Source organism: Acipenser ruthenus, chromosome 37 (assembly GCF_902713425.1).
Source record: "Acipenser ruthenus chromosome 37, fAciRut3.2 maternal haplotype, whole genome shotgun sequence".
NCBI classification, from domain to species: Eukaryota; Metazoa; Chordata; class Actinopteri; order Acipenseriformes; family Acipenseridae; genus Acipenser; species Acipenser ruthenus.
In genome coordinates, this window is record NC_081225.1 from 2741033 (window position 1) to 2812915 (window position 71883).

The 71883-nt window shown below is 43.7% G+C and overlaps 5 protein-coding genes across 6 annotated transcripts in view; 2 read left to right on the forward strand and 3 right to left on the reverse strand.

Annotated features, from left to right (window-relative positions):
• The window catches only part of LOC131706752 (uncharacterized), a 5990-nt gene extending 3131 nt beyond the window's left edge, over positions 1 to 2859 (reverse strand). The window contains exons 1-2 of the mRNA XM_059008437.1: positions 1644 to 2859; positions 1 to 1473 (exon numbers count right to left, since the gene is read on the reverse strand). The exon at positions 1 to 1473 is cut by the window's left edge and continues 3131 nt beyond it. Coding sequence (XP_058864420.1) covers positions 1 to 1473; positions 1644 to 2859 — 2689 coding nt within the window. The remainder of the gene's footprint in view (positions 1474 to 1643) is intronic.
• An 18188-nt stretch (positions 2860 to 21047) lies between these two features.
• On the forward strand, positions 21048 to 24862 carry LOC117966113 (protein FAM136A-like). Its single transcript, XM_059008683.1, has 3 exons — positions 21048 to 21632; positions 23056 to 23196; positions 24215 to 24862. The coding sequence occupies exons 1-3, from the start codon at positions 21546 to 21548 to the stop codon at positions 24401 to 24403; spliced, it is 417 nt and encodes a 138-aa protein (XP_058864666.1). The 5' UTR covers positions 21048 to 21545; the 3' UTR covers positions 24404 to 24862.
• A 1450-nt stretch (positions 24863 to 26312) lies between these two features.
• On the forward strand, positions 26313 to 29153 carry LOC117966108 (small nuclear ribonucleoprotein G). Its single transcript, XM_034911531.2, has 4 exons — positions 26313 to 26478; positions 27250 to 27272; positions 27622 to 27746; positions 28502 to 29153. The coding sequence occupies exons 1-4, from the start codon at positions 26447 to 26449 to the stop codon at positions 28550 to 28552; spliced, it is 231 nt and encodes a 76-aa protein (XP_034767422.1). The 5' UTR covers positions 26313 to 26446; the 3' UTR covers positions 28553 to 29153.
• A 1773-nt stretch (positions 29154 to 30926) lies between these two features.
• Positions 30927 to 51954, reverse strand: LOC117962552 (prenylcysteine oxidase 1-like). Of its 2 annotated transcripts, XM_059008596.1 has the most exons (8): positions 51777 to 51954; positions 51108 to 51229; positions 41611 to 41817; positions 37574 to 37748; positions 37216 to 37427; positions 33479 to 33631; positions 31813 to 32028; positions 30927 to 31399 (listed from the first exon to the last, which is right to left on the reverse strand). In XM_059008596.1, exons 2-8 carry the CDS (start codon positions 51217 to 51219, stop codon positions 30951 to 30953), a joined length of 1524 nt encoding a protein of 507 aa, XP_058864579.1. In that variant the 5' UTR covers positions 51220 to 51229; positions 51777 to 51954; the 3' UTR covers positions 30927 to 30950. The 2 variants fall into 2 exon arrangements, with proteins under 2 accessions (XP_058864579.1, XP_058864578.1); XM_059008595.1 differs by having other exon boundaries at positions 51108 to 51953.
• A 14085-nt stretch (positions 51955 to 66039) lies between these two features.
• The window catches only part of LOC117397768 (gastrokine-1-like), a 6854-nt gene continuing 1010 nt past the window's right edge, over positions 66040 to 71883 (reverse strand). The window contains exons 2-3 of the mRNA XM_059008617.1: positions 67253 to 67391; positions 66040 to 66259 (exon numbers count right to left, since the gene is read on the reverse strand). Coding sequence (XP_058864600.1) covers positions 66168 to 66259; positions 67253 to 67391 — 231 coding nt within the window. The 3' untranslated portion in view covers positions 66040 to 66167. The remainder of the gene's footprint in view (positions 66260 to 67252; positions 67392 to 71883) is intronic.

Consider the following 71883-nt stretch of genomic DNA (forward strand, 5'->3'; position numbering starts at 1 on the left):
AATCGACGCAGAAGCGCCACTTGCCGTCCTTCTTCCGCACCATGACTACCGGCGAGGTCCAGGGGCTGTCGGACGGCTCAATGATCCCCGCTGCCTTCATCTCCTCCAGCACCTGCTCTGTGGCTTCCTGGAGGGCGAGTGGTTGGCGGCGAGGGCGCTGCTTAATGGGGCGGGCGGCTCCCGTCTCGATCTGGTGCTGCACCAGGTGTGTCCGCCCCACGTCATCCGAGGCGGTAGCGAAACTGTGGCGATACTCATACACCAGTTCCCACAGCTGGCGACGCTCTTCTGTGCAAAGCCCTTCGCAGCTCCTGAGCCAAACTGCATGCACTGCGCTGAGAGCTGGGTCTTCAGGGGAGACTGGTGGCGGAGGGGAGATTGCTGGGGACGCTGAATTACTCCTGACAGTAGGGCGTGGCATGGCGGTATCCTCCCGCAGCCCTTGGGTAGCGGTTGGCGGCGCCGGGCAGGGTGGCGGGGCTGCCTGGGGGAGAGCTGCATTCCCCTGGGCCACGCTAGAACTGCAGGAGGGCGGCTGTACATGCTGGCGAGCATTGCGGCCTGAGAGTGGCCGTGTTGGCTGGCGAGCGTTGCGGCCTGAGGGTGGCCATGTTGGCTGGCGAGCGCTGGCACCTGAAGGCGGCTGTGCAAGCAGTAGCTCCTTCCGGAGTGGGGGCCGTCGAGACGCTGTATTGTCCCTGATGAGACTGGCGCATGATGGAGCCCGGGGGTGTGCTGAGGTCTCCCGTCTCATGGCGGCGGTCCGTTGTGTCCTCGGCAGATCCCGAAACTGTCGTGCGAAGGGGTCCCGACTCCGACCCAGCGGTCCAAGGGGTGAGGCTAAAGCTAAAGCCGGGCTCCCCTGTATGTGCAGTGTCCCGGTCCGGAGGTTTAGCTGTCCGCCTGTGTAGCGCAGGAAGTCCAGGCCCAGTATGCAGGGGTCCTGTACAGCTGCTACCCAGACAGGGTGGTGTACTGTCCGTCCAGCCACTTCAATAGCAAGGTTGCCCTTTCCTTGCATGGGGGCTAGCTCTCCAGTCACAGTGCGCAACTGCACGGTGGTGGGCTCCAGCCGGACCCCTGCAGGGAGCACATCGGGGCGGATGAGAGTCACCGTGGAGCCAGTGTCTACGAGAGCAGTGCACGGGACCCCCTCAATGCGGACGGGGACATGGCAGAAGTCCCCGGCAGTGGTCCTTCCTACCGCTATAGCTGGCTGGCACTGTCTGTGGTCGGCTGTTTCCGTGAGGGGTGACGCCCTGCTCTGTCGGCTACACGGGTTAGTACTGGTGGCGGCCGCTGCAGCTGGGTGGTCCGCGATTAATGGGACTGGACTGGGGGCACGCGTCGTCCCGTCTATGCGGGCCCCTTGGCGTTTCCCTGCGGTTGCTGTGTCAGGTGTGGTGGTGGTGCAGCAGCTGCTGCTGGGCAGTGGCGCCGTAGGTGGCCAGGCTGTCCACAGCCCCAGCACAGCTGTGGGGGGGTTTCAGGAGTCCGAGCTGGCTGGGTGATCGCCGCCCTGATGAGGGTGGTAAGCTCCGGGGGCCAGGTGGGGTCAATGGTGCGGTACGGGGCCTCCTCTTCTTCTGCTTGGGCCATGCGAGCTCTAGGTGGTGTGTGGTCAGGCCGCCTCTTCTGCTGACCACTCTCGCTCCCAGGGGCATGGTCCCGCTCCCCCTCCTCGAGCACCGCCTCGACTCGTTCGGCGTGAGCCACGGCAAGCTCTAGGGAGGTTGGGGCAGCAAACCGGACCTGCTGACGTAGAGCGGTCGGGGTCAGTCCGCGAACAAAGGCCTCGACAGCCAGGTCCTCCTGGGTGGCTGGCGGGAACATTGGGTACCCCCTCCGGGCCAGGTACCGGACATCAGCAGCCAGTACGCCCAGTTTCTCTCCGGGAGCTCTAGTGCGGTTGGCCAGCTGCAGGCGCAACCCGACTGCGGGCTCCACTCTCCCAAAACGGCGTTCGAGAGCTGCGGTTAACACCTCGTATTGGGCCACCTCGTCTGGGCCCAAGTCCAGCAGAACCTGCAGCGCTTCTCCCTCTAATGCAGCCGCCAACTGTCCTGCTTTCTCCGTCGGCCCCCAGTCATTAGTGAGCGCTGCCATCCTGAATTTGACGTGGTACGCCTCCCACGGCGATCTACCGTCATATCGGCCTGCTTTCACTGGCTGCCGGCTCGCCCCTGGCAACATGTTCCCCCCACACCGCATATTCTCTCTCCCGTGATCGGCACGGGGCCCATATCGGGGCTTAACGTCACGCTCTCTTGTCAGACACACGCTCAGTTCAGCAACCAATGTCCCATAGCTACTACAGCCATTTAGATCGACGGTGGTTAAACAATGTAAAGCCTCTTCTTCTAAACAAGCAATTAAATTACTGGCTTTCTCTCTGTCTGTCCAGTTGTTTACCATTGCCATCATTTCAAACTGCTTTACAAAGTCTCGCCAATCGGCCTTACCGTTGTACTGCAAACGGCTGTAATAAACCCCCTTGTTGACATTCTGCTGCAGGGCGGGCGTGTCCGATGGTGACGCTGCCTCCTCCTTGACGCGCACTTGCGCTCCTCCTATCTCTGTGGCTGATGAGGTCCTTGCGGCGGCCGAAGAATCTCCTTCTCCCTCGATGACGATGGCGCAGTGCCCCTCAGCCTGCGGAGCAGTCTGTCTGTCTTCCAGCTCCGCCATCTTGATCCCTCTTTCCTCTTTCGCCCAAGGGTTCTTGCTCCTCCCTCGCTCCATGTTCTCTCCTCCCCATGCAGCGCCCATTCTCGGGTAGCTCCTGACCCTCAGCTCAGCGACCAGCTCCTCCAGTCTGGCTCGCAGCTCGTCTTCTCTCATCTCTCTCGCGTCCGCCATCTTCTCCCTCTTGCTTCTGTTTCACCCCTCGTGACAGGCGCTGTACAAATCCCACTTCTGAAACACCAATGTAGCGTTCTGTGCTATGGGGATGAGACAGACTCGGGAGAGGCCAGATGAGGTTCCACGTACTTTTATTTTTTTAATTTCTCTAATAACACAACGAAACCCTGTTTGGGCCGGGGTTCACGCCAAAATAACAAATAGCTGTCTCTCTCTCTTTTACACCGCAGACTCACCGACAAGCACTCTCTCAGCCGGTACTCTGTCTCTCGTAATCGCTCTCCAGTCAGACATTCACACGCATTCTCCCGCTCGCGGCTTCCCCCCCCTCCTACTTATAGCCTCTGGGGGAACCGCCCACTGCACACACACGCATGCACTCACGCAGACACACACCAACGGCGTGCCCCGTACCCTCACAATACATGGAACCTTAAACAGGACGTAACAAACAAGACAAACACAATGTCCAGGATGCTGCCATCGCCAGGGTCGTTACAATACCTTATGAAATACGCTGAATGCCCCTTGATTACAAGTACGATAATAAGTGTGTGTTTAGAAGCTTAATAGTCAGTATTAATAATTGATTTAAACTGGTGTGAAGTGATGGAAATGGTGTTTGAAATTGGTTTTAAAAATCAGTGCAGCTTGTTATCCTTACTGATTTGCTTAAATAGGCATAACATATTTTAAAGTACAAGTTAGTGCTCTATTAGACTTCATTCATTTGACCGCCTTATGTTAAAAAAAAAAAAAAAACAACTCAATATATATGTAGCATCCCTGAGCGGTTTTGAGGTCTGTTTTGTGCTATAAATTATTATACGGTACAAGTTCTCAAAAATAATCTGGTTTACAGCTTTTATTTGTGTCCGGCAGGCCGACTATTTTTCAAACTCAGCACAATGAATTAAACTAGTAACAGACTAATAAAAAAAAAAATGCAAGTCTTAATTATATATATTAATACAGTGCCTATATCAAGTCTACACCCCCTTTCAAAATGTTCACCTCTTGTTGCCTTACAGCCTGGAATTAAAATAGTTGTTTTTTTTTTTTCATTTATCTACACATCCTACCCCACAACTTCCAAGTTAAAAAGAATATTCTAGACATTTGTAGAAAAATAATTAAAAATAGCTTGGTTGGATAAGTGTCCACCCCCCTTGTAATAGCTCAGGTGTAACCAATCACCTTCAAAATCACACACCATGTTAACCCTATGCTGCCTAAGGAAAAGGTCCATATTTGGTTATGAATATGAACACTTTGTTTAATTGCTTGTAGCTTTTAAACCGTAATTCAGAAATTAAACCCCAATACACCCACAGAAATGCATTAAGTAGATATGTTCAGTAATGTGGGTTATTTTGTTGTGGGGTGATTATTTTTTTTCCATATGAGCTACTCATCATAATTTTTCTTTGAAAAATAAAAAGTACAAATATTTTAAAAAATTGCAAATTTCAACCTTTTTCCAAGTATTCCATAAATGTCTCAAGGATTTCAAATCTGAAATCCGAATTGAATTATCTTGAACAGTTGCAGAGCTAGATACGGTTTTATAATGTATGGAATTTTAGAAGAAAAAAAAAATCAACCTGTGAAATGCAAATGCCAGCCAATAGACTTGCCAAAAACTTATTGGAAACATTATTACCCTGTCTGAGATACAATTATATTTAAGTATAAAAATGAAGAAACAACACACAAGATATTAAGTAAAAAAAAAAAAAAAAAAAAAAAAAAAACGATTTTATTTATTTATTTAAATAGATGCAAATTACAAGGTAAAATAAACTTAGACAAAATTAAGATTTAAGATGTTTATTTTCAAAACTACAATAAATAATAAATGAAGACTCAGTCCTCTTCAGAGACTGAAACAGATGCTGGAGCTGCTGGTCTCCATCCATCTTCTGGCTCACACACACCCACACAAAACATTAAAATACCAGTTCATAATAATAAACAATTCTCCAGCCTTTTTTCACACAGAGAAAAATTAAACTGAAAACAAAATACAATAATAAAGTAATAATATAATACATGGCTGATTAATAATAACTACAACTAAATAATGCCTCACTGTTCTTTGCACAAACAAAATAAAATATTCATGGCTAAATAATAGACAAAGTAAATCATGATCAAATACATGGCTAAATAATAATAACTAACTTACAGCTAAATCATGCCTCACTCTCTTCTTTACACACATATACACCAAGTAAAAAAAAACCCTAATAAAACACTAAATAATTACCGAAAGTTAAAATAAATTAAAACAGCTAAATAATAATAATATTGACTAATGTTACAGCTAAGAATGATATGTCCGGAAAAAAAAACAAAATATATTGAAAGAATATTCAGCATGTACTGCTGATGTAGTTTCGCATCGCACGCAGCAGTATGTCTATTTTCTCCTGAGGAGAAACAACTTGTAAAAAGGGGGAAAAGAAACTAAAATTAACACGAACAGAAGTGAAACTAACTTCAATATTTTTATTTTATTTTTGTTATATGCTAGTAGAGTAGTTACTCTTGTTTGGATCTTACAAAGTTAGCTCTGCCTAGCAAGCAAGCAAGCAGACACATACACACACAGACAGACATGACAACAAATATAAAGTTTTAAAAACAAAATATGGAAAAAAAACAATACGACTAATTATTTTAAGTATTTACCTTTTAGATTATGTGCTGATTATCCGCCCTGGAATTGTAGAATTGTAGATAAAGAACTCCGCTGTCCACTCAGTCGTAATGGCGCTGGCAGTGAGACTCGTCTTCAAACTCAAAATAATATATGCCACACCCATCCTAGCCTTAAACCAATGGTATAATGACACGGCCCGTGGTCATGGCAATGACCCAACACAAAAAGAAACAAGGTATCTGTTTGTATGGCTGAGAAATGACCTTTTTGTCATCATGAATTTTTCAATGAAATTAAAGCGCATCAGCTGGCAAGGGTTAAGTGGCCTCCACCTGTGTTAAATTGTAGTGATTCACATGATTTCAGGATACATTCAGCAGTTCCTGTAGGTTCCCTCTGCTGGGTAGTGCATTTCAAAGCAAAGACTCAACCATCAGACGGAAGTTCACCTTTCAGCATGAAAATGACCCAAAACACACAGCCAAAGCTACACTGGAGTGGCTAAGGAACAAAAAGGTAAATATCCTTGAGTGGCCCAGTCAGAGCCCCGACCTAAATCCAATCAAAAATTTGCGGCATGACTTGGAGATTGCTGTCCATCAACGCTCCCCAAGGAACTTGACAGAGCTTGAACAGTTTTGTAAATATTGCCAAATCTAGGTGTGCAAAGACCTATACCAACAGACCCACAGCTGTAATTGCTGCCAAAGGTGCTTCCACCAAGTATTAACTCAGGCGGGTGGAGACTAATCCAATTATGATCTTTCAGTTTTGTATTTTTAATATATAATTTTTTTCTCAATAAAAACTTTTTTTCCCCTTAACAGTGTGGAGTATGGTGTGTAGATAAGTGGAAAAAAATCCTCATTTAAATGCATGAAACTCTGAGGCACTGACACAACAAAATGTGAAAAAAGTTCAAGGGGGTGTAGACTTTCTATAGGCACTGTATATATATATATATATATATATATATATATATATATATATATATATATATATATATATAATGCGTGTATCTTACTGTACATCTTTCGGTTTAATAAACGCAGAGGGGAAAGTGTGGAATAGCCTCCCCAAACGAAAGACTCACGCGCCGCCTTATAAGGGTGATGCTGAACCTTTGGCCAGAGCTGTAGGTCAGTATGATTGAGGATCCATACTGAAAACAGCTTTCTCTTCTCAGGGATCTCTGAACCCCTCTGCCCCACCTCTGACACACTGCCTGGGTCCCCTTCATGGTGCTGCCTGCGTTAATAATGTCATCGTGCTCAAACGTCATCATGGCTTGCATTTCCACGATGGTAGCGTAGATGAGCACGTGGTACATGATGTCACTAATCCTGCAGGAAAGAAGAAAGAAGATGCTAACATGGCACAGGGGATGGCAAAAAGACTTCCATTGCGCAGCAGTGTGATCCATTGCTGGTTTTACTGGGAGTTTAATAATCAAATCAGACACATCTGAGCTAGTTACCTATATATGCTGTGGCTAATCAAACAATTATTATTATTATTATTTATTTCTTAGCAGACGCCCTTATCCAGGGCGACTTACAATCTTAGCAAAAACATTTCAAGCGTTACAATACAAGTAATACAATAAGAGCAAGACACTACACAATACACACAAAGGAATGCAGTGCTCCCAATGCAGCTCTCCCAACCCAGCTCTCCACAATACAACACAAAACTACTTTGCAACTTAACACAATCACGCCACGTTACACAACTACCCTTTCACACTGTGGCTGCATTCTTTTGCGTTATGACGGCTTTGTCACCAGTGGGATCTACTGTGTCTAGTGTGTCAATCTCATTTAAACATCCGAGAAGCAGTGTGGCCCAGGGCTGGTGTTCGGTCAGTTTCTTTGTCAGGCAGTGCAGACTCGCTCTCACACCTCTCACCCACACACTGCAAACACCTCCCATTGAGCCACCCCAGGGACAAACAGGGGGGCTTAAACACACAGGCCCACGTTTTACCCAGAAATATCAGCAAATTTGACAGTGAATGTGTTTCATGTGCAATTTGAACACAGTGTAAACGATTTATTTTCTCTATGTGTGATATTTTGGATGTTGATATCTGCAGTTCTGATGTTGATGATGTCACCGCATTGTGATGTCATTTCAAGACATTTTAAAAAACTGCAACGTGATAAAAAAAAACAAAATGGCAGTGGCTGGTTGGTTAAAATGACATCATAATGCAGTGACATCTTCTGAACTCTACAGGCTGCAATTGGTTAGATGAATAGGCATCACAATGCTTTGACAGCATCATTGAACACTGGCATACCTGGCAACGCCAGTGTTGATAGGAGTTGAAGTAAGAGTTGAGAAGAGGTAAGACATGTTTATCTGTTTCTGCTGATACTGGTTTTAAAATAGATTATAATTAAATAATAGACACTTAAAGTTTCATTTTAAGATATAAGAAATGAAGGCTATATTTTTTAAAGCTTTAATTTAATCTTGAAAGTAAATATTTTGCCGTTATATTTAAGGCTGTAATGTTTAACAGTTTCAATTGTAATCGACAATATGGCGTAAATGTTCTCTTTAATGTTTTATCCAGACTTTGCATTTCATTGTTATATATTTTTTCAAAAATCATTTATCTTGCTGCATTGTAAACCACAGCTCTGTACGGAAAACACTTTACAAATACAAAAATTAAATCTAAAGATGACTGTAAATCATAAAGCAAACCTGCCTTTTTCTTGGAAAATATGAAGCTTAAATAGTAAAGGACTGTCCACACAAACAATCTCAACGTCTGATCAAATAAATGTTCAGCCTTAGTTGTATTAACTGCAAAATGATTAATGATTAATTATTCTAAATTATATTTGCGATATTTGAGTTTCCATATCTGCAGTTCTGATGATGATGTCACCGCATTGTTATGTCATTTCAAGCCAGACAACAGCAGCCATTTTAAAAACGTGATTAAACAAACAAACAAAAAACAAAATGTATGCAGCTGGTTGGTTGAAATGACATCATAATGCAGTGACATCGTCAGAACTCTACAGGCTGCAATTGGTTAGATGAATAGGCATCACAATGCTTTGACATCATCACTGAACACTGGCATACCTGGCAACGCCAGTGTTGATAGGAGTTGAAGTAAGAGTTGAGAAGAGGTAAGACATGTTCATCTGTTTCTGCTGTTACTGGTTTTATAATTTAATAATAGACACTTAAAGTTTCATTATCAGCTGCCCTGAATTCTTATCATTCGAATGGCAGGTTAGAAGATTGTTGTTCTGTTTAAATCTGTATCAATATCCTGTGACTGGCATACTGTGGAACTGTTCACTAGAACTTGTTTATCCAATTGGAATGATGCTTATTCAGGGACCGTTCAAACTTTGCCAGGATGCTATAAGTGAGAATAATTGACTGGTTGAATTCCCTGCACTCTGATTGGCTGTTACAGTGAAAGTTTTTTTTTTTCCAATTGTGATGTAGTCCTACGAGGTCACAATGGCTATTATAATGTACATGAATACAGTCGTTGACATATATATTAATGGGCCTTACCCAATCAAGTGTACAGCAAAAGAGATTCATGTCACAGAACTGTGACCTCGTTTAAGGTCAAAAGGAAAGGACCAATCAGATGGCAGGGTGCAGTCATTTAAATATAAGTTTGTGGGTATAGCAAGCAATGATGTCAGTGTAGCTTATTGTGATAAGAGGAATCCAATGACACTTGCTGTGGCATTATCTGGAAAATAATTAGATTCTTAATTATATCAATTCTCTGAATATCAATTCCGAAATACTTTTATACCAGGATGTTCTGAAAAAGTCGAATTCAAAAGATTGTTCTTGATGGGCAAACGTCAGATACAAGTCCAAGGAAAGTGAATAGATTAAAATAGATGATTATTAAAATGTCTCCATACCGGAATGCTAGAACTGAACTGAAATAAGATCCTCACAATGCAATGAGATCGTCAGAATAGAATGACATCGTCACAGCACAGCGACATCACTGTACTGACATCTGATTGGCTGAGCTATTCTGCGTGTCACTCTTGGAGATGAAGGATATTCTTTGACGTCATTACTTTAGAACTATACAGAAACACTGATGGAAAACCATGAGAAGTCACATTGCAAGCAGTGGGATTATTCTTAAAACAGAAAAGAGCTATTTTGGATATGTTTTTAAAAAAAGTGTCCCTATTAATCCTAAATGATTCCTTACTGGTGCGTCCTGGTGTTCCCTTTCCAAGCTTTCCCTAAACGCTATTATTATTATTGAAGAATAATGACTAAGATTAAATGTGTTTTAATAAGGAGGTTCAAAGAATGATCGAAATGTAAACGCTTCTGATCCCAGATTGAATGTATGGTGAGTTTGTCTTTATTTTTAGGGATGTGAAATGACTCCTGTCTGTTTCTGGATATCTTGCTAGGACACTCTTGTGAAAGAGGCCTCAGTATCAGTGGTTTTTTTCCTGGTTAAAGAATTAATAAATAAATTAAATCATTTCCGATTTCTACTTTTGTTTGGAATGTTAAATAAAATATCTAAATTATTTTCATGTAGGTTTCTTTCTAAATGATGTCTCAATCCTAAAATTGTAGGTGATGCTAAACTTTTGGCCAGAGCTGTAGGCGGTTCCATTAAATTTCCATGTTTGATGCTAGTAAGTCACTGCCATGACTTGTTTAACAAAGTTAGAATCACGTTCCCTTTGAAGTCAATGTTTTGCTATTTTTCCCAATTTTTTTTAATAGTTAAAAAATGATGAACGGAGCTGATGAAATTTCACCACTGCTGTGGGCTGCGGCTGTCAAATTTGTTGATGACATCATCCAAAAAGCCACCAGGGAGCTTCAGAAGGACCAATGGAAAGGCGAGCCTGACCAGAAATCCCTGAACCCCAGCCTGGGAACAAAAGTGATTTCTCCCACAGGGTCAGCTGGCATGACATCACAGCGCCCTGACAAAGATCAGGACCAACGGAAAGGCGAGCCTGAGCAAAAATCCCTGAGCCCCAGCCTTGGAAAAGAGGCGATGTCTCCAATAGGGTTAGCTGGTATAACATCACAGCGCCCTGACAAAAATCTGGATGTGGGATTGACATATCTGCCTCAGTTAAATGCGGCACGCAGGGCGCCTCAGTGCTACGGCAGCCTCTTTATGTAAAGAAACGCAGGAGGGTGCAGCACCCCCGACCTTCAAAACAGACCCACATCAAGACCAGACACAGACTGCCAGCGGCAGCGATGGGTTTGGCAGAGGAGGAGAAAGTGAGTGCCGTGGAGACTTTAACAGAAGAACAGCCGGTCACCAAGAAGGGAAAGGGGTTTGGATGGTTCAGAAATTGGTCCAAGAAAAAAACAGACAGAGGATAACCCGAAAGGTGAGCCCGACCAGAAATCCCTGAGCCTCAGACACGGAAAAGAGGAGACTTCTCCCGCAGGGTTAGCTGTCGTGTCATCACAGCGCCCTGACGAAGAGCTGGGAGAGGGAATAAAACATCTGCCTCGGTTGAATGCAGAATGGAAAGTGCCTCAGCGCGTTCAGAGTGCGGACAGCAGCCTCTGCATGAGTAGGAAGCACAGGAGGGTGCATCCCCAACCATTAGAAGACAGCCCCATCCAAACCAGCCACAGCCTGCCAGCGGCAGTGTTGATTTCTGCAGAGGAGGAGAACAAGAGCGGAATAAGAACCACTGTGCTCAATGAGGAGACCCGGGTTCTTCAAAGCCTGGAGACTTCTCCAGATAACATCCCGGAGGAAGAGAATCTCAGCGCTGCTCTGCAGGGGGAAACTGTGGAACGGGAGGGGGAGGGAATAGACCAAGAGGTGGGACAGCAAACTCTGGAGGATTCCAAAGGGGTGGAAAGCCTCCGTGAAAGAGACCAGGAGGTGAAGGTCAGTGCCGTGCAGCCTGTAAAAGAACAACAGCTGGCCGGCGAGAAGGGAAAGGGGTTTGGATGGGTTACAAGATTTTACAAGAAGAAACAGACGGAGGACAAAAAGATGAAGGGGCGTGGGAGATGCTGCTGGTGCATTTGCATCTAGGGAGGCTGGCAAACAAGAACAAAAAAAGAAAGGTAAATCTCATTTCAAAAATAAAAACAATAAAAAATAACAAAATATTAAAAATAATAATAATAAAGTAAAGAAACAACACAAAGAAACAAGATACACAACACAGGGCAGCAGCAAAGAAACAGCAACACAGAAACAAGAGACACAACACAGGGCAGCAAAGAAACAACAACAACACAGAAACAAGAGACACAACACAGGGCAGCAAAGAAACAACAACAACACAGAAACAAGAGACACAACACAGGGCAGCAAAGAAACAACAACACAGAAACAAGAGGCACAACACAGGACAGCAAAGAGACAACAACACAGAAACAAGAGACACAACACAGGGCAGCAAAGAGACAACAACACAGAAACAAGAGGCACAACACAGGACAGCAAAGAAACAACAACAACACAGAAACAAGAGGCACTACACCAGACAGCAAGGAAACAAGAGGCACAACACAGGACAGCAAAGAAACAACAACAACACAGAAACAAGAGACACAACACAGGGCAGCAAAGAAACAACAACAACAACACAGAAACAAGATGCACAACACAGGACAGCAAAGAAACAACAACAATACAGAAACAAGAGGCACAACACAGGACAGCAAAGAAACAACAACAACACAGAAACAAGAGACACAACACAGGACAGCAAAGAAACAACAACAACAGACACAACACAGGGCAGCAAAGAAACAACAACAACAACACAGAAACAAGATGCACAACACAGGACAGCAAAGAAACAAGAGGCACAACACAGGACAGCAAAGAAACAACAACAACACAGAAACAAGAGACAACACAGGACAGCAAAGAAACAACAACAATACAGAAACAAGAGACACAACACAGGACAGCAGCAAAGAAACAGCAACACAGAAACAACACAGGGAAATAAAGAAACAACAACAACAGACACAACACAGGGCAGCAAAGAAACAACAACACAGAAACAAGAGACACAACACAGGGCAGCAAAGAAACAACAACACAGAAACAAGAGACACAACACAGGGCAGCAAAGAAACAACAACACAGAAACAAGAGACACAACACAGGACAGCAAAGAAACAACAACACAGAAACAAGAGACACAACACAGGGCAGCAAAGAAACAACAACACAGAAACAAGAGACACAACACAGGGCAGCAAAGAAACAACAACAACACAGAAACAAGAGACACAACACAGGGCAGGAAAGAAACAACAACACAGAAACATGAGACACAACACAGGACAGCAAAGAAACAACAACACAGAAACAAGAGACACAACACAGGGCAGCAAAGAAACAACAACAACACAGAAACAAGAGACACAACACAGGGCAGCAAAGAAACAACAACACAGAAACATGAGACATAACACAGGACAGCAAAGAGACAACAACAACACAGAAACAAGAGACACAACACAGGGCAGCAAAGAAACAACAACACAGAAACAAGAGGCACAACACAGGGCAGCAAAGAGACAACAACACAGAAACAAGAGACACAACACAGGGCAGCAAAGAAACAACAACAACACAGAAACAAGAGACACAACACAGGACAGCAAAGAGACAACAACACAGAAACAAGAGGCACAACACAGGGCAGCAAAGAAACAACAACACAGAAACAAGAGACACAACACAGGACAGCAAAGAAACAACAACACAGAAACAAGAGACACAACACAGGACAGCAAAGAGACAACAACACAGAAACAAGAGGCACAACACAGGGCAGCAAAGAAACAACAACACAGAAACAAGAGACACAACACAGGACAGCAAAGAGACAACAACACAGAAACAAGAGGCACAACACAGGGCAGCAAAGAAACAACAACACAGAAACAAGAGGCACAACACAGGACAGCAAAGAGACAACAACACAGAAACAAGAGACACAACACAGGGCAGCAAAGAAACAACAACACAGAAACAAGAGACACAACACAGGACAGCAAAGAAACAACAACAACACAGAAACAAGAGACACAACACAGGGCAGCAAAGAAACAACAACACAGAAACAAGAGACACAACACAGGACAGCAAAGAGACAACAACACAGAAACAAGAGACACAACACAGGGCAGCAAAGAAACAACAACACAGAAACAAGAGGCACAACACAGGACAGCAAAGAAACAACAACAACACAGAAACAAGAGACACAACACAGGACAGCAAAGAGACAACAACACAGAAACAAGAGACACAACACAGGGCAGGAAAGAAACAACAACACAGAAACATGAGACACAACACAGGACAGCAAAGAAACAACAACACAGAAACAAGAGACACAACACAGGGCAGGAAAGAAACAACAACACAGAAACAAGAGGCACAACACAGGACAGCAAAGAAACAACAACACAGAAACAAGAGACACAACACAGGGCAGCAAAGAAACAACAACACAGAAACAAGAGACACAACACAGGACAGCAAAGAAACAACAACACAGAAACAAGAGACACAACACAGGGCAGCAAAGAAACAACAACAACACAGAAACAAGAGACACAACACAGGGCAGCAAAGAAACAACAACACAGAAACAAGAGGCACAACACAGGACAGCAAAGAGACAACAACACAGAAACAAGAGACACAACACAGGGCAGCAAAGAGACAACAACACAGAAACAAGAGACACAACACAGGGCAGCAAAGAAACAACAACACAGAAACAAGAGGCACAACACAGGACAGCAAAGAAACAACACAGAGAAACAAGAGACACAACACAGGACAGCAAAGAGACAACAACACAGAAACAAGAGACACAACACAGGACAGCAAAGAGACAACAACACAGAAACAAGAGGCACAACACAGGGCAGCAAAGAAACAACAACACAGAAACAAGAGACACAACACAGGACAGCAAAGAGACAACAACACAGAAACAAGAGGCACAACAGGACAGCAAAGAAACAACAACACAGAAACAAGAGGCACAACACAGGACAGCAAAGAAACAACAACACAGAAACAAGAGACACAACACAGGACAGCAAAGAGACAACAACACAGAAACAAGAGACACAACAGGACAGCAAAGAAACAACAACACAGAAACAAGAGACACAACACAGGACAGCAAAGAGACAACAACACAGAAACAAGAGACACAACACAGGGCAGCAAAGAAACAACAACACAGAAACAAGAGGCACAACACAGGACAGCAAAGAAACAACAACACAGAAACAAGAGACACAACACAGGACAGCAAAGAGACAACAACACAGAAACAAGAGACACAACACAGGGCAGCAAAGAAACAACAACACAGAAACAAGAGACACAACACAGGACAGCAAAGAAACAACAACACAGAAACAAGAGACACAACACAGGACAGCAAAGAGACAACACACAGAAACAAGAGACACAACACAGGACAGCAAAGAGACAACACAGAAACAAGAGACACAACACAGGACAGCAAAGAGACAACAACACAGAAACATGAGACACAACACAGGACAGCAAAGAAACAACAACACAGAAACAAGAGACACAACACAGGGCAGGAAAGAAACAACAACACAGAAACAAGAGGCACAACACAGGACAGCAAAGAAACAACAACACAGAAACAAGAGACACAACACATGGCAGCAAAGAAACAACAACACAGAAACAAGAGACACAACACAGGACAGCAAAGAAACAACAACACAGAAACAAGAGACACAACACAGGGCAGCAAAGAAACAACAACAACACAGAAACAAGAGACACAACACAGGGCAGCAAAGAAACAACAACACAGAAACAAGAGGCACAACACAGGACAGCAAAGAGACAACAACACAGAAACAAGAGACACAACACAGGGCAGCAAAGAGACAACAACACAGAAACAAGAGACACAACACAGGGCAGCAAAGAAACAACAACACAGAAACAAGAGGCACAACACAGGACAGCAAAGAAACAACAACACAGAAACAAGAGACACAACACAGGACAGCAAAGAGACAACAACACAGAAACAAGAGACACAACACAGGACAGCAAAGAGACAACAACACAGAAACAAGAGGCACAACACAGGGCAGCAAAGAAACAACAACACAGAAACAAGAGACACAACACAGGACAGCAAAGAGACAACAACACAGAAACAAGAGGCACAACAGGACAGCAAAGAAACAACAACACAGAAACAAGAGACACAACACAGGACAGCAAAGAGACAACAACACAGAAACAAGAGGCACAACAGGACAGCAAAGAGACAACAACACAGAAACAAGAGACACAACACAGGGCAGCAAAGAAACAACAACACAGAAACAAGAGACACAACACAGGACAGCAAAGAAACAACAACACAGAAACAAGAGACACAACACAGGACAGCAAAGAGACAACAACACAGAAACAAGAGACACAACACAGGACAGCAAAGAGACAACAACACAGAAACAAGAGACACAACACAGGACAGCAAAGAGACAACAACACAAAAACAAGAGACACAACACAGGGCAGCAAAGAAACAACAACACAGAAACAAGAGGCACTACACAGGACAGCAAAGAAACAACAACACAGAAACAAGAGACACAACACAGGACAGCAAAGAGACAACAACACAGAAACAAGAGACACAACACAGGGCAGCAAAGAAACAACAACACAGAAACAAGAGACACAACACAGGACAGCAAAGAAACAACACAGAGAAACAAGACACAACACAGGACAGCAAAGAAACAACAACACAGAAACAAGAGACACAACACAGGGCAGCAAAGAAACAACAACAACACAGAAACAAGAGGCACAACACAGGGCAGCAAAGAAACAACAACAACACAGAAACAAGAGACTCAACACAGGACAGCAAAGAGACAACAACACAGAAACAAGAGGCACTACACAAGACAGCAAAGAGACAACAACACAGAAACAAGAGACACAACACAGGACAGCAAAGAGACAACAACAACACAGAAACAACACAGGGAAATAAAGATACAACAGAAAAACAAGTTACAAGCTGACAAATAAAAAGGATAATAGAAATTACCATCAGTGGTAAATGAAGAAAAGAAAAGTTAATCCAAAGGGAAACAGGACATCAAACAAAGATCAAATAAGAACATAAGATATCAATGAAAATAAAGAAAAAATAAATCTAAATATGGGATCAAGTACAGGGAAATAAAAACAAGGTGAAATAAAACCAGCGAAAATGAAGAAAACCATAAGAAAAAGAGACAAGGTGTGAAATAAAGGAAAGAAACATGAAGACAAAGAAAGGGAAATCAAGAAAACATGTAAGAAAGGACAAGAGAAAAGAAAAAGAAAGCAAAGGAAAATAGAGAAAAAGAAGAGAGACAAAGCAAAGAAAAATAGTGGCAAAGAAAAAAGAAAATAGAGAAAGCAAAGGAAAATAGAAAAGAAAAGAGAGTAAGCAAAGGAAAATAGAAAAGAAAAGAGAGTAAGCAAAGGAAAATAGAAAAGAAAAGAGAGTAAGCAAAGGAAAACAGAAAAGAAAAGAGAGTAAGCAAAGGAAAATAGAAAAGAAAAGAAAGATAATGCAAAGGAAATAAAGAAAAGAGAAAATAGAGAAAGCAAAGGAAAATAGAGAAAAAGAAGAGAGAATAAGCAAAGGAAAATAGAAAAGATAATGCAAAGGAAAATATAGAAAAAAGAGATGCAAAGGAAATAAAGAAAAATAAAAGAGATAAAGGAAAGGAAAATAGAGAAAAAGAAAAGAAAAAAGAAAGGAAAGCAGAGGAAAAAACAAAAAAATAAAAAATAAGGAGAAGAGAAAGCATACAGACTGGGGCTCAAGTCAACACAGTGTTCCCCGTGTCAGCCTGACAGAGGGAGTCCTGGGGTTCAGAACGGGGCTAGGCGGAGCAACGACCCTTTCAATACAAGCAGGTACTTCTTACATAGTTTTTACATTGCTCTCCGTTAACAGAGTGTTGAGGACAATATAAGACCGATTGTCTTGTGATATTGAAGCTTCAATACGACTCTTATCTTGTTTGGACCCCGCACTAGAAAAGACAAAACAGAAACATTTTTAAAAAAACAAGATCAAGCCAAGAGGGGGGAAAAATGTTAAATGACTTGCTCTCATTTTTACGTGTGTGTTACACAAATAAACATTAAAAAAAAAACACTTATTTTTTATTATTTAAAGTCGGCGTTGAATTGTTAAGTAGCGTACCGTTGTTCTTTCTTCTGGTTAATAAATGGGTAATTGTATGTAAAAATAATGTGATATCTTGTAACAATTGTAAGTCCCCCTGGGTAAGGGCGTCTGCTAAGAAATAAATAATAATAATAATAATAATAATTGCGATGCTGTTGTGTTGACATCATTAAGATCTCGGGGCAGAGTTGTGAAGAACAGTAAGCTGCTGCAGTGGTCGCCGGCACAGTGAATAAGCAGATCAAACAGGGACAAATAGGACGCCTGCACTCAGAGGGCATATGATACAAAAATAATCACTGTCATTCTTTTACACTGCTTTCATCTGAAGCCAGTTTTAACTGATTAACAAACAGCGACTTTGCTGTTGTGAGGAGCTCAGAATACTGCGGATTTGCAATTTTGATCAATGATGTGTTGGAACTGATCAAAAGGGAATTGGGAATTTGAACTGGAAATTGATGCACAGTATCACTCCTTATCCAACACAGTTAGAGTTTACAGGTCACTGGAGGTTACTTGGGGCGGAGTTAGAACCTCAGCTTACCCAATCCTGACCATGCACAGCAATGCAATAGTACCTTCAAGGCAAACCACGCCTCGAAGCTAAAGAAGCAGGGTTATATATGGATTTGCTTTGGAAAATGTGTTGCCTTTTTTTCAAATGTCATTTCTTACTTTTCATCAGATCACAAGTGCATCAAACGTGTAAGAGTTTTTACTTCTCAACGTGTACAGCATTGCTGTCATGCCACTGTACAGCGCGGGTCTCGTATTATCAATGCAATAAAGCCGCGTAACGCGGTCACTTCTTTACAATTACCCGAAGCGGCACAATTCACGTTGCGTTAGTACGTTAAGATTTTTTTTTAACAAAGTACGGTTTTCAAATTATTTTTTGTCAGGGTTAATAATCGAATGATTAGAGATTGTGTTTGAAAAGTGTTTTTGAATCGAATTAATAGACAGTAGTCGTACTGTGAACGTGGCACGTCGTTTCAGCACTTTCAGAATGTAACCCGTATGTTGTCCTGTAAATTCAATATATTTAATAATAAACAAATATAAAAATAAAAAATGACATTTAAAGACTGTACGCTGGCATGCGCGCAAACATAAAGACATCTTCAAACCCCAAACTAACCTGACCTCGTCCGCATACTGACAGGTGCGCCGCACTTTGGCAGCGCAATCTTTGGTGGCGAACATTTTTCTCAAATGTAATCTCGTGTACGTTTAGACGTTTCAAGGATATTGTTTCTGTTTTTATAAACCTCCAAATAAAAGAGGGGGCAATGGAACGGCTCTTTCAGTCGCCCTGGCAACTGCTGCCTGTGCATTTCCTCAGACTTTATTTTTAAGTCAATAATAATAATAATAATAATAATAATAATAATAATAATAATAATAATAATAATATCAGCCTGGTCGTGGGTTAAAATAAAAGAGAGGGCTTGTGTTTTGAAATAACTTTTTTTGTGTGTTTTGAAATGACTTTTGTTTTTTGTCACAAAGTTTATTCTCCAGGTTGTAGTGTTTGACGCGGCAGTGACGTGCGGTCAGGGTAGGCAAGGCAACTGCCTACCTAGTGAGAATACAACAAAAAGAAACACATTCAATTGTGTATGACTGTTTATTACCTTTCGTTGTCACAACGCATTTCTGCATAGTGGATTTTTTTTTTTTTTTTTTTTTTTTTTGGTAATTATAATTATAATTCTGCTCTCTATAAGCCTGCCAAGCGAATCTATGTAAATTGGGGAGTGAGACTGGCCAGTGTCTACCCAACCACTGACCTCACCGCACGTTACTGTGACGCAGCATATATAAAACAATGTAAACACAATAAAAAATACAGCAGAGACAGGTAGAGTGTTATAAGAATACAGAATCGCCTCTCAAACAGAAGAACAAGAAAATAAATCAATGAACCAATAGTTCAAAACAGGAGATTGTTCAAAACGGGTAATGGGAGATACTGAAATTGAAGGAATCTATGAAAAAGACCTAGGAATTGATGTTGACTCAGAAATGTCTTCATCTAGACAATGTGCGGAAGCTATAAAAAAAAAGGCCAACAAGATGCTCGGATATATTGTTTGAAGTGTTGAATTTAAATTAAGGGAAGTAATGTTAAAACTTTACAATGCATTAGTAAGACCTCACCTAGAATATTGTGTTCAGTTCTGGTCACCTCGTTACAAAAAGGATATTGTTGCTCTAGAAAGAGTGCAAAGAAGAGCAACCAGAATTATTCTGGGTTTAAAAGGCATGTCGTATGCAGACAGTCTAAAAGAATTGAATTTATTAAGTCTTGAACAAAGAAGACTATGCTGCGATCTGATTCAAGCATTCAAAATCCTAAAAAGTATTGACAATGTCGACCCAGGGGACTTTTTTGAACTGAAAAAAGAAACCAGGACCAGGGGTCACAAATGGAGATTAGATAAAGGGGCATTCAGAACAGAAAATAGGAGGCACTTTTTTACACAGAGAATTGTGAGGGTCTGGAACCAACTCCCCAGTAATGTTGTTGAAGCTGACACCCTGGGATCCTTCAAGAAGCTGCTTGATGAGATTCTGGGATCAATAAGCTACTAACAACCAAACGAGCAAGATGGGCTGAATGGCCTCCTCTCGTTTGTAAACTTTCTTATGTTCTTATGCATTACGATAAACCCTGTTTGGGTTACTTACCTGCAATCCGCTGTGTGGATTGAGGAGAACCCAATTGGAAATACAGGGGTCTTTTTAGCAGGGATTACCCCTTCAAATCTGGGGGTAACAACTGGAGATGCGCTGTGCAGCAGAGTTCAGTCCGGATGGAACTACATGGAACATCGGAGCAGAGGGCTGAAGGGAACTATAATAGGCGCGCACAGATACTGTGCTGGTAAGGCTATCGATGTGCTGAGGTAGGATTTGTTTGAGTTCCTGTCGAACTCATTATATGCCACTGCTGTTAATGAATGTTACCCTGCCCTATAATTTAGCCACTTTAGCTATTACACACTCAATCTCAACCCCGTGTATTATCAGTCATACAACCAGTTCTACCAGCTTTGGTATATAAAATAAGGGTGTTTTGGTGACAGTCTTGCAGTTTCATTATCTTTGTGAAGCGTACAATATAGCACAGTATTTTATGATGTAGTGTTTCCTCTGCCCTTGGTGTGGCGCTGTGGAATTGTATATTCAATTCCCGCGGGCTGCCAATCTACTCTCCTAAATCAATGAACGGCACTCTATGGTCCCGGGGAGACGGAAGTAGTGTACCGTGCGAGTCCACGCCGGGACAGAGGGAGGGTCGAGATTAAGAAGCAGAGAGGGTCACCTTTAAACGAGACTGTCCTCGCTACGAGTTACAGGAGTGACGGAACGTGTCATTGCTGTTGTGATAAACAGTCGGAACTTTATACAGAAGAAAACGGGCCCGAACTCTGAAACCGCAAGCCAGCTCACAGTATTCAAATTTCACCGCTTCGGAAAAAAATAAATGCACACATAACAAATTAAATAATGTTAAAAAGCAACATTTAAATTGGTTAACGTTTTTGTGCATTCGTAACTTTATATAAGTTCGGAAATTCCGATTCGATTAATTCTCGTTCCTGAGGAGCGTGGCGGTTCAGTTCAGTAGTGTACAGTAAGGTTCGGTCGCTGTTCCACGCAACTCTGCTCTGCTGCTGTCCAGTCCTGTTCTGTTCTGTTCTCTGGCCCGGTTCGGCAGAATTCTCTTCAGCATGGCAGAGGCGCAGCAGGCTCGGGTCCAGTCTGCCGTGGAAAGCATGGTTCAGGATTTGGAACTGAACCACATCCGCAAGATGCAGGTGAGCCCAACAGCGCGTGGTGTGTAATACAGTAGAACCATCATATCCGATCCTGTAAGATGCGATCCCCGCTATTAACCGAAGGACCTCTGGCTGCTACTGAACGGTGCTGGTGGAAACTGATCAATGCACATTTTATTAAGGGTCTAAAACAGTAAAGTCAGCTCTTAGGAGGACAGAAGCACTGCTTTGCATATAACAAAAAAGAAAAGATGGTACTTTTGGGAATTCAGGTTCACTTTTTACAAAAAGCCACAGCCCAGTTTAACCATGCTCAATAAAAGAAAGCAAGGGATTCATATATAATCACTGTACCCTTAAAAATCTATAACAACATTCTTCAAAACGCACTTACTGTCCAAAGAAAGTGTGTGTTACATTGTGAGAGCACAGTGAGGGCCGTTTTCAGAATGCTGTTTCGTTAATTGCCAGATACTGTATTGTTTTGCAGTGTGTTTCTGTGTGTGTTGCACTGTATTGTTTTGCAGTGTGTTTCTGTGTGTGTTGCACTGCATTGTTTTGCAGTGTGTTTCTGTGTGTATTGCACTGTATTGTTTTGCAGTGTGTTTCTGTGTGTATTGCACTGTTGTTTTGCAGTGTGTTTCTGTGTGTGTTGCACTGCATTGTTTTGCAGTGTGTTTCTGTGTGTATTGCACTGTATTGTTTTGCAGTGTGTTTCTGTGTGTATTGCACTGTATTGTTTTGCAGTGTGTTTCTGTGTGTGTTGCACTGCATTGTTTTGCAGTGTGTTTCTGTGTGTGTTGCACTGTATTGTTTTGCAGTGTGTTTCTGTGTGTATTGCACTGTATTGTTTTGCAGTGTGTTTCTGTGTGTATTGCACTGTATTGTTTTGCAGTGTGTTTCTGTGTGTGTTGCACTGTATTGTTTTGCAGTGTGTTTCTGTGTGTGTTGCACTGCATTGTTTTGCAGTGTGTTTCTGTGTGTATTGCACTGTATTGTTTGCAGTGTCTTTCTGTGTGTATTGCACTGTATTGTTTTGCTGTTTCTGTGTGTATTGCACTGTATTGTTTGCAGTGTGTTTCTGTGTGCAGCACGATAGGATTGTACACTGTACTAACTGGAGTTCAATTGTAACATCCTCCCATTAGTTTTGCATCCTGTTTGTTGCAGGCTTGTAAATATAGACTCAATGCTAGCCTGTGTTTTACTGTCACCTCAGGAATGTGGTATGGGGTATAAGACTCCCATTGCATAGCAGTGGGATCCATTCCTGGTTTTACTATAATTTTAATAAAACACAGTGGCTGTACACTGTGGCTAATCAAGCTCATAGTAAAACTCAGAATGGGTGACAGTGCTGTGCAATAGAAGTCTTCTTAACATCCCTGACAATGCATTGCTCTAACCACTAGGACTACACTGCAGTTACCCTAACCTCCGTCTCTGTCTCTGTGTTCTGCAGGCGCGCATGTTCCACTGCAGCGCTGATTGCTGCGAGCGGCCGGGAGCCTCCATGCAGCAGGTGCACCAGTGCATGGAGCGCTGCCACACCCCGCTAGCGCAGGCCCAGGGTGTGGTGACGGGGGAGCTGGAGCGCTTCCAGGTCAGAGGGGCTGAACAGTAATGAATGATGGGAGTCAGACCTGGGGTCAAATCCAATTCCAATCACACTGCTGAAATTACAGTTACAATTACAGTGCTGTTCTGTTCCGTTACAATTATGCTGCAATAATTACAATTATGGTTACACTGAAAAGTAACCTAAACAAGTGCACACATAGACATGCTTTCTCTGCTTGTATTAAATAACCAGGATCAATGACATGGTACGATTACAGTAACGCAGCTGTGCCAATGTTAAACTACAATTACTATTACATTGTAATTGCAAGGAGTTCTGAAGTTGTAATGGAGCCCAGGTCTGGGTTGGAACTATAATAGATTATGGTGATTAGAGCTGCATGAACCAGTTGTTGGATTACTGGGATGGAGCTCTCCACAGAAAGCAGGGGCTGACACTCGGGAGGGTCTCTGCTGTCCATCGGGCTGATTCACCATTCAGAGTGAAACGAGTGAAGAAGCAGCTGCTGGGGTTTGTGACGATCGCTGCTTTTCTTTTCACTCGGAATGGCAAATCAGCCCGATCGACAGCAGCGACCCTCACCTGCGTAGAGCTTGATCCGCATAATAATCGTTTGTGCAGCTCTGTTTTCCAATAAAAAAGCCAGCAAGTGAGAAGCAGACAGAAAAAGAGGGATGCACAGCAGCTTCATCCATTCCAGATTTTACTCCCCGGAGTGGATCAAACTGCTATGCAGTGGGAGACTCATTTCCATCCCTGGTGTGAGAGAGAAAGGACTGCGGACTAGGGAGAAAGAGACACTTCCTGCGAGTTAACCCTTTCATGCACGGCAACCTCATGGAGACAGATACAAAAACTCTGTTCTAGTCTTTATATGGGGACAAATGTAAGATGTAAATTCATGATAACCTCAAATGAGGATGCCGTTTTATCCCCAGATAATGTAATGGAAAACATGTTAACTACTTTTTTGCAGCTGTTTTCAATGTTTCACGCATGAAAGTGTTAAAAGGTGATTTGAGATGATTTTACCCCTCAGGACCGGCTGGCTCGCTGCACCATGCACTGCAACGACAAGGCGAAGGACTCGTTTGACTCGGGTTCAAAGGAGCCGGTGGTGAGAGCTCAGCTGGAGCGCTGTGTCTCTGCCTGCGTGGATGAACACCTCAACCTGCTGCCCAGCATGACCCGCAAACTGAGAGACACGCTGGACTCCATCGGCAAATAGAGCCAGAACCAGAACCGATCAGCAGGACCGCACTGAGCACCAGGGCCCGCCGGACTCCTCTAACAAAACCACAAACTGAGGGACTAGAGATAGCTGCAGCAGCGCTGTACAATGAGGGCAGGGCTGCTGCGGGCAGGCAGTCATCACGGCTCTGTTAGGGGTTTAATGGTTCCTGATGGTTTTGCTGCCTCTGCCTCCTCTCCAGACTCTGTACCTCAGTGCTGTTACAGTCTGGGGAAACGGAAGCACCTGCCAACTGAGTGCCTGCTAGCACCCCCTCGATCAGGATTTGTCAAACTTTCTGACATTAGCTATAACAGTAATATGAGTGTGTGTTGCATGTGGCAGGTGTTTTTTACACTGTGAGTGCGTTCGTCTTGTCAGCGATGCGGTTTCTTCTCATTTATGGAATTCAATGAGTTTTGTAATAAAATAAAATCAATATCTGTGAAACTGAAACTTGAGTGCCTGTCGTTTATCTGCCCATAAGATACAACACAACAAATAATGCTCTGAATGAAGAAAGTAAACCACAGCTGGATTGTACAGTATTTCACAACACAGCGAATCACCCTGGATTGCATCAAGCACCTCTCTGTGATTATCCCAGGTTTACCCTGATGAACAATCCATGCGGATTCCCCGGTGCTGTAAAATTCTCTTAAAGAATCTAGCGATGGTTTTTTCGAGTGGGGTACTGCTGATCAATTCAACCCCAAAGCTGTTCACTTTGTCACTGAATAGTATGTACATGGATGGCAATAAGACTTGATTAGCCACAGTGTGTATAGGTAACAAGTGCAGATGTGTCGTATTAAACTCCTAGTAAAACCAGGAATGGATCAAACTGCTATGCAATGGGAGTCATATTTCCATCACTGGAATGCTTGCATACAGTGCTGCGCAGTTAGGATCGCAGGGATGGAAATAAGACTCCTATTGCATAGCAGTTTCCAGGTTTTACTATGAGCTTGATTAGCCACCGTGTGTATAGGTAACAAGTTCAGGTGTGACTCACAGTAAAACCTGGAATGGATCACACTGCTATGCAATGGGGGGGGAGGTCTTATTGCCGTCTCTGTATTTAATTTTGCTTGTGACTGAAATGTTTTCGAACACAATTCTTTATAACAGTATATTATAGAACCTTAAATGAATGATAACCAAGATTAAAACCAAACACATTCTTAGTAATGAATAGGTCAACACTTTATAAAAAATAAACAAGGGAATGACCTATCATTTTTAGTTTTAGAAGAAATCAATTGAGTTAATCTATAATATAGAAGAATAAAGAAAAGTTAATAGACTCATTCCCGCGAGAGGTTTCAATAAAAAGGAATAGCAGATCATTGCATCGTTAACTGCACTATGTAGTAAATGACATCACAAGCATACATTTAAATAGAAATAAATGCGTGTAGTTACCATGTCACCAAAATCCTAGAAGTACCTCCACTGTTTGTTTTCAAACACACTTTCTTGACAAAGGCGTGTTAAACACACCAAAACGTTAGGAAGCTTCTCTTTTGAGCAAACACGACATATAAGAGTGCTAACTATGTGGGTCGCGGTTGCAATGGTGGTTAAAATGGGTTACAGCAATCACACATAGCTTTAATTATAACACAAAAAGAGCCCAACGGTATTTATTAAAACACGTATTAATAACATCTTTAAAAAACATGTCATTATAGCAGAACAACACAGCTGTGTACAGTATCATTAAACCCGCTTTTCTTAGCATTTAAAACAATTTAGCAGAACCCGCCCCGTCGGCAGGTGGCGTGTCTCTGGGTGACCTCGTTCGACTAATTGGTGCTCGATTCCCAGTCCTCGCTGATCCGTTCCGCCTGGCTCGATTTCTCAACACTGTTCGAACGCTAGTAGATGACGGGGTATGACGTCAGAATCCGCCTCTTCTTCGGTCGGTGCTGCGTGGAGAGGCGCTTTGAATCCCGGGGAGACATTTAGCGGGCTGCAGGCGATCGGGTTACTAGCTGCCCTGTGCGTACAGTTTATCTTTACTTATTTGTTGGAATCATGAGCAAGGCGCACCCCCCAGAGTTGAAAAAGTGAGTATTTTGTTTGGGGAGGGAAAATAGTTAATAAAATGTCCGGATTGAGGCAGTATGGCGTTCGCTTCGTTGTACGCAAATTCACCGGGTCGCGAGTTCTCGCTTAACACTGAAAATATACAACCAACAAACTAGGCTATTAAGATGACTATTTTATCTACGACAGACTAATAATAATATCGACTTGAATTATGTTAGGCCTCTGCACCGTCATTGTTTTTTATCGTTTTGTAATTGATAGGTGGTGTTGGCGTGTAGGCCTCGCCGCTTGTTGCAATACGTGCAGTGTACGTGTATGTGACAAAAAGGATATGAGTTGTGTCGTTAAAATTAAGATGCTAATGAATCGTGTGTGCTTTTGTGTTAAATTGCACAGCGCTTGTTATGAAAATGCAATTAAACAAACTTCAGCGCCGTAAAATAGCAGTGATCTTTAAATATAAAAATAGTCCATTCTTGACAAGTTCGGGGTAGGGTCGCATACTGCGTTTTATAAGGGTTCTCGACACGAATTATTAATTCTTAAATTCAAGTTTGTGTGGTTATTGAAAAAGGCAACGTATCTTTTCTTGCGCAATTGGTACGTGAATTGAGGTGTTGTAAACCGCTAGTGTACCTCGAACACGAACTCAGTCTGTGTTGCCGGGTTGCAGGCCTTCCATGTGCCCATACTGGGATGTGTTCTGCTGTACTTCTAGAGGCCAGACTTGTTGAGTAAGACCTGATTGACTAACCCATTGCGTTCTGTTTTTGTTGCCTGTCTTCTAGGTTCATGGACAAGAAGCTGTCTTGTGAGTATGGCTGTGTCTCATCTTTCACCCTCTCTGTATCTCAGTTAGATGAATGACCCTTCTGTTCCTCCCCTGTCTGTGACCCTCACCCTCCTCCTTGCTCTCGTCAGACTCTCACACTCCCTCTTCACTTCTTACTACAGTTCTCCTCTCCCTTCCTTTTTCACTCCCTCCTTTTCTCGTTCTCTTCTCTCCTTGTATTCTATCTCCCTCCTACCCACCTCTCCTGTCTCCTCACACACTCCTCTCCCCAATCTCTTCTCCACTCATCCCTCTGTTCTTTTTTCTCTCTCTCTCTCACTCATCCTCTCCTCTCACTTACTCCCCCCTTCTCTCTCTTCCTCTCCAGTGAAGCTGAACGGCGGGCGTCAGGTCCAGGGGATCCTGCGTGGGTTTGACCCCTTCATGAACCTTGTGATGGATGAGTGTTTGGAGATGGCTGCAGGAGGTCAGCAGAACACCATCGGCATGGTGGTGAGTGATAGTCGTGCATACTGATTTAAATCACTAAACTCCTCAATAATGAGATCCAAGTCATTATTTTATTACTATAACATCTCAAAAAGCTTGGCAAATGTCTGTGATATTCTTTGAGCGCTGGATGTGGAAGCAGCTATCTTGTTTGTTTGTGGTGAAGGGATTGTGTGTATTGCTCAGATCCACCTCTTTTTTTTTTTTCGTGTTCTACCAGTCTCATGCGGCCATTGAAAGGTTTTCTCGGCTTTTTCTGGAGAAAAAACGACTAGAGACCTGTGCTTGATGTCTTTTTGATGTCGGACAGGGTCCGACATCGGACCGGAGAGGAATCATTGTAATGTCAGACTTGGTCCGACATAGGACTGCAAAGGGTTAGATTCGGTTTGATCACACTGACAGTAAATCAAGAAGGTCTGGAGGCCGGAGAAGTTCTCGCTGGTCCTGATTGATGATAATGTAAAGTGATTTACTGTTAGCGTGAGCTAACCGTGAATAAAAGGAGTACACACAGTTTTGCAGGGATGTTAATGACTCCCATTGCACAGCAGTGTCACCCATTCCAGCTTTTACTACAAGCTTGATCAGCCACAGTGTATAGGTAACAAGCTCAGGTGTGTCTTATTAAACTCATAGTAAAACCAGGAATGGATCAAACTGCTATGCAATGGGAATTTAGTTTCCGTACCTGTATTATCAGTGCAGTAATTGATTTTATTTAACCCCCATACGTTTCCTCTTGTATCTCCGAACAGGTAATCAGAGGAAACAGCATCATCATGTTGGAAGCTCTGGAGCGGGTATGAGGGGGGAGTGGCCATATGTGAAGGCCCCACCCATCAGGAGGAGGGGTCTACAGAGAAGGGGAGGAGCATCACTTTTACAACTAGCAGACTCTGATTCCAAGGGCAGTCTAGTCCCTTATTGGCTGTTAAGGATAGCAAAACAAATGTGTGAATTCTAGTAGTGTTCAGGAGTCCTTTTCAGATGTAGTATGTAATGGTGTAGGGGTTTGAAAACCTGTGGAACAAGCAGGCGGATGATGTTAGAAGAACTGAGGACTCCAATCCAACACAAGATGTGGGGTCCAGTGGAGAGTAAGGGGTCCAGTATACAGTAGAATATATAGTGGTCAGAATGCATTGTGTCTGACCGCCAAGCAAGTTAGTCTAAAATACCCTAATGGAATGAAGACTCGTGTCTCCGTTAGCGACAGTGGGGTGTGAATGCTCTGCTAGTCCTTGTATCCACTGTATCTCTTCATCTGTCAATCTTTGGGGGAGGGGGAGGGGCTAGTTGTCTAAAGTGATGCAAATGTTTTTGTTTTGTTGCTTTATCAGTTCCATAGCTTGATTTTTGAGCTGGAGATATTGTTTGTTTTCATAATAAAAATGTTTTTTTATGAAACACTGCATGTGTCTTTTATTATTACCTTAATGAACATCAAACAGTAAATTGAGAAGCACTCTGATTTCTGTTAATTATTTTATTACAAAGGTTTAAAAAGTCATTAGCAAGAGAAGGGAGGTCTGTGATAATGTTATTGGTGCTGTGATAGTACAAATCAATAGATATGAATCCCAAAGCCTCAGTCGCACTTCTTTACAGTGGTACAAAAGAGAAACTTGGTGATGCGAGGTGCACAGCGAGACCCGTTGTAACACAGATTTATTACAACCATTCCCTTAACCCTTTGCGGTCCTTTTATTAAATGCGCGTCAGGCACGCCAGGTCTAATTTATTTTCACACGCAGTTAATTTTAGACGCGCTGTTTAAAAGTATTTTTTTTCACAGTCAAATGGGTTTAAAAGGCCCTGCATATCAACAAAGCACTCACTAGGCATCTCCAGCCCCGCCCCACCCTTTCGTTCGCTATCACTAGACAAATGCTTTGAAAAGGTTTGCAAACGATCTTGATCACATGAGAGAGTCAGCCGGAGTCCCTGATTTTAAAGTGTTACCGTTAGATTAATAAGCACTTTCAGACAGAGTGAGTGGAGCATTCGCACAGGCCTATTCCAGGCGAATGGACTCAATCCTGGGCAGTGATTGGGTCAGTTTGTGGTTCATTACGATGTGTGATCGTTTATATTGGACCACTTGAGTTCGAATGACCTGCTATGCTTTTAAATGTTCTGAACACACAACTGCCCATATGTGTGCCTCTGTCTTTACTGCTGCACCTGCAAGGCAATTTGATCAGCTCCTTGCTTAAATGCAACATCGTATCACATATCAGCTTCAGCTGGCAGTCCTCTCACCCAAACTGCACGAGACTCTACAGTAAGAGACACCCACACCACGTATTAACACACTCCCTACAAGCAGGTTTAGAGGTACAGCTGGTAGAATCTCAATGGAGTAGATCAGCATTGTACCTGATGCTGTCCTCAGTGTTAATAAGATCAGGACAGATTACATTAAATCTTTCTTATTAAGGCAGTTCGGTGTTAAAAGGCCGCAGCCAATCTGACCCATACCCTGACGGTACAGTAAGGCTTTTATTGTGAAAAATGACAAAGTGCTTTCTGGAGCTATGATATAGAACTGATTTCCATCCTAGCCCCTCTTATACCCTGTCCACATTACTTACTGTATATAATCCGGAGGCATCACGTGTTGAAAACTTGACTGGCAATCACATGGTGTAGGCGTGTTGGTCACGGATTGTTTTAGTGCTGGGACGAGCGTGGCGTTTTTACGTTTCAATATTAACATTCTTTCATAAATAGCAATTAGTGAATTAGCTTAAAAAAAATTTAATTCCTACAGTAAAAAAAAGTTAAAATAGAGGAGAGAAAGACTATGAGTCCTTCATGCATCGGTTTTCTTTACGAGATCTTTTTGATATGGTCATAAATTACTAATTCTATCATATGAATGAATATGTAAAGGGGCATTTCTGAATGTGTTTCAAACAGCTTTCAATCAATCAATCAACCTTTATTTTATATAGCGCCTTTCATTCATACTCAAATATTTGTCCCATTGCTATTCAGTTACTGTTTGGTATGATTATAGACCATCTCATTAGTGACGTAATCTGTGCTTGACTTTATTCTGTGGTAGTTAAAGGCACTTCTGTGCAGCGCCACAGCCCTGCTAACCCCCCGACCCCCGACCCCCCCTCTCCCCAGCTCTCACAGCCCTGCTAACCCCCTGACCCCTGACCCCCCCTCTTCAATCTCCCCTCTCCCCAGCGCTCACAGCTCGTTCTTCAGCCGGCTGTGCAGATCCTCCTGGTCTGTCCTGTCCTCCGTGCCGTGCCAGCGGTGGTGTGCCAGCAGCACGGCGTTGCGGGCGGCGATGGCGCTCATTTCCATGGCGCTGGCGGCCCACTCGATCCCGCTGAGATAGTACAGCCGGTCATGCAGCACCACGGGGGGCAGGCCCCGGGGCAGGGTGTAGGTGGGGTACGCCAGCCAGCGTGTCTCCGAAACAGCATCCCGCGACAGGAACAGCGCCCCCAGCTGGGCCTCGCTGAGAGGCGCGGGAGAAAACACCTTCCACACCTTGGGCTGGCTGGCAGGGGGTCTGCTGTACCCCTGGGGTACTGTCACGGGGTCCAGAGAGCTGACGCTGTGCACCGCCAGCCCCTCACGCTCCATCATCAGCACTTCAGACACGCGGGAGTCACCAGAGAAATGAAGACCTGCGAGAACAGCAAACGGTTCATGAGAGGATTATAAGCACACTGTGCACAGTTGGAGAGTGAGCTGCAGTTTAGAGAGGAACAAGGAACTGATAATGTGGGATAACCTGACCTTGTGCAAAAAGAATATTCAACCATTGAAACGTTGCAAGAAACAAGAGTGCTAACAAAGTTCAGCTGGTAAGATATACAGGCAGCCCTGAATCCTGCTGACTACATGACCAGCGCCGTGCCCTGGTTACTGATCACTGCTTCATTTCTTTTGCTAACCAGGTGCTACAGTATTGTGTCTGATGATAATGTTTCAGCAACATGTGTGTAACTCTTGAGTACTGGCATCGATATCGAAGCATTCATTCCTAACTGGTGTTGTGCTCATTTCTATTAAGTCCTGCATTAGTTTCATTACAGACCAAAGTAGGAGGTGTTGAGGCGGCCCTGAACCAGCGTGGCCACAGTTTGGTGGTAGCGTCCCGAGAAGTGGCTGGGGATCGGAGGGCTGAAGTTGGGGAAGGAGATGTCCGATATGCCCGGGTGCAAGGGGGTGGCGATGAAGACGATGTCATACAGGCTGTGGGCTGCTCCAGACTGCCCTGTGTAGCTGACTTCATACATGGAGACCGTGCCCCCTGCAACACACAAACACACACACGTCAGAGAAGCGGGATCCACTGACACCACAATATAGGGATGTTTCACCCATTCCAGCGTGATTAGCCACACTGTATAGGTAACATGCTCAGGTGAGTCTTATTAAACTCAGAGTAAAACCAGGAATGGATGAAACTGTCTACCTGACTGGATTTGACGTCGGCCTAAATTGGAGCTGCAAATGAGTTGATCGCAATGGCAAATCAGAATCACACTGTAATTGTAATTATAGATGAACCTTGGAACACCTGTTTAATTGTAATTATAATTATACCAAATAATTGATCAATTACAGTTCAATTAAGTATTTATTTGTCATACGATCAATATGCTTGTATTTGCAACTACTTTTAGTGACTCGATTGGTTTGAAGAAATTAAAAGTTGCACAGTATGTTTCTTATTTGTACCTGTGATTATTGCTGGGTTATTTGGATAAATAAAGTAAACATGTTAATGTGTTTTATTGTAATTGAAGTGTGACTGTGGAGTGTGTGGCTGTGGAGTGTGTAGCTATGGAGTGTGTTTCTGTGACTGTGGAGTGTGTCGCTGTGGAGTGTGTAGCTGTGGAGTGTGTCGCTGTGGAGTGTGTGACTGTGGAGTGTGTGACTGGCTGTGGAGTGTGTCGCTGTGGAGTGTGTCGCTGTGGAGTGTGTGACTGGAGTGTGTGACTGTGGAGTGTGTGACTGGCTGTGGAGTGTGTTGCTGTGGAGTGTGTAGCTGTGGAGTGTGTCACTGTGGAGTGTGTTGCTGTGGAGTGTGTTGCTGTGGAGTGTGTGACTGTGGAGTGTGTGACTGGCTGTGGAGTGTGTCGCTGTGGAGTGTGTCGCTGTGGAGTGTGTCACTGTGGAGTGTGTCGCTGTGGAGTGTGTCGCTGTGGAGTGTGTTGCTGTGGAGTGTGTCGCTGTGGAGTGTGTGACTGGCTGTGGAGTGTGTCGCTGTGGAGTGTGTCGCTGTGGAGTGTGTCGCTGTGGAGTGTGTAGCTGTGGAGTGTGTCGCTGTGGAGTGTGTGACTGGCTGTGGAGTGTGTAGCTGTGGAGTGTGTGACTGGCTGTGGAGTGTGTAGCTGTGGAGTGTGTTGCTGTGGAGTGTTTCTGTGACTGTGGAGTGTGTGGCTGTGGAGTGTGTGACTGGCTGTGGAGTGTGTGACTGTGGAGTGTGTAGCCGTGGAGTGTGTAGCTGTGGAGTGTGTTGCTGTGGAGTGTGTGACTGGCTGTGGAGTGTGTGACTGTGGAGTGTGTAGCCGTGGAGTGTGTAGCTGTGGAGTGTGTTGCTGTGGAGTGTTTCTGTGACTGTGGAGTGTGTTGCTGTGGAGTGTGTTGCTGGCTGTGGAGTGTGTTGCTGTGGAGTGTGTTGCTGTGGAGTGTGTGGCTGTGACTGTGGCTGTGGTAGTGAGGTTCATTGTGAGGAGGCATCACTTGTAACTCACCAGTCTTGCTCGGCCGTGGCTTGACAGTGATGGAGGTGACCTTGCCAGGTATCAGCGTGGCCTTGCTGTGGTAGAGCAGCCCTGAGCACACCAGCTTGTTTCCCCCCTCCACCGCCCACAGCCCAGAGTCTGCGCCAGCCAGGGACACTGCACCTGCAAGACACGAGGAGTTAACACAGACATAGGGCACACAAGGGGTTAACACAGAGACAAGGCACATGAGGGGTTAACACAGGGACAACGCATGAGGGGTTAACACAGAGACAGGGCACATGAGGGGTTAACACAGAGACGAGGCACACGAGGGGTTAACACAGAGACAGGGCACACGAGGGGTTAACACAGAGACAAGGCACATGAGGGGTTAACACAGAGACAGCACACGAGGGGTTAACACAGGGACAGGGCACACGAGGGGTTAACCCAGAGTCAGGGCACACGAGGGGTTAACACAGAGACAAGGCACATGAGGGGTTAACACAGAGACAGCACACGAGGGGTTAACACAGGGACAGGGCACACGAGGGGTTAACCCAGAGACAGGGCACACGAGGGGTTAACACAGGGACAACGCATGAGGGGTTAACACAGGGACAACGCATGAGAGGTTAACACAGAGACAGCGCACAAGGGGTTAACACAGAGACAGGGCACACGAGGGGTTAACCCAGAGACAGCACATGAGGGGTTAACACAGAGACAGGGCATACGAGGGGTTAACCCAGAGACAGGGCACGAGGGGTTAACACAGAGACAGCACACGAGGGGTTAACACAGAGACAGGGCACACGAGGGGTTAACACAGAGACAGGGCACACGAGGGGTTAACACAGAGACAGGGCACACGAGGGGTTAACACAGAGACAGGGCACACGAGGGGTTAACACAGAGACAGGGCACACGAGGGGTTAACACAGAGACAGCACATGAGGGGTTAACACAGAGACAGGGCACACGAGGGGTTAACACAGAGACAGCACATGAGGGGTTAACACAGAGACAGGGCACACGAGGGGTTAACACAGAGACAGGGCACACGAGGGGTTAACACAGAGACAGGGCACACGAGGGGTTAACACAGAGACAGCACACGAGGGGTTAACACAGAGACAGGGCACACGAGGGGTTAACACAGAGACAGGGCACACGAGAGGTTAACACAGAGACAGGGCACACGAGGGGTTAACACAGAGACAGGGCACACGAGGGGTTAACACAGAGACAGGGCACACGAGGGGTTAACACAGAGACAGGGCACATGAGGGGTTAACACAGAGACAGGGCACACGAGGGGTTAACACAGAGACAGCACATGAGGGGTTAACACAGAGACAGGGCACACGAGGGGTTAACACAGAGACAGGGCACATGAGGGGTTAACACAGAGACAGGGCACACGAGGGGTTAACACAGAGACAGCACAAGAGGGGTTAACACAGAGACAGGGCACACGAGGGGTTAACACAGAGACAGGGCACATGAGGGGTTAACACAGAGACAGGGCATGAGGGGTTAACACAGAGACAGGGCACACGAGGGGTTAACACAGAGACAGGGCATGAGGGGTTAACACAGAGACAGGGCACACGAGGGGTTAACACAGAGACAGGGCACACGAGGGGTTAACACAGAGACAGGGCACACGAGGGGTTAACACAGAGACAGGGCACACGAGGGGTTAACACAGAGACAGGGCACACGAGGGGTTAACACAGAGACAGGGCACACGAGGGGTTAACACAGAGACAGGGCACACGAGGGGTTAACACAGAGACAGGGCACACGAGGGGTTAACACAGAGACAGGGCACATGAGGGGTTAACACAGAGACAGGGCACACGCGGGGTTAACACAGAGACAGGGCACACGCGGGGTTAACACAGAGACAGGGCACACGCGGGGTTAACACAGAGACAGGGCACACGAGGGGTTAACACAGAGACAGGGCACATGAGGGGTTAACACAGAGACAGGGCACATGAGGGGTTAACACAGAGACAGGGCACATGAGGGGTTAACACAGAGACAGGGCACACGAGGGGTTAACACAGAGACAGGGCACATGAGGGGTTAACACAGAGACAGGACACACGAGGGGTTAACACAGAGACAGGGCACACGAGGGGTTAACACAGAGACAGGGCACACGAGGGGTTAACACAGAGACAGGGCACACGAGGGGTTAACACAGAGACAGGGCACACGAGGGGTTAACACAGAGACAGGGCACACGAGGGGTTAACACAGACACAGCACACGAGGGGTTAACACAGAGACAGGGCACGAGGGGTTAACACAGAGACAGGGCACACGAGGGGTTAACACAGAGACAGGGCCGGTGTCCCAGGAAATAAGTTGATCGGATATATTAATGAACAATAAATAATTTAAAATAAATGTTGTAAGTATAATTTATATCAATTAGTAGATCGGATTTATTCGGCAGTATGCTGCTAGATAAGATGATGTGAATATCGCTTTAGATCCGATATTAGCCTAACAAAAATGCATAATTTAAAATGACTTTTGTACGTATAATTTACATTAACATGTAGATCAGATATATTCGACAGTATTACGCTAGATAAGGGAATGTGAATATCGCTGTAATATATATTAGCAGCAAATAAATCATTTAAAATGAATTGTATGATTGTACATTTCTGATTGTGTATTTCTGTTTGTGTATTTAAATGACCAGTTTGGAAAGAAACAATACATTAATTAATTAAAAACTAAAGAGTTAACGTCTTTGCTAAACCGTGGTAAATACCTGTAGTTCAATACCAACCAAGATTTTGTGTTGTGAGAGAGATCATACAGTATATGTAGGATACTCTATATCAGCATCATTTTAAAATGGTAAATCCCTGTAGTGCAACAACCAATAAGACATATAACGAGAAAGAGATACAGTATATTGAATTAAAGTGAATGATCACGATTTAAAATCATGTATACACATATATACGTTATCTCTCTTCCTCATTATATATGTCTGTTGTATATTACTGAAGCATTTTCATTTTGATTAAAGATTGACAACATTTTGACATGTAAAATCATTTAATATATAAATAAATCTCTGCGATCACACATAAACTACATCAGATTGACAACGATGTTAGAGGAAAACTTAAAAAGTCAGAGGTTTGAAACAGTTTACCATAGAAACAGTCATCGATCACACATTTTAAAGTTCATACGAAAAGACAGTGGCACGAACACGCACCAACACACACAGTCTAGTAAATAAAAATAAAAAGCCATGCAGTGAACCTCCCCTTTAATCAAACTGTAGCCCCGCCTTACTTTTGTCTTACTGCGCTTGCGCGATCCACTTATTTCCCGGTCAATTTATTTCCTACGACACCGGTATAAGAGGAGCAGGCGTGGGACACACCTGTGCTTTACCTGTGGATTCATGTCTGTTTGAATTGATTTATTTTCTATTTTATTGATGTGTGTATCTTAATTTATGGAATCTAACTTTGGTATTTGTAAAACTGTTTTGGACTCTTTGTAATAGAAGATGATGTTCAAATAGAATTCTAGTTGAAATGTCTACCATTGAATTTAATTGAAGTCTCTGCTATGCTGTTTAACAGGTATGGGTGATTGTTATAGAAGACAACAACAGGATTGAAAAGGTTAAGAAACATCAAACTGTATTCAGTTTTTCCCTTCTTTCTCTCCTCTCCTCTTCCCTCTCCCCTCTCTCTCCTCTCTCTCCTCACCCACAAAAGCGTTGATCTTGACGCTTTGCCCATAGTTGACCCTCATGATGGGCGTGACGACCTCGTTCAGGAAGTGCTGCGAGAAGCCTGCCCCCTGCATAGCCTGGTCCAGCGTGTGATTGGTCATCCACAGGAACTCGTCCCCGCCCAATGCGTGCAGGAGCCGCTCCACAGAAGAAAAGGAGTAACCAAACGACTGGAACTGATAAATCCTGAGAGAGGAGAGAGGAGAGGGAGAGGGTACGAGAAGAGGAGAGAGAGATGGGGTATAAGGAGTAGCAGGATTTGAACTAATAATAAGTGAACGCAAAGAGAGCGGGGGAGTGATATGGAGGTAGAGTGGGAGGGAGTGAGGCACCTCATGAACTTGTCCAGGACGCCCTCTACCCAGATCTGCATGCGCAGGAAGTTGAGTCCGTAGTGCCACAGCAGCCGCAGGAAGTTAATGATGAACCAGTCGCTCTCCTCAAAGACGATTTGCTCTCCGTTGAATATCGCCATGTGGGACGGGACCGTGCGCCTCTGGGACAGGCCTGGGGGAGACCAGCCATGGTTTAAACACTCCCTCACCAGCCACGGCTCAAACACTCTCACCAGCCACGGCTCAAACACTCCGAACAGCCAAGGCTCAAACACTCCCACCAGCCACTGCTCAAACACTCACAAGCCACGACTCAAACACTCCCACCAGCCACGACTCAAATATTCCCACCAGCCACGACAATCACTCCCTCACCATCCACAGGTCAAACACTCTCACCAGCCACAGCTCAAACACTCCCACCAGCCACATCAAACACTCCCTCACCAACCACAGCTCAAACACTCCCTCACCAACCACAGCTCAAACACTCTCACCAGCCACGGCTCAAACACTCCCACCAGCCATGGCTCAAACACTCCCTCACCAACCACAGGTCAAACACTCTCACCAGCCACGGCTCAAACACTCCCAACAGCCAAGGCTCAAACATTCCCACCAGCCACGGCTCAAACACTCTCACCAACCACGGCTAAAACACTCTCACCAACCACAGCTCAAACACTGTCACCAGCCACAGCTCAAACACTCCCACCACCCACAGCTAAAACACTCCCACCAGCCACAGCTCAAACACTCCCACCAGCCACGACAAACACTCCCTCACCAACCACAGGTCAAACACTCCCTCACCAACCACAGGTCAAACACTCTCACCAGCCACAGCTCAAACACTCCCACCAGCCACAGCTCAAACACTCTCACCAGCCACGACAAACACTCCCTCACCAACCACAGGTCAAACACTCCCACCACCCACAGCTCAAACACTCCCACCAGCCACAGCTCAAACACTCCCACCAGCCACGACAAACACTCCCTCACCAACCACAGGTCAAACACTCCCTCACCAACCACAGGTCAAACATTCCCTCACCAACCACAGCTCAAACACTCTCACTAACCACGGCTCAAACACTCCCACTAGCCACGGCTCAAACACTCCCTCACCAACCACGGCTCAAACACTCCCACCAGCCACGGCTCAAACACTCCCATCAGCCACAGCTCAAACACTCCCACCAGCCACGGCTCAAACACTCCCACCAGCCACGGCTCAAACACTCCCACAAGCCACGGCTCAAACACTCCCACCAGCCACGGCTCAAACACTCTCACCAGCCACAGCTCAAACACTCCCATCAGCCAAGGCTCAAACACTCTCACTAGCCACAGCTCAAACACTCCCACTAGCCACGGCTCAAACACTCTCACCAGCCACGGCTCAAACACTCTCACCAACCACAGCTCAAACACTCTCACCAACCACGGCTCAAACACTCACCAGCCACGGCTCAAACACTCCCACCAGCTACAACAAACACTCCCTCACCAGCCACGGCTGAAACACTCCCTCACCAACCACAGGTCAAACACTCTCACCAGCCACAGCTCAAACACTCCCACCAGCCACAGCTCAAACACTCCCACCAGCCACGGCTCAAACACTCTCACCAGCCACAGCTCAAACACTCCCACCAGCCATGACAAATACTCCCTCACCAACCACAGGTCAAACACTCCCACCAACCACAGCTCAAACACTCCCACCAGACACGACAAACACTGCCTCACCAACCACAGCTCAAACACTCCCTCACCAACCACAGATCAAACACTCTCACCAGCCACGGCTCAAACACTCCCACCAGCCACGGCTCAAACACTCTCACCAGCCACAGCTCAAACACTCTCACCAGCCACAGCTCAAACACTCTCACCAACCACAGCTCAAACACTCACCAGCCACGGCTCAAACACTCTCACCAGCCACAGCTCAAACACTCCCACCAGCTACAACAAACACTCCCTCACCAACCACAGGTCAAACACTCCCACCACCCACAGCTCAAACACTCCCACCAGCCACGACAAACACTGCCTCACCAACCACAGCTCAAACACTCCCTCACCAACCACAGATCAAACACTCTCACCAGCCACGGCTCAAACACTCCCACCAGCCATGGCTCAAACACTCCCTCACCAACCACAGGTCAAACACTCTCACTAGCCACAGCTCAAACACTCTCACCAGCCACGGCTCAAACACTCCCACTAGCCACGGCTTAAACACTCCCTCACCAACCACAGGTCAAACACTCCCACCAGCCACGGCTCAAACACTCCCACCAGCCACGGCTCAAACACTCTCACTAGCCACAGCTCAAACACTCACCAGCCACGGCTCAAACACTCTCACCAACCACGGCTCAAACACTCCCACCAGCCACGGCTCAAACACTCCCTCACCAACCACAGGTCAAACACTCCCACCAGCCAAGGCTCAAACACTCCCAACAGCCAAGGCTCAAACACTCTCACTAGCCACAGCTCAAACATTCCCACTAGCCACGGCTCAAACACTCTCACCAACCATGGCTCAAACACTCTCACCAACCACAGCTCAAACACTCTCACCAGTCACGGCTCAAACACTCTCACCAGCCACAGCTCAAACACTCTCACCAACCACAGCTCAAACACTCACCAGCCACGGCTCAAACACTCCCACCAGCCACAGCTCAAACACTCCCACCAGCCACGACAAACACTCCCTCACCAACCACAGGTCAAACACTCTCACCAGCCACAGCTCAAACACTCTCACTAGCCACAGCTCAAACACTCCCACCAGCCACGGCTCAAACACTCTCACCAGCCACAGCTCAAACACTCTCACTAGCCACAGCTCAAACACTCCCACCAACCACGACTCAAACACTCTCACCAGCCACAGCTCAAACACTCTCAACAGCCACGACAAACACTCCCTCACCAACCACAGGTCAAACACTCCCACCAACCACAGCTAAAACACTCCCACCAGCCACAGCTCAAACACTCCCACCAGCCACGACAAACACTCCCTCACCAACCACAGGTCAAACACTCCCACCAGCCATGGCTCAAACACTCTCACCAGCCACAGCTCAAACACTCCCACCAGCCACGACAAACAACCATAGGTCAAACACTCCCTCACCAACCACAGGTCAAACACTCCCACCAGCCATGGCTCAAACACTCCCACCAGCCACGATAAACACTCCCTCACCAACCACAGGTCAAACACTCCCATCAGCCACAGCTAAAACACTCCCACCAGCCACAGCTCAAACACTCCCACCAGCCATGACAAACACTCCCTCACCAACCACAGGTCAAACACTCCCACCAACCACAGCTAAAACACTCCCACCAGCCAAAGCTCAAACACTCCCACCAGCCACGACAAACACTCCCTCACCAACCACAGGTCAAACACTCCCACCAGCCATGGCTCAAACACTCTCACCAGCCACAGCTCAAACACTCCCACCAGCCATGACAAACAACCATAGGTCAAACACTCCCTCACCAACCACAGGTCAAACACTCCCACCAGCCATGGCTCAAACACTCCCACCAGCCACAGCTCAAACACTCACCAGCCACGGCTCAAACACTCCCTCACTGCTACTCAAGAGAGCGCACAGCTGAGCAGGGACCCAGACTAACACTGATCTGAACTAGCTTAACGTTCCTGAGATCAGTGCTGTGTGTGTCATTGTGCGTCTTTTGTGTCTACCCACTTAATACAAAAAAATGCATACAAGTAGAACCCTTCTATAAGTTTACCACGGTCTCTTTGCAGTTTTACCAGGCTTTTCCCATGATTATACCATACATTCACTATAGTTTACTCTGGATTGTCATGGTTTTTAATATGCTTTACAATGCTTGCCTATGCTTAACCATGCTTTCACTGTGCTTTATCACAGTGCTATGCTTTTCTAAGGGAAGTTTGACTTCCCTGAAGACCCTGTGAACCCATTATAGAGAGCGACTCGTCAAAGAAGCTTGCTGCTCACCCAGCTGCTCCACAAAGTGCTTCATGTGCAGGTTGAGGGGGTGCAGCACGGAGCCCCCCGTCTCGTACTCATCCCCTCCAATCTGAGCCGTGCCCAGCCGCCCCCCCACCGTCCCAGGCTCCAGCACGTCCACCTGCACCCCCGCGCCAAACTCCTTCCGCAAGAAATAGGCGGCCGCGGTGCCCCCGATCCCGGCCCCCACCACGGCTGAAACAGAGAGAGCACAGGGCAGAGATTACACTGCTGAAACAGAGAGAGCACAGGGCAGAGATTACACTGCTGAACAGAGAGAGCACAGGGCAGAGATTACACTGCTGAACAGAGAGAACACAGGGCAGAGATTACACTGCTGAACAGAGAGAGCACAGGGCAGAGATTACACTGCTGAACAGAGAGAACACAGGGCAGAGATTACACTGCTGAACAGAGAGAACACAGGGCAGAGATTACACTGCTGAACAGGGAGAGCACAGGGCAGAGATTACACTGCTGAACAGAGAGAGCACAGGGCAGAGATTACACTGCTGAACAGAGAGAACACAGGGCAGAGATTACACTGCTGAACAGAGAGAGCACAGGGCAGAGATTACACTGCTGAACAGAGAGAGCACAGGGCAGAGATTACACTGCTGAACAGAGAGAGCACAGGGCAGAGATTACACTGCTGAACAGAGAGAGCACAGGGCAGAGATTACACTGCTGAACAGAGAGAGCACAGGGCAGAGATTACACTGCTGAACAGAGAGCACAGGGCAGAGATTACACTGCTGAAACAGAGAGAGCACAGGGCAGAGATTACACTGCTGAACAGAGAGAGCACAGGGCAGAGGTTACACTGCTGAACAGAGAGAGCACAGGGCAGAGATTACACTGCTGAAACAGAGAGAGCACAGGGCAGAGATTACACTGCTGAACAGAGAGAGCACAGGGCAGAGATTACACTGCTGAACAGAGAGAGCACAGGGCAGAGATTACACTGCTGAACAGAGAGAGCACAGGGCAGAGATTACACTGCTGAACAGAGAGCACAGGGCAGAGATTACACTGCTGAAACAGAGAGAGCACAGGGCAGAGATTACACTGCTGAACAGAGAGAGCACAGGGCAGAGATTACACTGCTGAACAGAGAGAGCACAGGGCAGAGGTTACACTGCTGAACAGAGAGAGCACAGGGCAGAGATTACACTGCTGAACAGAGAGAGCACAGGGCAGAGATTACACTGCTGAACAGAGAGAGCACAGGGCAGAGATTACACTGCTGAAACAGAGAGAGCACAGGGCAGAGGTTACACTGCTGAACAGAGAGAGCACAGGGCAGAGATTACACTGCTGAACAGAGAGAGCACAGGGCAGAGATTACACTGCTGAACAGAGAGAGCACAGGGCAGAGATTACACTGCTGAACAGAGAGAACACAGGGCAGAGATTACACTGCTGAACAGAGAGAGCACAGGGCAGAGATTACACTGCTGAACAGAGAGAACACAGGGCAGAGATTACACTGCTGAACAGAGAGAACACAGGGCAGAGATTACACTGCTGAACAGAGAGAGCACAGGGCAGAGATTACACTGCTGAACAGAGAGAACAGGGCAGAGATTACACTGCTGAACAGAGAGAACACAGGGCAGAGATTACACTGCTGAACAGAGAGAGCACAGGGCAGAGATTACACTGCTGAACAGAGAGAACAGGGCAGAGATTACACTGCTGAAACAGAGAGAGCACAGGGCAGAGATTACACTGCTGAACAGAGAGAGCACAGGGCAGAGATTACACTGCTGAACAGAGAGAGCACAGGGCAGAGATTACACTGCTGAAACAGAGAGAGCACAGGGCAGAGATTACACTGCTGAACAGAGAGAGCACAGGGCAGAGATTACACTGCTGAACAGAGAGAACACAGGGCAGAGATTACACTGCTGAAACAGAGAGAGCACAGGGCAGAGATTACACTGCTGAACAGAGAGAGCACAGGGCAGAGATTACACTGCTGAACAGAGAGAGCACAGGGCAGAGATTACACTGCTGAAACAGAGAGAGCACAGGGCAGAGATTACACTGCTGAACAGAGAGAGCACAGGGCAGAGATTACACTGCTGAACAGAGAGAGCACAGGGCAGAGATTACACTGCTGAACAGAGAGAGCACAGGGCAGAGATTACACTGCTGAAACAGAGAGAGCACAGGGCAGAGATTACACTGCTGAACAGAGAGAGCACAGGGCAGAGATTACACTGCTGAAACAGAGCACAGGGCAGAGATTACACTGCTGAAACAGAGAGAGCACAGGGCAGAGATTACACTGCTGAACAGAGAGAGCACAGGGCAGAGATTACACTGCTGAACAGAGAGAGCACAGGGCAGAGATTACACTGCTGAACAGAGAGAGCACAGGGCAGAGATTACACTGCTGAACAGAGAGAGCACAGGGCAGAGATTACACTGCTGAACAGAGAGAGCACAGGGCAGAGATTACACTGCTGAACAGAGAGAGCACAGGGCAGAGATTACACTGCTGAAACAGAGAGAGCACAGGGCAGAGATTACACTGCTGAAACAGAGAGAGCACAGGGCAGAGATTACACTGCTGAACAGAGAGAACACAGGGCAGAGATTACACTGCTGAACAGAGAGAGCACAGGGCAGAGATTACACTGCTGAACAGGGAGAGCACAGGGCAGAGATTACACTGCTGAACAGAGAGCACAGGGCAGAGATTACACTGCTGAACAGAGAGAGCACAGGGCAGAGATTACACTGCTGAACAGAGAGAGCACAGGGCAGAGATTACACTGCTGAAACAGAGAGAGCACAGGGCAGAGATTACACTGCTGAACAGAGAGAGCACAGGGCAGAGATTACACTGCTGAACAGAGAGAGCACAGGGCAGAGATTACACGGCTGAACAGGGAGAGCACAGGGCAGAGATTACACTGCTGAACAGAGAGCGCACAGGGCAGAGATTACACTGCTGAAACAGAGAGCACAGGGCAGAGATTACACTGCTGAACAGAGAGAGCACAGGGCAGAGATTACACTGCTGAACAGAGAGAGCACAGGGCAGAGATTACACTGCTGAAACAGAGAGAGCACAGGGCAGAGATTACACTGCTGAACAGAGAGAGCACAGGGCAGAGATTACACTGCTGAACAGAGAGCACAGGGCAGAGATTACACTGCTGAACAGAGAGAGCACAGGGCAGAGATTACACTGCTGAAACAGAGAGAGCACAGGGCAGAGATTACACTGCTGAAACAGAGAGAGCACAGGGCAGAGATTACACTGCTGAAACAGAGAGAGCACAGGGCAGAGATTACACTGCTGAAACAGAGAGAGCACAGGGCAGAGTTTACACTGCTGAACAGAGAGAGCACAGGGCAGAGTTTACACTGCTGAACAGCACAGCAGTGGTAAAGGACGTGTTTTGTGATTTCTAATGAAGTTATGCGTTGCGTGAGGGTGTCCCCCATCAGACCTGGGCTCAATTATAACTATAATACAATTTCAATGACAAGAGCATCGTTTGCTGAAATTCCAATTCCAATTCCAATTCCAATTCCAATGCTATTTTGTTCAATTACAATTAGTTACAATATTGCTGCAATAATTACAATTATAATTACAATTACACAAAAAACTAACATAAACAACTCCACACATTAACATGTTTACTCTATTTGTTCTAAATAACCCAGCAATAATCACAGCTCCAAATACAGAAACAGACTGTGCAACTTAGATTTTTGTCATTCAACAAAGTAATGTTGATATGGAGTGGATCACACGTTTAACAAATTATGAAGTTCTGGAAAAATAAACCTGACAAATGGATGTGTGATGCACTAGAGCAATGAAATGGTATAATCACGATTATAATTATGCAGGTATGCCACGGTTCAATGCCATTGTAACTGCAATGAATTAGGAATTACACAATTACAACTGGAACGGGCTCCAGGTGTGCCCCCTAAACTGCACATGAGGACACCTCTAATAACAACAGGTAGGAAAATAAGACTCCTATTGCATAGCAGCTTCACCCATTCCAGGTTTTACCACAGACTTGATTAGCCTCGGTGGGCAGGATTTTCATAAGGTTGTAAATGAGAACTCCAGTGTTAATCCACAGATCGGTGTGTAGCATTGACTTTAGCATTTTCAAGCAGTCGTTATGCCTATTTCGTTATTAAATAATTGTGCTAATGTGATTTCTGAAATTATGCTGCTTTACAAAATAATGTTAATATCTTAACAAGCATTTCTTTTGTTTGTGTGGGAATTTAAAAGCAAATCCGTGTTAAATTGTCATCATTTATCAGTAGTTAATTTGCACTTGGAAAAGGAGGGTTTTAATTAATAAAACAGTAACTCACCTTGAAACAGAAATTTAACAGACTGTGGCTGACGATACAGAGAGAGAGAGAGAGTGTACGGGACCAGAGTTAATTTCTTACAGACAACCTAGATAATTCAATATTTGTAGTTATGAAAATATTTTAGTCTTTTCTACACTTGTCGTTATGAAGGAGATTTATTCACTTGTTTTAACCATTTGTAACCTTACAGAACGTTTGTTGTCTTGCTAAACCACGTAATTTGCACAAAGTGTAATGTTACTACCAAGAAATGATCAATGCAACTGTAGTCTATCTGAATTCTGCATACGTACATTATGACAGCTGACCTCTACTGTAGATTATATTTGAATTATACAACTGAAATCTTGTTATAGGAAATGGCATATTAGATATTACAATAAAGTATCCTTCGGTGATTGTGGATTTGCAATGCATCCTTGGCTTTTAACACCTGTGTCTAATCCACACAAGAATGAAGAACAGGCGTACAAGGACACACAGATCCACTAGGAATGTGATCGAGATCATTGACATGGATTTTGCCTAAATGTATTTGTGATGTTATCAGACTATCGAGGAAGCGAGCAAAGAGTACCAGAGCAAATGCATGATTAGAGGAATTCACCGAACAATTAACTATAAACAAATTGTGTATTGGGTTAGGGAGTTCTATCGTCATTTTAAAAGCTTCATAAATATATAATGAAGTGTTACATGCATGATATACATGTATAATAACTAACAACTGCAAACACCAATGGCTCTTCAAATGTATTTATTAATAGCCTGCAATCGTACAGACTAAAACACAGACACAAGTAGAAGTCAACATAAGAAAATAAATTCCAACCAATATACATAGATGGCTTACGGTATTTTCTTTCTTTTTAACCAAAAAAAGATTGTGAAATGCACATTGAAAGAGTTGTATATAGCAAGCTGTGTCAAAATATCCCCCCGAAAGAACGTAAATAACTAGAGGGGTTTAAGTTTTTGTTTTTTTTTTTAAATCCCTGCCATCCGATTTTTACCCACATGTCAGATAATCATAAATCAGCATTTTAATGTGAAGTGTTCTAAATAAACGTACATTCTGCATGACAAAATGCACAATTTGAAATGATACACTAAACAGATCTTCCCATTATTTTTTATGTTCATTTGGCTGCTGCTCGCTGGTGGGAGACGTCTCCCTGTACGCTAGTAGATTCCATAACAGTGAATTCTGCTTCCATTCATTTATCTTGATCTCGTTAACATGCATTTTGATTAACGAGTTCCCCTTATCTAGTCGTTGAGACAGGAAGTGATGTAGGTGACCTGCGACAATTAAGCTTTTTAATGAGAAATGCGTTCATTAATGACCTCATCGACTCAATTTCAAAGCATTAACGGATTCATTTAATGAACATATTTCATTTGAAAATCACTTGCTACTAAAGCTCTCCTTACTATATCACGAGTTCGATACAATAACACTGGTTTTTGAAAATCCTGCCACGCGTGTCTTATTAAACACAGAGTAAAACCAGGAATGGATCAAACTGCTATAAAATGTGAGACTTATTTCCATCCCTGGAAATGAGACAAAAGTCAGCCTTCTGTCTGAACATTTTAACTCTACATTCATTGACGGTGAAACACTACTTTAAATTTTATCTATATTTTCACCACAACATGCCTTGTTTTTTCAGTATGCTTTACCAGACCTCTCTGTGCTTTACAATGCCTCCCTATGCTTTACCAGACCTCTCTGTGTTTTACAATGCTTCCCTATGCTTTACCAGACCTCTCTGTGCTTTACAATGCTTCCCTATGCTTTACCAGACCTCTCTGTGTTTTACAATGCTTCCCTATGCTTTACCAGACCTCTCTGTGCTTTACAATGCCTCCCTATGCTTTACCAGACCTCTCTGTGTTTTACAATGCTTCCCTATGCTTTACCAGACCTCTCTGTGCTTTACAATGCCTCCTTATGCTTTATCATACCTCTCTGTGCTTTACAATGCTTCCCTATGCTTTACCAGAACTCTCTGTGCTTTACAATGCTTCCTTATGCTTTACCAGACCTCTCTGTGCTTTACAATGCTTCCCTGTGCTTTACCATACTTCTCTGTGCTTTACAATGCTTCACTGTGCTTTACCAGACCTCTCTGTGCTTTACAATGCTTCCCTATGCTTTACCAGACCTCTCTGTGCTTTACAATGCTTCCCTATGCTTTACCACACTTTCACTGGGCTTTATTAACGGCTTGTCTCAAAAAAGGCACAGATGCAAGTTCCTACTCATTCTCTTATAGATTTATTTAGTTTTCAAGAGACTAAAACTTTCACATCTTGTTGAATTGAATCCTTATTATTGTCCTGCCACAACACTTGAACCACTTCCTGTTCCGCAGGTATTAGTGTCCCCCCAGACTTGTAACCACTTTAGAGTTCTATGCCCAGTAAACTGAGTGTGTTGTTTCAGGTGGGGCCTCAATACCTGTTGCGCAGGTCGGCACGGGTAGAAAATCCGAAACTGGGTACCCGCCAGGCAATAATAAAATAATTTTTAAAAAATGACAAATATTAATGTTTTAAGTGCATCGTTGCAGGACTTGTTGTCTGTCCTGTTTGTCTTGTCTATCTTTTATGTTATGTGTATTGTAAGGGGAACGGGTCACATCGTTAGTTAGCAGCGGGAAGAGGGGGACTGCAGACCATGGGTCGATTGGTTGAGCCGGACAGCAGCGGGAGATGAGGAGCGGATATATAAGGGGGTGCATGAGTGACAGGAAGGGGAGCGAGTGACAGAGTGAGAGAGTGACAGAGAGACTGACAGAGAGAGTGGCAGAGAAAGTGAGAGAGAGAGTGACAAAGTGGCAGAGAGAGTGACAGAGTGGCAGAGAGAGTGGCAGAGAGAGTGAGAGAGAGAGTGAGAGAGAGAGTGACAAAGTGGCAGAGAGAGTGACAGAGAGAATGGCAGAGAGAGTGAGAGAGAGAGTGGGAGAGAGTGACAAAGTGGCAGAGAGAGTGACAAAGTGGCAGAGAGAGTGACAGAGTGGCAGAGAGTGGCAGAGAGAGTGAGAGAGAGTGGCAGAGAGTGAGAGAGAGTGACAAAGTGGCAGAGAGAGTGACAAAGTGGCAGAGAGAGTGACAAAGTGGCAGAGAGAGTGACAGAGTGGCAGAGAGAGTGGCAGAGAGTGGCAGAGAGAGTGAGAGAGAGTGGCAGAGAGTGAGAGAGAGTGACAAAGTGGCAGAGAGAGTGACAGAGTGGCAGAGAGAGTGGCAGAGAGAGTGAGAGAGAGACTGGCAGAGAGAGTGACAGAGAGAGTGGCAGAGAGAAGCGACTTGAGCGAAAGCAAAAAAGATAACAATAAAAGGGTTTGTCATTTTGGTGGCGTGAATTCCGGCCCCTGACAGGAATTCTCTGTTTATTAACAATAAACTTTCAAGATGGAGAATTCCACACTGTCTCCCTGAGTCCTGCTTCATAAACCTGACAAAAACGCTACAATATATTTGAATTCTATATTGTATACATACATTTAGTCCCTTCAGATCAGTAGTCTTGTGTAACCTTTTTAAGTAGTGGAAACATCAAAATAATAATAATAATAAAAATAATAATAATAATAATAATAATAATAATAATAACAATAATAACAATAATCATCATCATCATCTCAGTTATTAATGTTAAAGGGGAACTGTAATGGAAATGAACATATAACCATTTCAATAGAAAACATGTTAACTAAAGTTTTTGACGCATTTTCAGCCTCCCCTTGAGCAGTATATCGTATAAAAACCATTAAAACAAATTAACATCGAATGTATTGGAGCTCTCTTCCGTCGTGCTTTGTGTGACGTCCTGTCGGTGACTCGCTATAGTCGCACACAGTATTCTATGGAGCGGATGTCCTGTTCCTATATTATGTAGTCATTGTTTTGTTATGGCCGCCCTTTGTTGGCTCAGGCACACAAAAATACTTTTTGTTTCTGTTTTTCCTTTTGTTATTTTTCCACCTGATCGCTTTGTATTGCGACATAATTCACCCTGCCGGCGTTCACTGGTGCGGGGGGCTGTCAGCGATCTGACGGAACAGCGGCGCCAGAAAGGTTCCAATATGGCGGCGGCCTGCATTTCCAGCTGACCCAGAAAGCTGACAAAAAAACTGAATTACTGACCAAACGCTGGACTTTTTAACAGAACTGGCGCAGCGAGGCGCATGTTATGAATACAGGGCACGTAGAGAGCCTTGATATTTTGAGTACAGTTCCTCTTTAAATGCGCTTCACGCTGCGGGGTTTTTTGCGACACCTACTGGCCACATTCCGCTGGTGTTGCTGTTGTTTAAAAACACCGAAGAGCGTTGTGTGGATTTCTGTACCAAGCAGCAGAAAACGGAATCTGCAAACTCTACCAAGGAAATATTTCTCAAAGGAGGAAGCACTAGCACACTTACTTAAATGTGCTCCACAAATATATATATATATATATAACTAGGTACGCATTTCGTAAATGTGCGAGTTTGAGTAATTGTGTCTTTGCACCTTAGCATTTTGGAGTGCTGTGCTTTTTATTTATAAATTTACTTCTTAAAATAAAATAAAATGTTTACAGTTTCAGTCTGTTTTCTGGAGTACACAGCTCATAATACTTTATTTACTTTAAAATAAAGGCTACTTATTTGATCTTTTGGGTAAGAAACGATATCTGCGCAATAATTTTAGATAAAGCATTCCGTATTGGAAGCCACACGGTTATTATTATTATTATTATTATTATTATTATTATTATTATTATTATTATTATTATTAATGGCTCACAGAGTTACCCCTGACTCAAGGATGTTATCTTGTTTTCTCGATTTAGTTTCTGATTTAGTTCCTGAGAAGAATAGTCGTCGCAGTTATTAATTGAGTGTACCTGCCGCTCGCAGTGTTACTGTTTTCTGTAAACCTTGATATCCTGTCTGTTAAGAAAGGGCTTCATGCAGAAGTTTGTTTTAACGTTGTCTTTATAATGTGTGCGTGTACTTAACTGACTTCAAATATTTTTAAAGACTTAAGAGAATATGTTATTATTATTATTATTATTATTATTATTATTATTATTATTATAATAATAAAAAGTAAACAGTCGTTACCTATTTTCTTGGGCGGATCTCGGAGCTCCGGTGCAGAAGCGAGCCCCCGACGACCACTCAGACACAAGCCGAGGAGCAGCAACGAACCGGTGGGGAAGCACCGCAGTCTCATGGCTGCCGATCTTCAATGATATCAGAAATGTTTCAACAATAACGATGATAATATCAATAACGCGCACAATAACAAACAGACAGCTCCGTGCTGAATGACTCGGCTTGTGTACACTTCCTTGTTCTGTACTCGTTGTAGAGTTTCGTACGTTAGGAAAGGAATACTTTTAAAACTAATCAGTCGCCTCTCCCCCAAGACTAACCTTTGCAGTGTTCTTACGTCTACCCGAGTCAAACTAATCTTCTAGTCTAGATTAGATACAAAGTACACTGTGCAGTACTCCCCGTATCTCTCCCCTCTTCGCCTGTGTCAGTTTAGTTGAAATATATTACTTTTATTGAGCTGAATGTCGTCCTTGACTTTTTAAGTACAAAGAAAAAATGCCTGTGTACTTTAACTTGAAACACTAAGGTCTCTACAGTCTGTGGCTACACTCCTTACAGTCTGTGCACGTTAAGAAACTGTTTGTTAGCAGCTTGATTCGTTGCTACAAGACAAAAACTTCAATACGATACGGTCGACCGTGTGCCTGTCACCGTATCTCTGAAAGTTCTTACCAAATTAGGCTATTACCAGCTTACAACAAAACTTTAACTTTAGCTTTGACTCGGTTCAGTGCGTAGATATAAAATAATAAGAAGCAGACGATTCAAAGTTGTACGCCTTGAACACTCTGCAGCTATGTCCCTGTATTCACCATGTTGGCTCTAGTTGCTCTAGGGGACCGTGCGGGCGTTGACTCCGCATTAGAGCCAACATGGCTCCTGTTTCACGATCTGTTCTATAGACTTCCACATGGGCATGCTCCAGATAGAAATGCACTCTGGGATAGCCAGACCTCCATGGTGGTTAGGCTAAGGTTACACACCGTGTAATAACAGCGTAAGCCATTCAGACATTACTTCACTAAAATTATGAGGTCATCATGCATATGAGCTCATCATGCATTTGCTTGCTAGTCTCCCATCTGCCCCCATATAAAGACTGGAAGAGTTTTATTTTATATCTGTTACCATGCATAAAAGGGTTAGACAGTCTAATTACTTTCCAATGTATTTGATTTATTTTAGTGTATACCACAGTATCTCAAAACACTTTACATGTCGGTACCAAACATGCAATATCAAGAAGCAATCGAAATTACAAAATAACAATAACAATGCAATAACAATAATAATAATAATAATAATAATAATAATAATAACACATCTAAATATGGGGGCCAATTTTTTCTTTTTTTTTAAATGTCCTCCGTGTGGTGATGTTGTGTATTAGCGCGTTTTTTTTTTCTTAAATGGTGGTTCATTTAAATTAGAACACATTTTCTATGGTAATAGACCACCTCTGGCTATGGGAAAGGAAAATGGAAGTAACATTATTATTAGGCTTCCAAGCCAAAGGCTGGGGAAGCCTATTGTTATTGCTGTGTTTATTATTATTATTATTATTATTATTATTATTATTATTTTTCTTCCCAAACATCATCGCAGAGTTATGAAAACGCATACGTAAGTAGATGCCTATGGCTGGACAACCAGACTGGCGTCCCCGAATGAAAAAGTCACATGGTTCGACCGCCATCTTGGATCTCGTGGAAATTTTGGGAATTTTTCAAAATTCTTGCCGTTAAAAACAACTTAAGGTGGAACTGTGACAATGGCAGCAGATAGTGCAGCAATGGCCTATAAAAAACATATGTTCAATCGAGGTCGATTGAACAATTACTTTGCCCGCTACGCTGGATTGGCGCCAAATATTTATCAATCTTCTTGTCTTAAACTGCAATGTCAATCGACACCTAAATTGGCACTCATGTTCATGACCAGGTCCTTTCTACCGTTTGTAAAATCCACGCTTTTTCATTACAAAACATGGCCGAGGCGCGCGAATAACCGTTTCACGACGGCTCTATTTTCATACATTCATGCATAAATCCAAGGTGCAGTACACTACAGTCATGAAACTTTATATGACCATAGAGACTAACGTGAAGTACTGGTGATCACATGGTTTGGCGGCCATATTGATAATTGTAAAAAAACTTTTGCAACCCATAACAAGAACACCATTGCACTTATGCTCTTCAATGTCAACACGATTGCACGGACCACTGGAAAGTAATAACTGCTGAAGATTGAAACAGATTGCTCACACGGCGCGGCGGCCATATTGGAATTTACGTTGAAATTTTAACTCCTAGGGCGTGCCACCAGGGTCATAGTTATAATGGAACACGTATAGGAAGTCATATGTGCTCTATGAAAAAACGTCATCACCCGTGACCTCTGACCTCTCCTAAAGGTCAAACGGTGATGCATGACATCATCAACATACGCAACTGGCTATAAAACTGCCTATAACTTCTTACTGGCTGCACCAAAATGCACGAAACTTGACACGGATGCAGTGGACTATGGGATGTTGTGCCATGGTCAATATGGCGGCCTTTGGTCACATGGTGTGGCAGCCATCTTGGATTTAATTAAAATTTTGGGCAATTTTTAAAAGTCTTCTCATATTTGTGCCAAAATTGACAGTTAACACAGTTGTGATAATAATGTTTCATCTATAATAAACAATGCACTTAAATTTCACGATAACTGCTTGGATGGAAGCCTTTATGCTTGCTAGCAACTCTAGTTATTATTTATTTCTTAGCAGACACCCTTATCCAGGGTGTTACAAGATATCACATTATTTTTACATACAATTACATTATTTTTTACATACAATTACCCATTTATATAGTTGGCTTTTTACTGGAGCAATCTAGGTAAAATACCTTGCTCAAGGATACAGCAGCAGTGTCCCCCACCTGGGACTGAACCCACGACCCTCCGGTCAAGAGTCCAGAGCCCTAACCACTACTCCACACTGCTGCCCAAAGATAACAGTTTCTTAGCGGGATTTGAGCAGTGCTGCCAGATTGGGTGGGTTCAAGCCCATTTGGGCTTGTATTTTTTGTATTGTGCGTGAAAAAATGGCTTTGGACGGGTGCCTATTTTTTGGTCTAGTTATTATTTTATTATTTGTTTATTTAGCAGACACCTTTATCCAAGGCGACTTACAGAGACTAGGGTGTGTGAACTATGCATCAGCTGCAGAGTCACTTACAATTACATGTCACCCGAAAGACGGAGCACAAGGAGGTTAAGTGACTTGCTCAGGGTCACACAATGAGTCAGTGGCTGAGGTGGGATTTGAACCGGGGACCTCCTGGTTACAAGCCCTTTTCTTTAACCACTGGACCACACAGCCTCCTATAGTTTTGGGAATTTGTGCGGGTATTGCATTTGGATATATTTTGAATAGGTTACGATATTTTTAAGCAAAATACTAAGCTATATGATACACAACCCTTAGTGTTTACATCACTGTTGCTAAACATTGTAACGATAACACGCATCAATATCTGTCAAATGACGTACATTTCATTATTACTTTGGGCTACAAACTTAGCACTTTCTAAAAGGCACAGTCTGGTAACAGGCGTTATTGCAAATGAGAATTTGTTCTCAAGGGTTTTACTTGATTAAAAAAAATGAATGATTGATTGATTCGTATGATTTATATCAGAGTTATTCCGCAATTAAAATAAAAGGCTAAAATTGAGCACCCCCCACGTCACATTATAAGATACGCAAACAGTACCATTGAATAGCAGTTAGTTTTTACAGGAAGCATTCATTTGTACACTTTCAAATTCGAAGGAAGTTCCACAAACTCACCAGAGTGCCATCAATCAATAATAAACAAACGTAGGGCTACCATTTTACTTTACACATTACAAACACGTCTGTGTACTAATAATAAAAAACAAGTATTTATATTAGTTTATCTCGAGTTAGTCTTTGTCACGTGGATGGATATCCAGGTGACAAGGAGCTTGAGGAGCTGGCACACCTACAATTCATGGAAGTCTGCACCCCTAGCAGACTGACAGCCACCATGGAGACAGAAGAGAGTCAAAACAGCTGGGTTCAGATAGGCAGAAGCAGGGAAAAAAAGAAACTTCATCAAACACAACCACCAGAAATCCAAACATCCAACAAATTTGAGCCACTTCAAAATTTAGATGATCAAAACCAACATCAAGAGAATGAAAGGAACAACATTCAGTACCCTATAAACAGTGCTGGCCAGGCAGCAAAAAGAAGGGAGGTCATGATTGTTGGGGACTCCATATTGAGAAACACAGCAAGTTCAGTTCGCAGTTTGGACCCCCTTACTACAACAGTGTGCTGCCTTCTAGGAGCCTCTGTCAAGCACATCACTGAGAATGTGGACAGGTTCCTAGAATAAACAGGAGACGACCCGGTAGTAGTCGTCCACATCGGTACAAACAACATTGGAAGAGACAGGCCAAGATCCCTGCAAAACAAATTCAGAGAGCTAGGAAGGAAATTAAAAGACAAGGCCAAAACTGTGGTATTTTCAGGGATACTGCCGGCACCTTGCAAAGGACCATATGGACAGCTGGAAATACAAAATCAAAATCCATGGCTAAAATCGTGGTGCACACAGGAAGGCTTCACCTTTCTTGAACATTGGAGCACATTCTACAACAAGGACTATCTATATAGGTGGGACGGACTGCACTTAAACAGAAAGGAAACCAATCTACTCGGAGAAAGGATACTTGAGGAGGTCCAGAAGCATTTAAACTAGAAAGGAAGGGGGGAGAAAACAAAAAAAACAGAAGGGAGACCACATCAAAACAAGGGCAACAACTCAGGTAAGACACCCATCAAATGTATTTATCTAAATGCTAGAAGTCTCAGAAACAAAATGTTAGAACTTGAAGCTACTGCACTAACAAGTAACTACGATGTGATAGGTGTTACAGAAACGTGGTTGTCTGAGAGTGATGGAGACGAATATAATATTAGTGGGTACACACTGTATAGGAAAGACAGGCAGGACAGAAGAGGTGGAGGGGTAGCGTTATACATATGAAATAGTCTTGAAGCCCAGGTGTTAAATCAGGACGAAGAAAACAATGCAGAATCAATATGGGTCAGAATAATGGACACAAATTCAAAGGGCATAATAATAGGAGCATGCTATAGACTGCCAAATTCAGACACTGAGCAAAATAATCTGTTATACAATGACATTAGAAATGTGTGTAGCAAAGGAGAAGCCATACTAATGGGGGATTTCAACTTCCCCCATATAAAATGGGAAAACCCGGTGGGGAGCACGATGGACGAAATTGAAATGGTGGAAATGACAAATGACTGCTTCCTAACGCAATTTGTCAAGGCACAGACAAGAGGGGAGGCATGCCTTGATTTAGTCTTTTCAAATAACAAAGACAGAATAACTAAAACAGAGGTCAGAGCGCCATTGGCAAACTCAGACCACAACATGGTCTCATCTGAAGTGATTTTTAAAACCCCAAAAGTAATGACTAAAGCTAAGGTTTACAATTTTAGAAAAGCAAACTATGAAGGTATGATAAAGAGACTAACAGAAGCAGATTGGAGTAAAATAGAGAAAACATCCACAGAAAAAGGATGGTTGTTTTTTAAAAATGTAGTACTAGAGACGTAAAACAATTACATCCCAAAAGTAGACAAATCTAAATCTAAAACAAAATGGCCAAAATGGTTTAATAGATCAATTTAAAAAAATATTCAGCGAAAAAAGGCACTTTACAGAGCATTTAAAAGGGACCAAAAACAAAGTACACAGAAAGAGTACTTGGAACTGCAAACACAAGTCAAAAAGGAAGTTAGAAAGGCCAAGAGAGAGACAGAAATCAATGTTGCTAAGGGGGCTAAAACCAATTCCAAAATATTTTTCCAATATTATAAAAGCAAGAGAACATTCAAAGAGGAGGTTAAATGTCTAAGAGACACAAATGGCAAAATCATAGACAAAGAAAAAAAATAGCAAATATATTAAATGATTACTTTTCACAGATTTTTACAAAGTAGGACACGGACAACATGCCCCACATGTCGACCTGTTCCTATCCAGTTTTAAATAACTTTAGCATAACAGAGACAGAAGTGTTAAAAGGACTAGGAGCTCTTAAAATAAACAAATCCCCTGGGCCGGATGAGATCCTCCCAATAGTACTCAAAGAAATGAAAGAAGTTATTTACAAGCCGCTAACCAAGATCATGCAACAGTCTCTTGACACAGGGGTTGTACCGACAGACTGGAAAATTGCAAACGTAATACCGATCCACAAAAAGGGAGACAAAAACCGAACCAGGTAGCTACAGACCAATAAGCCTGACTTCTATTATATGAAAACTTATGGAAACTATAATAAGATCCAAAATGGAAAATTACTTATATGGTAACAATATCCTGGGAGACAGTCAGCATGGTTTTAGGAAAGGGAGATCGTGTCTAACTAACCTACTTGATTATTTTGAGGATGCAACATCGACAATTGATAATTGCAAAGCATACAACATGGTCTATTTAGATTTCCAGAAAGCTTTTGACAAAGTCCTGCAAAAAAGATTAATTCTCAAACTGAACGCAGTAGGGATTCAAGGAAATGCATGCACATGGATTAGGGAGTGGTTAACATGTAGAAAACAGAAAGTACTGATTAGAGGAGAAACCTCAAAATGGAGCGAGGTAACCAGTGGTGTACCACAGGGATCAGTATTAGGTCCTCTGCTATTCCTAATCTACATTAATGATTTAGATTCTGGTATAGTAAGCAAACTCGTTAAATTTGCAGACGACACAAAAATAGGAGGAGTGGCAAACACTGTTGCAGCAGCAAAGATCATTCAAAATGATCGAGACAGCATTCAGAACTGGGCAGACACATGGCAAATGACATTTAATAGAGAAAAGTGTAAGGTACTGCACGCAGGCCAAAAAAATGTGCATTATAAATATCATATGAGAGATACTGAAATTGAAGAAGGAATCTACGAAAAAGACCTAGGAGTTTATGTTGACTCAGAAATGTCTTCATCTAGACAATGTGGGGAAGCTATAAAAAAGGCTAACAAGATGCTAGGATATATTGTGAGAAGCGTTGAATTTAAATGAAGGGAAGTAATGTTAAAACTTTACAATGCATTAGTAAGACCTCACCTAGAATATTGTGTTCAGTTCTGGTCACCTCGTTACAAAAAGGATATTGCTGCTCTAGAAAGAGAGCAAAGAAGAGCAACCAGAATCATCCCGGGTTTAAAAGGCATGTCGTATGCAGACAGGCTAAAAGAATTAAATCTATTCAGTCTTGAACAAAGAAGACTACGCGGCAATCTGATTCAAACATTCAAAATCCTAAAAGGTATAGACAATCTCGACCCAGGGGACTTTTTTGACCTGAAAAAAGAAACAAGGACCAGGGGTCACAAATGGAGATTAGATAAAGGGGCATTCAGAACAGAAAATAGGAGGCACTTTTTTACACAGAGAATTGTGAGGGTCTGGAACCAACTCCCCAGTAATGTTGTTGAAGCTGACACCCTGGGATCCTTCAAGAAGCTGCTTGATGAGATTCTGGGATCAATAAGATACTAACAACCATACGAGCAAAATAGGCTGAATGGCCTCCTGTCGTTTATAAACTTATGTTCTAATGTTCTTAAGTGTACCATAACCATAAAACAATTGAAAAAAACAGGAACTTACAAAAATAAGCAAATACCGGTAAAAAACAAATATAATTGTAAGTCAGGTTAAAAAGGCAAAACTAAAGAAGTATGCAGGAGTGCCATCTAGTGGTCAGACCCTTTGTGGAGTGGCAAACACTGTTGCAGCAGCAAAGGTCATTCAAAATAATCTAGACAGCATTCAGAACTGGACAGATACATGACAAATGACATTTAAATTCAACACTTTTCACAATATATCCGAGCATCTTATTGGCCTTTTTTTATAGCTTCCCCACATTGTCTAGATGAAGACATTTCTGAGTCAACATAAACTCCTAGGTCTTCTTCATAGATTCCTTCTTTATGATATTTATAATGCACATTTTTTTGGCCTGCGTGCAGTACCTTACACTTTTGTCGATTAATTTGCGGTCCTATGTCGGACCATGTCCGACATCATCAAAAAGACGCAAAAAACAGGTCTCTAGTCGTTTTTTTCTCCGGAAAAAGCCGAGAAAACCATTAATTGGCCGAGTGAGAATGATAGGCGCCAAGAGAAGCCGAAAAAAAGGGGCGTATCTCATGAATACTGATAGACCCGACACCACATAGATAACATGGACATAAACAAACAAGATAGCTGCTTCCGCATCCAGCGCTGAAAGAACATCACGGACATTTGCAGAGCTTCTTTTAGATGTTATAGTAATAAAATAACGACTTGGACAGCATTACTGAGGAGCTTGGTAAGAAAACGAGTGATCAAAAGATGATTTATCAGTATGCACTATTATTATGAGGCATTTGAAAAATATAGCGAACAAGGGGTGGGGCGGTGCTGGAGATGCAGTACTGAGTGTCCTGTTGATATGCAGAGCCTTTTAAACCTGTTTTACTGTGAAAAAAAATACTTTTAAACAGCGCGTCTAAAATAAACTGCGCGTGTGAAAATAAATTGGACCTGACGCGCCTGAGACGCGCTGAATAAATGGACTGCAAAGGGTTAAATCAAGGGAAGTAATGTTAAAACTTTACAATGCATTAGTAAGACCTCATCTACAATATTGTGATCAGTTCTGGTCACTTCATTACAAAAAGGATATTGCTGCTCTAGAAAGAGTGCAATGAAGAGCGACCAGAATTATCCCGGGTTTAACCCTTTGAGTAGTGAGTTGTAAAAAGTTTTTTTCTGTCTACGGCATGCGCTTGATTATTACCAGTACAGCGTACAAACAAGCTGTATGTATGTTTGTATGTATGTAATGAACACTGACGAAATACAGACAAATCATTTTTACCGTAAATAAATAAAACAAATAAATATATTTAATTTAGTCATAGGGAAAGTTTTTTTTTTTTTATTTAGTCGTTGCCAATTATTTTTTATTATTTTCTCCCAATTTGGAATGGCCAATTATTTTTTAAGGGTCAGCTCACCGCTACCACCCCTGCGCTGACTCGGGAGGACGAAGATGAACACACGCTGTTCTCCGAAGCGTGTGCCGTCAGCTGACAACTTTTTTTCACACTGCGGACTCACCATGCAGCCACCCAAGAGCTACAGCGTCGGAGGACAACGCAACTCTCGGGCAGCTTACAGGCAAGCCCACAGGTGCCCGGCCAGACTACAGGGGGCGCTGGTGCGCGGTGAGCCGAGGACACCCTGGCCGACCTAGCCCTCCCTCCCCCCGGGCGGTGCTCAGCCAATTGAGCGCCGCCCCCTGGGAGCTCCCGTCCTCGGTCGGCAAAGGAATAGCCTGGACTCAAACTCGCAACATCCAGACTATAGGGCACATCCTGCACTCCACGCGGAGCGCCTTTACTGGATGCGTCTCTTGGGAGCCCCTATAGGAAAAGGTTTTGACTAAAAAAATAACAGATAGGCAATAAACAACGGGGTGGAACAACCACAACAACACATCCTACAAAAAAAAGGCTGAACTAGAGGGAGAGAGTGAGAGAGAGACACGAATGAATCATATCTGGGTAAACAGGTTGTGGGGGTGGAGGGAGTGAGAGTGTCTGATGCTTCAGCGTATGATACTCCTGAAGCATGGAGCAATGCACAGAGCTTGGCCCCGCCTCTCTGCTGTCACTTGATGTTGATGGGAAATATGCTTCACTTACGCCTTCACTGACACACTCGCTGACATCTGATTCAGTGGAAGAATTGTATGTATTTGAATTTAAATCAGAATCTGAATTCAGTATTATTACTAATACTTCTTTCTCACTGAGCGATTTACGCCGGTTTACAAACACTGTTGACATTTTTGAAACTGGGATAATTATATGCAATTCAGTCAATATCTGGCAGATGGCGCAAGAGACAAATAAAAGGTGTTACAGAAACCTAATTTTACAAAACTATGTGATCAGGGGTTTTGTAGGCTCAGTAATTCAAGTTTAAAATTGCAGAATGTACCGGTACGTTCATACTACTCAAAGGGTTAAAAGGCATGTCGTATGCAGACAGGCTAAAATAATTGAATCTATTCAGTCTTGAACAAAGAAGACTACGCGATGATTCAAGCATTCAAAATTCTAAAAGGTATAGACAATGTCGACCCAGGGGACTGAAAAAAAAGGACCAGGGGCATTCAGAACAGAAAATAGGAGGCATTTCCTTACACAGAGAATTGTGAGGGTCTGGAACCAACTGTCCTTGAGTGGCCCAGTCAGAGCCCTGACCTAAATCCAATCGAAAATTTGTGGCATGACTTGAAGATTGCTGTCTATCAACGCTCCCCAAGGAACTTGACAGAGCTTGAACAGTTTTGTAAAGAAGAATGGTCAAATATTGCCAAATCTAGGTGTGCAAAGTTGGTAGAGACCTATCTCAACAGACTCACAGCTGTAACTGCTGCCAAAGGTGCTTCCACCAAGTATTAACTCAGGGGGGTGGAGACTTACCCAGTTATGATCTTTCAGTTTCGTATTTTTAATATATAATTTTTTTCTCAATAAAAACTTTTTCCCCCTTAACAGTGTGGAGTAAGGTGTGTAGATAAGTGGAAAAAAATCCTCATTTAAATGCATGAAACTGTGAGGCACTGACACAACAAAATGTGAAAAAAGTTCAAGGGGGTGTAGACTTTCTATAGACACTGTGTATATATATATATATATATATATATAACATGGCTTGGAAAAATAACAACCTCTGAGTATATATACGCTATATATACGCAGCAACACATGCATATTGTGACAGGATGAGTGGTGCGGTGCGGTAGATATAGAATGTCCAGACTGCTTCTCCCAAAGAAATGTTCTTTTATTTTTACAAACAAAAATACCAAAAATAATCCAAATGAAAAACAATAATCCACCCTGCTATCAATGATATAATCGGGGTAAAACAGGAACAAACTCAGTCTCCAAAAATAAATAATAAAACACTCCACAACCACAATCCTCCGTGCACGAAAATGTGCTCTTCTTCTCTGGGGATCGTGGTGCGTGCGCTGTGCTGTGCTGTGCTGTTCTGTGTTGTGCTGTGCTGCGCTGTGCTGTGCTGTGCTGTGCTGTGTTGTGTTGTGCTGTGCTGTATTGTACTGTGCTGTGCTGTGCTGTGCTGGTCTGTGTTGTGCTGTGTTGTGCTGTGCTGTGCTGTGTTGTGCTGTGCTGCGCTGCGCTGCGCTGTGCTGTGCTGTGTTGTGTTGTGCTGTGCTGTACTGTGCTGTGTTGTGTTGTGCTGTGCTGTGCTGTGTTGTGCTGGCTGTGCTGTGTTGTGCTGTGTTGTGCTGTGCTGTGCTGTGCTGTGCTGTGTTGTGCTGTGTTGTGTTGTGCTGGCTGTGTTGTGTTGTGCTGTGCTGTGTTGTGTTGTGCTGTGCTGTGCTGTGTTGTGCTGTGCAATGAGGGGTGTGCTCTGGGGTTAGTGCTGGCTCAGTGGCTACAGCATCCCGTCCTCCTGCTCCTCTGCGAAAACACAAACAAACACGTAACAAAACAAAGATATATATCAGCTCCGGCCGGTCGCTTTAGTTTCTCAGCGCAAGGGGAGGTACTGACGTAGCTGCTTCCCCTTTATACCCAGAAAACTCCTCCCTGCAATCAACGCGTCGCCATGGTTTCTCCAATAGAGGGCTGCCCCGCAGCTGACTGCAATGGAATCGTCCTGAGTACTTGCATCTACGCGCCCCTCCTAATATGGTTACCTTCCGGTTTCCACCTACGACCGAGGTGGCAGATCTAGGAGGCAGCTCACCTTCCCCCTTACACAGCGCCCTTTCTAGTTGGGATGGAGATTTACAGCACTGACCCTTTCTCTCTCTATCACAGTATATATAGTGTATAACACGGCTTGCACACTAATGTGCCGCTTCACACTGAATAAACCACTACACACCACTACATTCTAAATTCCATGACAAACTGCCATTTTATTTGTTATTAATTACAAAACCACAGCCAAAAATGAGTGGCATTTCACCCATTTCCTTTAATATATTTGTGGATGAAACTCCACATAACTGGTACAACACCAGCTTTGAGTGAAGAGAGCAGTCCATCTGAAAAAAAAATAAAATAAGTGCACCAACAAGAGTAGACACATAACAGTAATGAGGAACAGCTAAATGAAATAGAAAAAAACAAAATAATTGAAAAAAATTACAGCATGGGCTGTTAATGTACTTAAAGAAAAAAAATATGGCCATTCATTCAGTATTCAGTCTCCAGTTTTATAACGCTGAGCTGCACTAAATACATATTTTAACAGTAGAGGTTTTAATCTCTGCTGACAGTGAGTTTAAAACCAGCAATAATGTATTCCTGTCAGTCAGGAAAACTCTTAGAAAAGCAGGTAAAGACAAGGCCAGACACCACCCCCCGAATTACCAGCCTGGGTTTGAAGTGTCTGCGGGAAACTGAGGTTCTGTCCCCTGACACCGCGGTCGGATTGGTGCGGAAAGTCTGGTTTGATCGTCAACTTAATCTGGCACGACTTGGACGCAAGGGTGTCCAACAAAAACATCTTTTGAATCCAAAAGGATGAAAATGTACTTGAATATGTGCGCCTTGCTGTAACAGGGGAGATCTGTGCTGACTATCTGGTGCATGCGTGGTTCTGCAGGAAGAGGGCAGCAGCCTCGTAAGATCCGCCTGTCAGTCATGGCAGTGACACGGAGAGGTGGGGAAGAGGGTGTGTTGGATTTCCCTCTCTCTGAGTGGCTGAGAGGCGGGCCTTGGGGGATTGCTCGGCCCATAAGAACTGCGCTTGGTTGTGCATTCGGGGGGCCGGAGAGAGGATACCCAGTGACGCTGGCGGAACACGTCAGTGTAAACAAAGAGCAGGCAAGCATGACTGAGTGAGACAGTCTGCCTTAAAAGAAACTAAAAAGTAAAAGAAATAATTACGTACCCGGGGGGACGTGTGTATTGATAGGGGAACCTTGGCCACCCTAGTGTATAGTGCACAGCGAAGCATAGGACAGAGACCTGAGCTGACTGGCATAGCGGCAGTGGGGGCACAGTGTATGCAGCACTTTTGTTTTGTAGTTTTATTACTGTGTTTTATTTTCCCTTTTCATTTTGCCTTTGGTTTTCATTGTTATTTTTGAGCACCTGTGAGTCCGCCTGCCTATACCAGTGTTGGTAACCTGTGGTCCTGATTACTGTTGCCAGTATTCAGGCCACAGACAACAGCGCCCTCTGCAGGCCAAAATAAATCAGTGCGCCGGAGCGGCGTTTCAACTAAAGTTTTGTCTCTGTGTCAGTGAATTGCCCAGCACCCTTCCACACTTGCATATAAGGAGTTCACAAACTCACTTTAAGATCCAGCTTCAGCATCTAGTTTCTAGTGAGTTGGCACTTTTGATTCAGAAATTCACAATAAACGAACATGTGCAATTTATTTTTAATAAGCAAACAATGAATTAAATTAAATTAAATTTGGGACTATATTACACTGCGGATGTATACACAATGAAAGTTTCTGGTTTTGTCTTAATTTAAATGTGTTTTAATTATTTTAATTATTTTTCTTCCCACAAATGACAGGTAGCCGTGTTAAAGGTGTTATAAACCACTTTGGGTCGTGTGGTTCCGATGATATATACCACTTCTGGGGTGATTAAAAGCCCTCGGCTGACGCCTTATCACCACCCCAGGCGTGGTATATATCATGGGACCCGCACGGCCCGTCGTGGTTTTATACCTTACATATATATAATCGTATATTTGTTGTTATTCATAGAAAAAGATAGGGGCCCAGAATTGCATGTTTGCCTATGGCCCTGTGATGTGTTAATCCGACCCTGGGTAAGGTCTGTCAGAAGTAACGTGCCTTATTACTTTTTGCTTTATTAATATGTTCATGTAATTGGTTCAGTTTTGATTTTTTAAAATCCTTTTTAGCATAACTCATATTTGGTTTCCCTCAGCTGTACAGTGACGCTTTCAAACGCTTCTGGAATTGTAACTTTATTTAAAATATATAGGAGGCTGTGTGGTCCAGTGGTTAAAGCAAAGGGCTATAACCAAGAGGTCCCCGGTTCATATCCCACCTCAGCCACTGACTCATTGTGTGACCCTGAGCAAGTCACTTAACCTCCTTGTGCTCCGTCTTTCGGGGGAGACGTAGTTGTAAGTGACTCTGCAGCTGATGCATAGTTCACACACCCTAGTCTCTGTAAGTCGCCTTGGATAAAGGCATCTGCTAAATAATAAACAAAATGTTTCAACAACTTTCCTTTTTTTAAAATTTTATTTTTTTAGTAAATCACTGCAGATATTCCTCACAGCAGCTTCAATCATATTGGTGAGTCAGGGAAAGATGCCTTAGATAGATTTGAGTGCAACCGAAAATAATAATGATGATGATATTTTTTTTAAATCAGTGGTTTTGTTAAAAACACATTTTCCCTTTCTAATGAATCTCGACTGATGAGTCCTTATGCTCATTTCAATAACTAGCAAGTGAAGGAGGTATTATTATTATTATTATTATTATTATTATTATTATTATTATTTAAATCTTTAATAATAATAATAACAATATTCTCAAAGTAAACAGAAAAGTGTTAAAGCCACAGACTCCCTTTATAACAGTTTTCACATTTCACTATTTGCATCATTTTGTAAATTGAATACGTGTAGCTGTGTTTTGCCCTATTAAAAACAAGAAGCTCTGACACAGATTCTGTAATGTGTCATTGAGGTTTGTAGATGTACCACTTTCTGGCCCTACACCAGTAATTAAAAAGAAAGATCAACAACTTAATAAAATAATATACAATGAATCAGATGCTGAATGCAAACTACTTTTTATTGGGTTTCTACTTTGTTTAGATACAGAACTGCAGATCTATATGAGAGGCAGAGGGGCGACGGCAGGGCACGGAACTGCTGAGTCGAGTTTCTTTACCAAAGTCCGACATGCCCGCAGAGAGACACGTCCAAGATGAGCAGATCGACCCTGAGGCAGGCACCAGCGTCGATGAAGAACATCTCACCTGAAACACACACAGAGCAAACAAAGCAATAAAGCCGTGCTCGTGAGAGCAGCAATACTGTGATCCTCAGGAGTCTCTTCACTTAGGGGTCGATTTGATCAGCCAGTTTAATTTAGATTATTTCAGTATTATTAAATATAGCACCATTGCATGTTTTATATTTAAGGTTTTTTTTAGAGCATTTTACAGCACTGGGGAATCCCCCCTGGCGTGAACAAACCATTTATTTCAGGGGTGATCCCAGGAAAACCAAGAAAGGTGGTTGATGCAATCCATTCCCCGGTGCTGTGAAATGCTTCAGTATTCCAGCTGTAAGATACTCTAATATAATGTGTAAAATACTCTAATACAATTCAGCTGGGGCTCATCAGAGTATAGGTTGATTAATTGACCCATATGCCTCTTAAAGGCATTTTAAGCCTTTTTCTGACTGTCTCTCTTTACTGAATATGAGTATAATTATTATTATTATTATTATTATTATTATTATTATTATTATTATTATTATTTATTTCTTAGCAGACGCCCTTATCCAGGGCGACTTACAATTGTTACAAGATATCACATTATTTTTTTACACATTATTTTTTACATACAATTACCCATTTATACAGTATAAATCACAAAGTCACTCTTGGAAGATCAAAAGCCACATTTCAAAACAGTCCAGTTTGAGTTTTCTGTTGTATCAGTAGACTGACAACCGAAAACAGTGTTTCATTATACCTTGAGAGACAGGGTCGACTGGACATATTAACTGATATGAGACAGGGCTGATTAACTGTATTAACTCATACAGCAGGGGGGTCCAATCCCGGTCCTGGAGGGCCATTCCACGCCAGGGTTTAAAAGGTAGAATTAGATAAGGAACTACTTCAGGGTCTGGATGCAGGTTTAGTTGGTTCAATTAAACAATTTAGAACAGGGTTGGAACAAAGACCAGGAGTGGAAGGGCCAGCTTTGGCCCCCCCTGTGATCCCGTCTGGGCCTCACCGATCTGCTCCTGTGCCCAGTAGGCCGGAAGTCCCTGGCACAGCGCCTGCACGGGGGCCCCCAGCTTCCCCTGATCCTTCATCGGGACGGGGTTCACGTTGTACTTCTTGCCTGGGGGAGGGGGGCTCTGCTTATGATTCTGAGAGAGAGAGAGAATGGCATCAGGAATATCATTGGGAGGGGTGGAGTAAACAGCAGAATTTGCTGTTGCAATGTGTAGCTATCCTGTCACAGTCTGAGAGACACGCTTTAGAGACACTGCTGCACTTTCTGTTCACACTGCATTTGATGCACCTGTAAATCTGTATACATGTATTACTTCATGTTTCAACAAATGCATTTCTAGTGATTGATGAGTATCCTGTTGGATCCGGATGCTCCTTGGATAGCGAGCTGTTTGCTGTCTTGAAATTCTCTGTTACTATCTGTGACAGGCTAGCTGCAGGGATGACGTCAGGCCAGAAAGAATCACACAGACTGGAGTTGAAACTGAGTCGCTGCGGCGCTCAGTATGTTTATTAAACAAACAAAAATAAACGATTGAACAAAACACAGGACACGGCACTTTACACCAAAATAAATAGACAAACAAAACGGACTAACACTTAAACAGTGGACGAACAGACAAACAAACACGGCGAGTAAAAAATAAACTTATATTTCCTCTTTTAAATTCTCTCCTCTCCACACCCGTTCTCCACTCACCGAACACACAACCCCGAGTGAGTGAAACGTGCATCTATATATACTGTTGTGCCGGGATTCAATTACTAATTAATTATTCATTTGAATCCCAGCACGTGAATTAATTCTGTGCAACCCCGTGCTCACATATTAAATACTTTAAATAAGTGTAGTGCAATCCCCAGCCTAAATACAATTATACATTTTAAACACTCATGCTCATTACATACAGTATATCCTGTGTACCAACTACAATACACCAACATTAACACACGCAACATACAACATAAAAGACAAAAATACACACAGGGGCGGGGCACATTGCCACACTATCATATACAATATGCATAATATCAGGCATGGTTCATTTTACTTTAATGGAACTGCCATAGAGTACATTTGCAGAAATGAACTTGGCTATTGCCCCATTCTTGTTTTTTCCATGTGTATCGGATCCTAGGCTGTCCCAGTCGTGCTTTTTGCTCATTAATGGCTCATTTTGCATTGATTTTGTTTTGCTTGCTGTGTTATGTGTGTTGTGTGTGTGTGCTGTGTTTTGTGTGTTGTGTTTTGCTCGCTGTGCTGTGTGTGTGCTGTGTTTTGTATGTTGTGTTTTGCTCACAGTGTTGTGTGTGCTGTGTTGTGTGTGTGTGCTGTGTTTTGTATGTTGTGTTTTGCTCGCTGTGTTGTGTGTGTGCTGTGTTGTGTGTGCTGTGTTTTGCTTGCTGTGTTGTGTGTGCTGTGTTTTGTGTGTTGTGTTTTGTGTGCTGTGTTGTGTGTGCTGTGTTGTGTGTGCTGTGTTTTGTGCGCTGTGTTGTGTGTGCTGTGTTTTGCTTGCTGTGTTGTGTGTGCTGTGTTTTGTGTGCTGTGTTGTGTGTGCTGTGTTTTGTGTGTTGTGTTTTGCTCGCTGTGCTGTGTGTGTGCTGTGTTTTGTGTGTTGTGTTTTGCTCGCTGTGTTGTGTGTGTGCTGTGTTTTGTGTGTTGTGTGTGTGCTGTGTTTTGTGTGTTGTGTTTTGCTCGCTGTGTTGTGTGTGCTGTGTTTTGTGTGCTGTGTTGTGTGTGCTGTGTTTTGTGTGTGCTGTGTTTTGTGTGTTGTGTGTGTGCTGTGTTTTGTGTGTTGTGTGTGTGCTGTGTTTTGTGTGTTGTGTGTGCTGTGTTGTGTGTGCTGTGTTGTGTGTGCTGTGTTGTGTGTGCTGTGTTTTGTGTGCTGTGTTTTGCTTGCTGTGTTGTGTGTGCTGTGTTTTGTGTGCTGTGTTTTGCTCGCTGTGTTGTGTGTGCTGTGTTTTGTGTGCTGTGTTGTGTGTGCTGTGTTTTGTGTGCTGTGTTGTGTGTGCTGTGTTTTGTGTGTTGTGTTTTGCTCGCTGTGTTGTGTGTGTGCTGTGTTTTGTGTGTTGTGTGTGTGCTGTGTTTTGTGTGTTGTGTTTTGCTCACAGTGTTGTTTGTGCTGTGTTGTGTGTGCTGTGTTTTGTGCGCTGTGTTGTGTGTGCTGTGTTTTGCTTGCTGTGTTGTGTGCGCTGTGTTTTGTGTGCTGTGTTGTGTGTGCTGTGTTGTGTGTGCTGTGTTTTGCTCGCTGTGTTGTGTTGTGTGTGCTGTGTTGTGTGTGCTGTGTTTTGCTCGCTGTGTTGTGTTGTGTGTGCTGTGTTTTGCTCACAGTGTTGTGTGCGCTGTGTTGTGTGTGCTGTGTTTTGTGTGCTGTGTTGTGTGTGCTGTGTTTTGCTTGCTGTGTTGTGTGTGCTGTGTTGTGTGTGCTGTGTTTTGTGTGTTGTGTTTTGCTCGCTGTGTTGTGTGTGTGCTGTGTTTTGTGTGTTGTGTGTGTGCTGTGTTTTGTGTGTTGTGTTTTGCTCGCTGTGTTGTGTGTGCTGTGTTTTGTGTGCTGTGTTGTGTGTGCTGTGTTTTGTGTGTGCTGTGTTTTGTGTGTTGTGTGTGTGCTGTGTTTTGTGTGTTGTGTTTTGCTCACAGTGTTGTTTGTGCTGTGTTGTGTGTGCTGTGTTTTGTGTGCTGTGTTTTGCTTGCTGTGTTGTGTGTGCTGTGTTTTGTGTGTTGTGTTTTGCTCGCTGTGTTGTGTGTGTGCTGTGTTTTGTGTGCTGTGTTGTGTGTGCTGTGTTTTGTGTGTGCTGTGTTTTGTGTGTTGTGTGTGTGCTGTGTTTTGTGTGTTGTGTTTTGCTCACAGTGTTGTTTGTGCTGTGTTGTGTGTGCTGTGTTTTGTGTGCTGTGTTTTGCTTGCTGTGTTGTGTGTGTGTGCTGTGTTGTGTGCGCTGTGTTGTGTGTGCTGTGTTTTGTGTGTTGTGTTGTGTGTGCTGTGTTTTGTGTGTGCTGTGTTTTGTGTGTTGTGTGTGTGCTGTGTTTTGTGTGTTGTGTTTTGCTCACAGTGTTGTTTGTGCTGTGTTGTGTGTGTTGTGTTTTGTGTGCTGTGTTTTGTGTGCTGTGTTGTGTGTGCTGTGTTTTGTGTGCTGTGTTGTGTGTGCTGTGTTTTGTGTGTTGTGTTTTGCTCGCTGTGTTGTGTGTGTGCTGTGTTTTGTGTGTTGTGTGTGTGCTGTGTTTTGTGTGCTGTGTTTTGCTCGCTGTGTTGTGTGTGTGCTGTGTTTTGTGTGTTGTGTGTGTGCTGTGTTTTGTGTGTTGTGTTTTGCTCACAGTGTTGTTTGTGCTGTGTTGTGTGTGCTGTGTTGTGTGTGCTGTGTTTTGCTTGCTGTGTTGTGTGTGCTGTGTTTTGTGTGCTGTGTTGTGTGTGCTGTGTTTTGTGTGCTGTGTTGTGTGTGCTGTGTTTTGTGTGCTGTGTTGTGTGTGCTGTGTTTTGCTCACAGTGTTGTGTGTGCTGTGTTTTGTGTGCTGTATTGTGTGTGCTGTGTTGTGTGTGCTGTGTTTTGCTCACAGTGTTGTGTGTGCTGTGTTTTGTGTGTTGTGTTGTGTGTGCTGTGTTGTGTGTGCTGTGTTTTGCTTGCTGTGTTGTGTGTGCTGTGTTGTGTGTGTTGTGTTGTGTGTGCTGTGTTTTGTGTGTGCTGTGTTTTGCTTGCTGTGTTGTGTGCGCTGTGTTGTGTGTGCTGTGTTTTGTGTGCTGTGTTGTGTGTGCTGTGTTTTGTGTGCTGTGTTTTGCTCACAGTGTTGTGTGTGCTGTGTTTTGTGTGTTGTGTTTTGCTCGCTGTGTTGTGTTTTGTGTGCTGTGTTGTGTGTGTTGTGTTTTGCTCGCTGTGTTGTGTTTTGTGTGCTGTGTTGTGTGTGCTGTGTTTTGCTCGCTGTGTTGTGTGTGTGTGCTGTGTTGTGTGTGCTGTGTTTTGTGTGCTGTGTTGTGTGTGCTGTGTTTTGTGTGTTGTGTTTTGCTCGCTGTGTTGTGTGTGTGCTGTGTTTTGTGTGTTGTGTGTGTGCTGTGTTTTGTGTGCTGTGTTTTGCTCGCTGTGTTGTGTGTGTGCTGTGTTTTGTGTGTTGTGTGTGTGCTGTGTTTTGTGTGTTGTGTTTTGCTCACAGTGTTGTTTGTGCTGTGTTGTGTGTGCTGTGTTGTGTGTGCTGTGTTTTGCTTGCTGTGTTGTGTGTGCTGTGTTGTGTGTGCTGTGTTGTGTGTGCTGTGTTTTGTGTGCTGTGTTGTGTGTGCTGTGTTTTGTGTGCTGTATTGTGTGTGCTGTGTTGTGTGTGCTGTGTTTTGCTCACAGTGTTGTGTGTGCTGTGTTGTGTGTGCTGTGTTTTGCTCACAGTGTTGTGTGCGCAGTGTTGTGTGTGCTGTGTTGTGTGTGCTGTGTTGTGTGCGCTGTGTTTTGTGTGCTGTGTTTTGTGTGCTGTGTTGTGTGTGCTGTGTTTTGCTTGCTGTGTTGTGTGTGCTGTGTTTTGTGCGCTGTGTTGTGTGTGCTGTGTTGTGTGTGCTGTGTTTTGCTTGCTGTGTTGTGTGTGCTGTGTTTTGCTTGCTGTGTTTTGTGTGTTGTGTTTTGCTTGCTGTGTTGTGTGTGCTGTGTTGTGTGTGC

Coding starts and splice junctions, on each gene's coding strand:
- LOC117966113 (XM_059008683.1), top strand. CDS start 21,546: ATGGCAGAGGCGCAGCAGGCTCGGGTCCAGTCTGCCGTGGAAAGCATG. Junction 21,633..23,055: donor ACCACATCCGCAAGATGCAG/GTGAGCCCAACA, acceptor TGTGTTCTGCAG/GCGCGCATGTTCCACTGCAG. Junction 23,197..24,214: donor GGGAGCTGGAGCGCTTCCAG/GTCAGAGGGGCT, acceptor TTTACCCCTCAG/GACCGGCTGGCTCGCTGCAC.
- LOC117966108 (XM_034911531.2), top strand. CDS start 26,447: ATGAGCAAGGCGCACCCCCCAGAGTTGAAAAA. Junction 26,479..27,249: donor CACCCCCCAGAGTTGAAAAA/GTGAGTATTTTG, acceptor CCTGTCTTCTAG/GTTCATGGACAAGAAGCTGT. Junction 27,273..27,621: donor CATGGACAAGAAGCTGTCTT/GTGAGTATGGCT, acceptor CTTCCTCTCCAG/TGAAGCTGAACGGCGGGCGT.
- LOC117962552 (XM_059008596.1), bottom strand. CDS start 51,219: ATGAGACTGCGGTGCTTCCCCACCGGTTCGTTGCTGCTCCTCGGCTTG. Junction 41,818..51,107: donor AGATCCGCCCAAGAAAATAG/GTAACGACTGTT, acceptor TCTCTGTTTCAG/CCGTGGTGGGGGCCGGGATC. Junction 37,428..37,573: donor GTCCTGGACAAGTTCATGAG/GTGCCTCACTCC, acceptor CTCCTCTCTCAG/GATTTATCAGTTCCAGTCGT.